Raw genomic sequence first — 72,089 nt, 5'->3', positions numbered from 1 at the left:
GAAGCATTATTTCGACTACTTATCGTGTACACAGACACAAAAATAAAAAAATAAAAAAAAAATAAAAAAAAAAATAAAAAAAAAAACACACATCATTGTAAAATCAATACATTCATCGTTTCACTCAGAATCTAAAAAAATGTCTACAAGAAACTCAAATTCAATTTTTATGAGAGTTTGAAATTCATATTCTTACAATATTGGATATTCATTCGATTTCTCATGTAGCAGTTTTGTTATTTTATTGTTATTCAAAAACGAATAACTGTAGATTTTACTGAATGTTAATATTTTCATTTTCTATACACCATAAAATTTTGAAAATATTTTGACTCTTTTTGGGCTGTTTACGGACATTGTCAGTTGTTACAATATCAGTTGAAAAATATTAAAAATACATGGGCACAAATTTTTTTATAAGCATTTAAAGTTCGAATTTTGACAAAATTTATCTAATTTAAAATTTAATAATTATTTTGTTGTTAAAAATGTATAAAATGTTCAACTTTTATAGCTAAGGATTGAAAATTTAAAACAAGGTTCCACGTAAATAGGTAAATATAAAAATTACTACATTCACAATAATATCATCAAATATACTTAGTAATTTTTTTTATACATTAATGATATTATTATATCATTGAGTTCCAGTGTTGGAATAGATAACTAAAAAATTATCTAGATAAGATAAGATAATTTTAACAAAATATTATCTAGATAAAAATAATTACAACAATACATTTATCTATATAAATATCTAAATAAATATCATTTTTTTACACTTATTTTTATTGTTTTTTTAGTATTTTTGTAATAGTATATTTATATCAGTATAATGACATAATATTTATAATAACAACGAATTGAGCCTTTGAAATACAGTTCTACCAAGTTAATTTTAATTTATTTTTAAAATGAATGGGGAAATAAACCTATACCTAATTAATTTGAATATGCTTATTATAGTAGAGGACGATGTATAGTGCAAGCCCGCATGCAGGTTCTCGTATTATGGTAATATTGTCGTTGGCAATAATAACAAGAATTTTATTTTTCTAATTTTAAAAATTATATTATATTAGAATTTTAGTAACATTGGTTTTATAATTTTTTAGGGGCACTATAATATTTATCTAGATAAGCCCATTTTTTATCTAAGCTAAACATTAGATAGATCGTAACATAATTATCTAGATACTTTATAAGATAATTTATTTAAAAAAATCTTATCTAGATAATTCCCAACACTGTTGAATTCAAATTTAACACCAACCATTACAGTGACCCACTTGTAACCTACTGTACAGCAGAGCGACACACACTTTCCCACCTTTTTTACATTTAAAATTTGTCCGGCGTTATATACTGGAAAAATAACAGATTGTTTATACATTTTTGTGCAAATTTGACTAGATTTAAAAGTTAATTAGATATTAAGTACCTAGTTATATAATACAATTAATACTTAGTGATGTTTTTTTTTATTAACATTCTGAATTTATCATATAATATAATACAAAAATTAGGAAATATTACAATTTTTTAGATTTAAAATTTTTTTTTTTGTTATTGTTAACAACTCCCTCGGTGACTTAGGCCGTTGGCTACAATATATTTAACATTATTGTTACATTAAGGGGTAAATTATTACAATAGGTAATAACTTATAAGTTATAACTTTAATAATATAAAGGACAAAAAAAAAAAAAAAAACAAAGAGAGACATATAAAATTAATAGTATCTTATAAACTATAGGTGTCTGCATTCTACATTTGTGGTAAACATAATATCATTGATTATAAATACTAGTATGAATACATAACAAAATTGTATTAAGGAGTTCAGTATCCTTAAAGAATTTGAGAACATTAATGATACCGGCGTATAGATTTTCAGCTACATGGTGACTTAAACTGTACTTTAGAAGTTGTGGTTTATACTTCCTACATTCAGTTAGAATGTGTTTGATCGTCAGGGGAAGGTTGCAATGTTGGACATGGGTTAATCTGGTGTGACCTATTCTGAGCCTGTTTATGGCCACTTCTTCTTTTCTAGTGAATGAGTTAGTATGCCATGGAAGAATATGATTTTTAATTTCGTTTAATTTGGTGCTAGATATTTTTCATTCGTTCTGCCAAATGTTGAGAATTTTATTTTTAATTATCAGTTTAATGTCAGATATTGAATATATTTGGCATTGGGTTGCATCTGCTGATAAAATGGCCTCTTTTGCGAGTTTATCCGCTCTTTCGTTTCCGGAGATATCAGTGTAGGTCGGTATTTAAATTATTTTTATATTAAAGGTTTAAAATTGTTTCTTGTATCTACTTTAGTTTCTGTTGGCTCATAAAATAGTAAAGCGCCAATGTCGCAATTACAGTAGCCAGACACGCACATCTTTATTTAAACAAAAGAATCTAACAAACTATGTACACGACTCATATGTTAGTATACCTATGTATTTTTGGTGCTTTGCAATGATACGAATAAAATACCTATATTGTTATAATAGCGATTGAAAAATATCCAAATTATTATATTTTTACGCGTTCTCTTATTTAAACACCTGGAGCAGCTTACTTACATGTTTTGACAAAATTAGAACCATTTGCTCATTTATTTTGTTTTTTACAATTTATAAAATGTGTCAACCAGTTTTTAAAACATTATTTACGAAATTACCGAATAGGTACATATCCGTACAATTTCTAAATAATCTACATAAGTGTACCTACAGATTAATAATATATATTCATAGAAATTATTTAAGGACTTATGGTAGTCAAACTAATCAATACCATTAAATCTAAGTATAGGTAATTGATACTATTATAGATAATGGCTATATTATGTTTATATTAAAGTTACACGCATATAGTTAATCCAAATCACAATATTTTGTTCTTAAACATTGCGACAACCTCAAAACACTTTATAATCTGATGTACATTTAACCGGGTTACCAAAACCATTTTAAATTCTGAGAGGACTAGAGGAGCGATTATTGTATTGATTTTACAATGTTCTGTTTTTTATTTTTTTTATGTGTGTCGTGTGTGTGTATGCCTGTATAACCGATAAGTATGTACTTAGACGAAGACGTGCTTTGATTTTCCATTTCAGCATCATCTGTATAATAGGAAAGTAAATCCAGCTGATACTTTCAGAGGTAAAAATTAGATACCCAATACATTTAATAATTTATAATTGAAAATTATTGTAAAAACGTAAATATGTATTATCAAATTACAAAACAATTAAGTCACTCTTCTGTACATTGAGTAGGTAGGTAGGTAGGTGTCTAGATGAGTCGCTGTATTGGGAGTGTTAAATTTGAATTAATTGTTATTCGGCAGGGGTGGGCAAGTGGGCAACTGGCGGCCCGCGAGCCTTTTTTATCTGGCCCGCGCTACATTTTCAAATTGCATTAGGTATAGGTATACAATTTTAAACTTTATCGTCTATACTCTATAATCTATAATGTCTAGTATAGTGTATACTCTATCTTATCGATATAATAATTGTTATCTGGTATTGAACATTGTTAAATGTATAAATGTCACAATATAGTTATAGTAGGTATATATACACACGTATGGATACGTATAGATTTTAACCATAGCTGTTTGTACCGATCTATTTAATTATATCAGTTTCTTCGTATCGTTCGTGTCGTGCTGTCGTTGAATTTATTGTTTTCGTTTTTTGTAATGCCTAATAATGTCCGCAAAAAAGCGTAAAATTTATGATGAAAATAGAACTTTTAATACCTCATGGGAGAATGACTATTTATTTATTATTAACGCAAACAAAAAAAACCTCAATGTCTAGTTTGTTTAAGCGTTATTGCGGTCTTAAAAGAATATAATTTAAAAAGACATTACATGACAAATCATTTGTCCAAATATGAAAAATACATTGGTGATGCAAGAAAGAGTGTTGTAATTGATCTCAAAAGAAAACTTCAATCACAACAAAATGTGATGACAAAAGCAACAACTTTCAAATTATTGGATTTTTAGATGGATTCAGAAAAAAGTTGGTATTTTTTAAAAATTTAGTCGTTGAAAAAAAACTAATACATTTTCCGTGTTGTGAAGTTATAAAAATAGAATTTAACAATGAGTTTAATTTTGAACAATGCATTACCCACTTGGATGAATTAACTGTAGAATTCGAAAGACGATTTGAAGAAGTTGAACTTAGGTGCCCTCAAATAAATTTGTTTAATAATCCAATGGTAGTTGAAATTGAAAAGCAAGATTCTGAACTTCAATTAGAATTGTGCGAGTTGCAAACAGATCCATCATTATTATCTACAAAAGAGATTGACATAAGCTTTTGGAAAACATTACCTACTCTAAAATATCCACTTTTACGAGAGTTCGCATTAAAAATGTTATCCATGATTGGAACTACTTACATTTGTGAATGTACATTTTCAAACATGAAACATATTAAATCAAAACAAAGAAATCGACTTACAGATAAAACATTAAGTCACCTAATTCGTGTTTCTTCGTCCGAAATAGAAGTCGATTTTGCCGCGTTGTCATTAGAAGCCACACATCCTCAAAACTCTCACTAAACTGCAAATAACTATTTATATTTAAATATTTAATTAAATTATTTTCAATAACGCTTTTTGTATTACCTATGTCCTATTTCATTATAAACAAAATAAATGCTATTTAAAATGTATATTTTGAATGACCTTTTTTTTTTTGCTTTCTATGCTCTGGCCCACTATATTTTAAATTTCTAAAAATTGGCCTTATAGTAACTTTGAGTTGCCCATCCCTGGTTTACGGCAAACAATTCAGAGCGAAGACAGTTCGTCACCCTATAATATTACTAAGAGTATTATTTTTATAATAGGTATTGTTGTTTTTATAGACAAATTATTTTACAATGAGGCATTAGCAATATTATAGGTTAAATACATTTTCGCTGAAAAAATTGCATTTAAAAAATAAATGACCTTGTGTGCAAAAATACATATTATATTATAATAATATTATACTCTAAAAGTTTCAAGCACCCGCTAATAATATTTTAAAAATTACAAAAAAATAACTAAAATTGTTATTATTCTTTTAAATAAGTATCTAATTTTGTCCATATTTGAATTTAAAATGTCAATAAAAAACTGTTTCTGATAAAATGTCTAAAAAAACGCTAGTTAGTTCACTTTAGTACATTACACGGACACACATGAGAAAACACGAGTACAAAAGTGTAAAGACGAATCACGGTGATAACTAAATATTATGGGTTATGAACTTATGACTTATGACAAATAATAAGCAATCGATGTTTCAAGTTTTCAACCAACCAATGACCTGGGGCTGGAGCTATGTAATAATGTAATATTGTAAAATATACCTACCGATCACACTATCGCCCGGCTGGGCCAATGTTCTGAGAAAGTGTAAGAACTGGTTGTTATTGAGAATTCTCGATCATCGAGAGAGATAATTCCCATATTATATTTTGTGTAAAAACTAAATATTAATCATTATAATAATATTCTAGTTCCTAGGTATGAGTTTAGATAATAATGTAGCAAGGTGTACTTATATAAATATACCTTGTAATACAGGGATGTCATATAAACACGTATACACATATTCTGACATTCTGTCGAAATTTACAATAGTTGATAATTTGTTTTTAGAAAAAAATGGAACAAAATTTAATGAATTATAGAATATACTTAATTTTAAATTGTTATAAATATTGAAAAAAAATTCATGGGGGGGATCTATCCCCCTGACCCGCCTGTTTGACCGGCACTGCTGGCGCAGCAGGTACTACAGGATTTGTAAGTTAATTTTTCAATTTATTTAGTAATTGAATGCTTTTACAGTTTAATTTATTTAAAATAAAAACATTAAGACTTAAAATATTAATAGTTTTTATTTTACTTTAAAGTTTGACGAGTAACTCATTTACCCCATCAAAAGCTATATGGTTAAAAAAGTAAATTAATGAAATGGATGCATTTACATTTTTTATTTTTGTTTATCAATTTGATTCTTGAATAAAAAAAAATAATTGTCTTGTTTTAGAGAATAGTAACGAAATTGATTTATTTTATATATTTATATTCCATTGAGAATTAGATAATATAATTCGAGAAACTTTATCAAAAATGTGTAGGGAAAAATAATTTTTAAACTTTTGCTAAAATTTGTAGCTATTTACAAGCAGTTTGATAAAACAGTGAAAAATTTTATGAACACGACAAAATAATAAATCGAATTTGTTCGCCTTAAATTTTTTCAAACCACCATTTATCAACATTTTTAAACACAGCGATATAATGTATGGTACTGATATATATGTTATACCATATAGTTTGAAACAAAGGAGTCTCAACTCCTATTCTATAATGAGTAAGCATTATTGTATTGTTATTTATTGTTTGTTACCTATTTCTTAAAATACCGATTTTTATGTATTTTTTTTGCCAAAAACTAGTGCGTGGTTAGTTTGAATTTGTGTGACCCAAATGGGAATTTCTGATCCATTCCTTCGCCTTTAATTTTCTATTCCACTCATTTTGCCATTTCCCCAGCACCCTATCAAGAGTGAAAAACAGATTTTTTGCATTTTTATTTTACTAAAAATATTAGTAGGTACTAAGATGGGCTTATTAGGATATGTTGGGCAGGTGATGGGGGACGGCCGCTGAGAGGTTCCACTGTTATCAATGATAGTAACTTATCATCAGCACTGAGCAATGAACGTTTGCTTTGCTGTACATTATGTGTCTAGAGGAGTCACTGGATATATTATTACATTTTAATTCAATGATATACAATTATATTGTATACGACAAACGATTCTGAGAGAAGACGGCCCATCGATCAATAATAATACTAAGAATATTTTATGATAATATTGTGATTAAAGAAATTTATTTTACTATTAAGGATTAGTTCTACAGTGGGTTCATGTAATTTTCTCTGAAAAAAATGATTTTTAAAATGTAATTTTGTCTACAAATTGTATCTCATAATTTTAGTTCACAGTTCAAAATATTATAAGTATTATAACATATAATGTCATAATAATATAGTATACCTACATATTTTTTGATTATTAGTTATTACAATTAGGTATCTATCATTATTTTTTAACATAATACTGGCCATTGCGATTTGTATGATTTGTTCGAACAGTTATGATTTTTTGTTTAGTAATAATATGTATATTATTTTAGTTGTATATACTGTATACTGTTACTTGGTTTTTTTTCACTGGCGGAGTTTACATGAACACAATTTTATCTGCTTGTTGTTACTGGCGGAGTTTACATGAACCTAATTTGACCTGTTTTATTTTCTTGGCAGAGTTTACACTAAAAAAAAGGTTCTCTTGGTGGAGTTTACATGTGCCCATAAGGACCGCCCTATATGTATGTATCATGTATCATGTATGTATGTATTCTCGTAGTGGAGCGGTGAAGGTTGGGTTAGGTGAAGGCTATAATTTAATGGCAACTATGAGTTGCAAATAATGTTGTTAGTTGCAAATAATATGAATGTATAAGGGGTAATGACGTAATGTATAAGACATAGTTTTATCATACACCAGTTCAATTATAACGCACAATATTTTTTATTATTCACTAGTGGTTTTAAAATTGTGTTTATTTATTTATTTTTATCATGTATACAACATTTTACCAGAAGGAGTTTTTCGATTTCAACATTTAGAATCTTATCTTTACCAAGTTGGATCAAGATGGTACTTTAAAGAGGTCAATTTTTTCAATAGTTATTTAATTCCAAAACTACCGATAAATTACAAAAACCGATAAAAACGGGATTTCAATTTTTAACGCTTTTTTTATCACCATAGAAATGAATAAAAATAATAATATTATAATATTAATCAACTTATAGGCTATAGTTAAATAATATTGGGGAACGGAGTGGCCGAGAAGACTAAGTTGTTGAAGCCTCAACCCCCCCCCCCCCACCAAAAAAATAAAATAAAAATAAAAACGAGTGTGTGAGCCCACCAATACACTCTGGGGAAGTAAAACTTCTTTCATAATTATTAGGGCCCGTGAAATTATAAGTGAATTAGGGAGATAGTGAGAAAAATCAATACAATAAAAATAAACATGCACGGCGGCGACGGCGTGCATGACTTGTAAAATAAGTAAATAAGCAAACATGTCGTTTCATTTTTTGTTACGATTATTTTTCCACCCACATCTCAAGAAAAAAGTTTTACTATAATAATAATAGGTTTGAAACGTAAGCATTTTGTGATTTTTGCACCACTGAGCTAAAATGTAAACAAAAAAATATTATTTACTACAAGGTATTTGCCCAAATGGTTTGTTCAGATACTCTGGATAGTCATATTTTGTTTTCTATTTACAGAATTACCTATTAAATACCGTTGTTGAAAGACGTCTTACTATTATTCTTACTTATCTTCTTCAAAGCTGTTATTATTATTAATTTAAAGTAGACACCAACCTTCAAAAATGTTTAATAATATTAATAAAATTTTAGCTTTTTGTTTTATGTTTTATTTTATTGCAAGTACTTTCGCGAGATCTGGTGATTATATTTTTATTTTTATTTTGTATAGCTTACCTAAGATTTGCACTGGCAGCTAATAGTTACATGGTATATGGACCACATGGTCATATTAGTTATTAGTTTACAATATGTATCCAATTTGTTTAAATAATATGTAATTTATTATATTATTACTATACCAAAGTATTACATATATTTGTAATAACAATGTCTTCAGTAAACTATTTTGTTTCCTCCATCTGCCAATGCGCAACATAGCTAGTTTACGTTTAGCAGTATCGTCCTTATGTTATTACTTTTAATATTAGAGTGAATTCACTTATAATAAAACTTAAATTTAAGAACTTTACCTGTGTTTCTACGTTGGCTATTTTATGATATTTTAATTTTTATGTAAGTTATGAGCATGTAAATAAATACAATTTAAAAATGATAATAAATTAGCTCATTATGTTATTATGCTTATATGAATACCAATATTGATATTTTAATTTTATTGTTAGAAATTGGGCCAATTTTAAACTATCTATTTTAATAATAAAAAAAATTTCCGCTAAACAAACATTTTGTTTCCTCTATTTGTCCCACACGCAACATAGCTAATTTATGTTTAGCTAAACTATCCTTGTGTTATTACTTTTAATATTAGTGTGAATTGACCTATTATTCAACTTAAATTTAACCTGTGTTTCCACGTGTTAGCTATTTTATAATATTTTTTATTTTTACGGAAGTTATGAGCATGTAAATTATTAAAATTTAAAAATTTAATACATTTTACTAAAGCTAGAATTTCGTAAAAAAAACCAACATAGGGACACAGGTAATGTTTTTAGCTTAATGTTTGATAATAATAGTGAGTTCAGTCTAATGTTAAAAGTAAAACACTGTGTTGCTTCTGTTAAAAATACATTTACTATGTTGTGCGTGAGTCAGAGGGAGAAAAAAATGGTGCGCTGACATACTCTTAAGAGTAGTTATGCCATACCCATAATGTGACCCATAATATATGACACCCTTATCTTACAATCGTAGATTTAGAAAAACCAATTTTGTATTCTTACTTTTAATTGGCTCATTATATTATTATGCTTATACGAATACCTCTATATTGATATCTTAATTTTATAGTTAGTTATCAGGCTAATTATAAACTATCTATGTTAAATAATAAAAAAATTTCTGCTGAACACCTAATATTATGTATGTTGTACAGTTGTGCGTTTGTTAGCAAGTCTGACGTTCCATTAAAAGTCGTTTATCTTGCCCTCATCTTGATTGTAAAATAAGACATGTTTTACTAATTTCAACTTATTTTGATTCAGATATGAAACTAGCAAAATGTCGTGGTAAGTTAATTGATTTTCATTGCAATAATATATTCACGTAAATACATTGATCTCTATTCTACTGTACAATTGTGAAAACATTGAACAAAGCAAGGATATTCCTGAACAATGCATTAAATTGTTTTTTAAACATTAATATTTAGTCTCTTTTCCATTTAAATTAACTTTGAATTTCTCGTCTGAAAAAATGTTGTCCATGAGTCGTAAAGAAGTTTTGCATTTTAGTATTTTGGCTAGCTTCAATAGTAGGCACATTTCCATACAGTATCAGAAGTGACAGACAATTCTAGAAAAATGGCACCCATTTTTAGTTTCTTCTGAAAACCATTGACAGTACATTTTATGTTTGCCTGCAATTAAAGTTAAACTTTTAATGCCGATTGTAGCGTTAGAAAATTATATTCGTATGTAAATTTTAGTAACTACTAACTAGTAAGGTAGAAATTCTTCTAACTCACATTCCGACCTTTTCACGCAATATATTATTATATATAAATAATATATATATTCACTGTTATTATTTTATGATCTGACCTTTTACAGAGCAAATGATGAATGCTAACCTGCTGTCAAGTACGTTACGCCACTAAAACTGTGTTAGTTTAGTTGATTAATGAAAGCATACTATTATACTAAATGTTATATGACTAACTTTTTTGTAAAACTAAATTATTAACTGGTGAAGTAAGACTGAAGTTCTTTCTGAATACACATCACAGATAATCAAAAACCAGTACTAATTGTATTTGGGAACTGCTGACTATGTCTGTCTACTGCAACGGTCGAGTACAGCCATCTCTCGACCAACAGATCGCCCTCGATACTAAAAAAATAATATACAAAATATATGATATGAAGAAACAAAAAGATTGCTTTAAATTTCCTGTCTGATAATATATTGTCTATGAGTCATAATGACGTTTTGAATTTTAGTATTTTTGCTAACTTAAAGAGTAGGCTACATTTCCATACACTATTATAGGCGCCAGAAAATTCTAGAAAATGGGAACAGTTATTAGTTTCTTTTGAAAACCATTGAAAGTACCTATTTGGTTCCATGCCTGAAACTCGACTGTACGTACGTTGCGCCAGCCCGGCCCATTTCGAAATTTTGGAAAATTTTTTCACCAATATTTAGCATGCAATTAGCATGAATTTGCACGACTAAAATTAGAATTTGCATGATATTAGTTTAACGGTTAAATCCAAAATTTGATGAGCCGGGCTGGCGCAACGTTGCGCTAGCCCGGCACAAAAGAAAAAATATAGATATCGAATATTTAAATATACCAATATTTAGCACGCCATTCGCATGAATTCGCACGACTGTCCCCGGAATTCGCACGACATTTTTTTACGGTTAAAAAACAATTTTAGCGTTTTTACCGTTGCGCCAGCCCGGCCCATTATATAAATTCTGCGAATTTTGGGACTTTGACTATACCAATATTTAGCATGTCATTCGCATGAATTCGCACGACTGTCCCCGGAATTCGCACGACATTTTTTTACGGTTAAAAAACAATTTTAGTGTTTTTACCGTTGCGCCAGCCCGGCCCGTAATAGAAATTTTGGGATATTTGCGATTATGATACAACCAATATTTAGCACGCCATTCGCATGAATTCGCACGACTGTCCCCGGAATTCGCACGACATTTTTTTACGGTTAAAAAACAATTTTAGTGTTTTTACCGTTGCGCCAGCCCGTCCCATTATATAAATTCTGCGAATTTTGGGACTTTGACTATACCAATATTTAGCACGCCATTCGCATGAATTCGCACGACTGTCCCCGGAATTCGCACGACATTTTTTTACGGTTAAAAAACAATTTTAGCGTTTTTACCGTTGCGCCAGCCCGGCCCATTATATAAATTCTAAGAATTTTGGGACTTTGACTATACCAATATTTAGCATGTCATTCGCATGAATTCGCACGACTGTCCCCGGAATTCGCACGACATTTTTTTACGGTTAAAAAACAATTTTAGTGTTTTTACCGTTGCGCCAGCCCGGCCCGTAATAGAAATTTTGGGATATTTGCGATTATGATACAACCAATATTTAGCACGCCATTCGCATGAATTCGCACGACTGTCCCCGGAATTCGCACGACATTTTTTTACGGTTAAAAAACAATTTTACTGTTTTTACTGTTGCGCCAGCCCGGCCCATTATATAAATTCTGCGAATTTTGGGACTTTGACTATACCAATATTTAGCACGTCATTCGCATGAATTCGCACGACTGTCCCCGGAATTCGCACGACATTTTTTTACGGTTAAAAAACAATTTTAGTGTTTTTACCGTTGCGCCAGCCCGGCCCATTATATAAATTCTGCGAATTTTGGGACTTTGACTATACCAATATTTAGCACGCCATTCGCATGAATTCGCACGACTGTCCCCGGAATTCGCACGACATTTTTTTACGGTAAAAAAACAATTTTAGTGTTTTTACCGTTGCGCCAGCCCGGCCCGTAATAGAAATTTTGCGAATTTTGCGATTATGATACTGTTTTCGTACCACACTATTTATATTAGCATGATAATGACCTTATTTGTCGAAGCCTCAACCCATAATAAAAAAAAAAAATATTTATATTTTTTGAAATATTATATGCAGGTATGAAGAATATAAACAATCATCATTCATCATCGATAAAATATTAAAATGTTTTAACTTGCACTGAACGACCCTTTATAGTATAGATCATCTTAATATGTTATAAAATCGTTCATATGCATAAACTATATTATAGAGTAATATTATCCAAACAAAATTATAAGTTAAATTATTACCAGCAAAAAATAACTTGAAATTCATTAATTTTCGATTTATTATTGTACTAATTTATAATATACATGATTGGTTATTAAAACTATTTATGTTTAAATATTTTACTAGGTGGGTTTTTTTTTGTGCGGACGTGCTGGAAGTACCTATTATTTTTGAGGGAGGACTACGGTTAGGTTAGGTTATGATACGTATGACTATGGTTCTGAATTTGAAATATTTCAATTGAAATTTTTCATTTGAAATATTTCGAAATTGAAAATTTCACTCTTCTTGAAATATTTCAATGTAATTATGAAAATATTTTTTCTTCTTTTAAACGTGTTCGGTTATAGATGATTAGAAATAATATATTAATTAGTAATTACACTCAGTTGGAAGTTGACGACCAAATACTTTTAGACACAATAACCCTACGCATGACCATCATTAGACAAAATATGAACTGTCGTGTAGAAACGCCTCGGAACAGTTAAATATTTCGGTCTCGCCCTAAAAAAAAACAGTTTGGAATCATTGTTAAAACTTAAAACCAATTTGGTCTATTGATCTTCAACAACTGTGGTCTTAAATTAATCTCAATTCTCTTCTCCTTGTCTCTTCTCTCTTCAATATTTCCTTCACTGTTTTTTCCTCATTTACTCTTCAAACAGAGGTTCACTATTGGGTGACTTCTTATTCAAATTTTTCATGCGTTCTGTGTTTTTTCTCAAATACTTATTATGATGAGCAGTTTAGATTAAATATAAAAAAAAAGCCTGATAAATAATAGAAACAAATATTATTTTATTTATCATTTACTGTGAATGTGAATGTTATTACGTCGTATATTAAAACAAACAAAGTATTTTATTTATATTTAAAAATTGTTAAGTAAAAATATTTACTATGTATTACAACTAAAATTGTTTTTTAATTGTAAAAAAATGTCGTGCGAATTCCGGGGACAGTCGTGCGAATTCATGCGAATGACGTGCTAAATATTGGCCGTATCATAATCGCAAATATCCCAAAATTTCTATTACGGGCCGGGCTGGCGCAACGGTAAAAACACTAAAATTGTTTTTTAACCGTAAAAAAATGTCGTGCGAATTCCGGGGACAGTCGTGCGAATTCATGCGAATGGCGTGCTAAATATTGGTATAGTCAAAGTCCCAAAATTCGCAGAATTTATATAATGGGCCGGGCTGGCGCAACGGTAAAAACACTAAAATTGTTTTTTAACCGTAAAAAAATGTCGTGCGAATTCCGGGGACAGTCGTGCGAACTCATGCGAATGGCGTGCTAAATATTGGTTGTATCATAATCGCAAATATCCCAAAATTTCTATTACGGGCCGGGCTGGCGCAACGGTAAAAACACTAAAATTGTTTTTTAACCGTAAAAAAATGTCGTGCAAATTCCGGGGACAGTCGTGCGAATTCATGCGAATGGCGTGCTAAATATTGGTTGTATCATAATCGCAAATATCCCAAAATTTCTATTACGGGCCGGGCTGGCGCAACGGTAAAAACACTAAAATTGTTTTTTAACTGTAAAAAAATGTCGTGCGAATTCCGGGGACAGTCGTGCGAATTCATGCGAATGACATGCTAAATATTGGTATAGTCAAAGTCCCAAAATTCGCAGAATTTATATAATGGGCCGGGCTGGCGCAACGGTAAAAACGCTAAAATTGTTTTTTAACCGTAAAAAAATGTCGTGCGAATTCCGGGGACAGTCGTGCGAATTCATGCGAATGGCGTGCTAAATATTGGTGTATTTAAATATTCGATATCTATATTTTTTCTTTTGTGCCGGGCTAGCGCAACGTTGCGCCAGCCCGGCTCATCAAATTTTGGATTTAACCGTTAAACCAATATCATGCAAATTCTAATTTTAGTCGTGCAAATTCATGCTAATTGCATGCTAAATATTGGTGAAAAAATTTTCCAAAATTTCGAAATGGGCCGGGCTGGCGCAACGTACGTGGTATTGCCTGCTGTGACCCGATGAAAACGAGTCACCGATCAACTAGTTTTCTTAACTTGAACAGAGTATAAATAACGGATAGTAACGATAACGGTCTGTACATTTTTAGGTCGAAATCAGTTAAACCCAGTTTTAATAACACGATTACATTGGCTTCCCGCCATACTTTTAGTACTCATTATAATTTTTAACATATAAAAACATTTTTGTCAAACAAAGTTTACCAAAAAAATGTACAACCTAAAGATGTTTACCTGCAATAAAAGTTAAATTTTTGATGCTGATTGAAGTGTTAGAAAATTATATTTTTATGTAAATGTTAGTAACTACTAAGGTAGAAATTCTGCTATGTATCGGTCGGAAAAGTCCATGTCCAAAACAAATTATTATACACGAAAGTCTCGATACATTTTTTCTAATAATCAAATAATAGATGGTAGATGGGTTACTTCTGTGCTCTTTACTATGAAACATTTTGGTAAATCTATATACCAAGGACGGCAAGAACAGTTTATTTTGAATTGTCATAATATGGATAAAGGCGTTACAATAAATAGTATATGTGGATTGTTTGGGAAAATAATTTAGTTTTGGGTGAATTTCTGTAGATCGTTTGACAATAGTTGCCCGTGACTGAAACAACTCACATCCCGCCATCTCCACACAATATACTATTATATATTATATTTAATATAAATATTCACTGTTATTTTTTATGATCCAACTTTTAACAGGGAAATTGTCGCAAGCTGATCTGGTGGCAGGTACGTTCCGCCACTATAACTGTGTTAATTTTGTTAACTAATGAAAGCATACTAATGTTATAAGACTTACTTTTTTATAAAACTAAATTATTACCTGATGAAATAAGATACAAACATGCTGATCATACATCACAGAAAATCAAAACCAATATTTACTATAGCTGGGAACTGTTAGCTGTGTCTGTCCACCACAACGGTGTCTAGACACATAGGCGCAAATATTGTTTGCCATTTTATTTTTTTTTTTTTGGGGGGGAGGCTAAAGCATAACTTTGATAATATTGAATAAGCTTAAAACAAAATGTAGGAAATGTTTCGCGGGACTGTGAATATTTTTGGGGCATTTTAGCCCCTAAAGCCCCTCTTATTTTGCGTGGACAACTTTTATTTTCCGGGTTTGTATAGTAGTGGCTCCAAAATTGCTGGGCATATAGGGTAGAAAATGTAACGTTCACTCTTTGATAATTTAGTTTTGGGTGAATTTTAGCCCTCGCCTGCAGCTTGTTTGACAATAGTTGCCCGTGACTGAAAAAACTCACATCCCGACTATTATATACATTTAATATAAATATTCACTATTATTATTTTATGATCTAACCTTTTACAGCGCAAAAGTTGAAAGCTGAATTTTGGCAAGGTATGTTGTGCCACTAAAACTGTGCTAATTTTTAATTAATGAATGCATACAAATGTTATATTGCTAACTTTTTTATAAAACTAAATTATTAACTGGTGAAGTACAACACAGAGTTACTGATCACACTTCACAAAAAACCAAGAACCAGTACTAACTGTAGCTGGGAACTGCTGGATGTGCCTGTCCACCGCAACGGACTAGACCAGGGGTCACCAATTAATATTTTTGGAGTGCCACATTGGGAATTTTGAAAATTTTTGGGGGCCATAAAAATGCAAAGCAAATATTCTTAACATATTACTTATTATATTGAAACAGTAACATAGTGATAGTGGCCTAGTGGAAATAAAATTATAATTACCCAATTAAATTAATTAAAATAAAATAAAATACAAATATAATATAATAATTATAATGTAAATAGAAAATTTGGTTCAAATTTTTGAGAAAAATGGCGAGTCTTGCTATCAACTAACTACATGAATTTGTATGATTCGTGTATGATTCGTGCACTTAATATTTTATATGCCGGTTCTGAATTTTTGATTTACGAAGTTCACAACTACTAACAATAAATAGTATGTGTGGATTGTTCGGGAAAATAATTTAGTTTTGGGTGAATTTTAGCCCTCGCCTGCAGGTCGTTCGACAATAGTTTCCCTTGACTAAAACAACTCACATCCTGCCCTTTCCACACAAAATACTATTATATATATTTAATATAAATATTCACTGTTGTTATTTTATGATCTAATCTTTTACAGTGAAAGTTGACGGTCTGCTAAAAGGTACGTTCCGCCACTAAATCGGTGTTAATTTTGTTAACTAATGAAGGCATACTAATGTTATATGACTTACTTTTTTATAATACTAAATTATTACCTAGTGAAGTAAGATACAGAACTGCTGATCATACATCACAGAAAACCAAAAACCAGTTCTTCCTATAGCTGTGAAGTGCTGACTGTGTCTGTCTACCGCAAATCCCTAGTACGGCAATCATTTGGTCAACTGACTGCTCTCGATATAAAAAAAAAATAATAAACAAAATATGTATGGCCCTTTTCTAAAAGAAATAGGATGCACATCTTTTGGATATGTTTCTCTTATTTTTTTGTATTAAACAAGGCGTGGATCATCTACCCGTAGAGGTAGATACGTGCACATCTGTAAATTTTTAAAAACCAATAGCTTGGTCTATAGTTTTTGTATACTCAGCTACTGTTATACCATGCTGGGCAGGCGTGAGGGTAAGGCAACTTAGGCGGTCATCTAGGGCGCCATTTTCAGGGGGGCGCTGAAATTGCTTTTTACGATTTTGCACATTTTTGTAAGTAATATTATTTTTTTAAAAATATAAAATACTTATAACTTTATACTGAAATATTGATAATTATTATGGTTATTTCGCTTAGCCATATATTTAAATAATATAAGTACAATTTAAGTATATTTACTATGGTTTAGCGACTTTAGCGTAGAATGTTAATCGTATATGTTGTTCTATAAATATAAAAATTCTCGAATATTTGTTTTCGTTTAATCGGGATCGCATTGAAATATATATTGTTTCTGTTTTAAGTTATTTGTTAAAACTCCTAAGTCAAATTTGGCAATTACTAATTAGTGGTTTTCTGATTGGTATAACGTATCTGCTGTACCTACTATGCACAAATAAGCGCTTAATCATTTTAAGGCTTATGGCACATGGATAGAAATAGAAAAACGGTTAAAGCTAAATAAAACAATATACCTAGATGTAGAGCGCCAACGAATTACGAACATGGAAACTGATATTGGATAACAAATTTAGACCGTTTGTTATCAGAAACTTTAATTTTATCTAAGGATAATCTAGCGTTTCTAGGAAGTTCAGATATATTTTATACGCAAAGTAATGGAAACGTTTTAAGTTTAGTTAAGCTTTTGGGTAAATATGACGACGTAACTAAAGAATTATTACTTAAAACACTTTCTCGTGAATTTTTCGTACGATTTAAGAAATGCACCTGAAAATGAAAACGAATTATTGAAACATATTGTATGGATCTACACAATCACCTTAAAGATGTATCTGACTCTGGTCTCTGATATTGATGGTGTCATATTATGTATAGCAGCGATTCTGAACATTTTCAGCAATTGATAATTTCTTGTTTGGACATAAGTTCACTAGTTCACTTCCTTCTTAATATTTTTCACTAGCTAGTAGTGAGCGGAGTTTCTCCAAATTAAGACACATAAAAACATGCGATCTACTATGGCTAATGAACGTTTGGTCTCATTATCGATTTTATCTATAGAAATCAAAATTGGTTTTTCTACAGAGTTTTGTCGAGAGAAAATCGAGAAAAGTGTTGATTTACAACCATTTCTGTATTATTTGTTTTTATTATTAGTATATATTATGTATTTTGTATTTATATGTGACTATTTGTTTTCATTGAAATTATTTTCCAACATCTTATATGCTCCCTTATATACCAATTACATTATATTTCGTCATAATATGTAATTTTTTTAAAAATTAGACGATAACAAATTATTTACAAGTTAAGCATAATATATAATTTTTCCGTATTTCTGTCCATGAACAACATTTTTTTCTGAGCATTATGATATTATGATTTGTAAGAAAAAGGGGTGCTGCTCTTGTACCTATGCGGACTACCGGTGCAACACAGTTGCGCAATTTTTCTTTTTTTGACCCGACTAATTATACCACGATTGCGCAAAAATGATGTAACACGATTGCACCCCGAATCTTTTTTACCTGTTAAAATCACATGAAAAAAATCGATGAACCCGAATATGGTATTTAAATTACAGGTTTCCATTTAAAAAAATGTAAGTTTTATTGCGCATGCGCAAGATACATGAGTTAAAAACATTGTAAGTCATAGAAATGTACGATCCATTAGTCTAGTTTAATGTCCCGCAAACAGAATTGAAAAATATTTACATGGTAATGAGTGGTAAAGTGGCCCCTGTTTTTTGGGACACACGGTATACCTACCATAGTAATGCTATGTATAATTAATGAATAAATAATTAATTCAAAATTTTCCTTCCCAATTATTGCAGGCTTAGGACTGTCAACAAATTACCATCGTTGGCTTGGTTAAAAATTGTTTTTTTCTAAATTACGTGACGTATGCTAAATGTATATAGACATAGTCAATAGTCGATATTTTTTTTTCATATAAAAATAATCAGTTATAAATTTAATAATAAGAGTATAATAATAATAATAATAAGATTTTAAAAATTACATTTGATGACTAGCACAAAAACGTGGTGCCATTGATTGCAAATGGTCATTCATTAATATTTTGTTGTTCTTAAATTTTTCCCAAGTATCCATCATAAATTTAATATTGTTTTCTTGCTCTTTTCGTAATTTATTTTTTTCATTACGTTTAATACTATTTATTTTTAAATAGGTTTCAGTTTGAATACCTAATAATATGTTTATTACTTGGAAAGTAGATAGATGCGAGGTATAAAACTGCGAATTATAGTGCATATGAAAAGATTCTGGACCATTAGTTGTTCTAGCTTCTTCGGATGGTTTATCTGCCCATAAAGTTGGTGGAAATTGTGCATCGGTTTCTATATAGTTTTTGAGTAAATAATCGGTAAATCCAAAATTAGACGTAGGAGCATTTTCAATTGAATATAAAAAAGCATTCTCTACTAAATTGGCTGGTAAAAATCCTAAAGCAAAAAATTTTTTTAGCCAAACACCCAATTCCTAATTTGATTTATATTAATTTAGTAGCTGACTATCTTTTTGAATATGTCTAAACCAAACTTGATTTAAATGAAACCTACATGCCAGAATTCTGCAGTTCTGGAAAATTTCCTTAACAGCGTTATGCGTATTTTTTTCAAAATCGAAATGAAAAGTTGATTGAGCTAATGATAGTTGTAAATTTATACCGGTCAATTTCAAACACAATTATTCTATAATTGTAAGCCACATATCTATATATGTTTGAGATGATTTTGAAGTCAAAAAACAATTTACTATATAAAATCCATTTTGCAATATATAAATAGTATAAAGTTGTTCATAATGTTTGGGGGAATGTGAAAACGCCCCATCGGCGAATATGTGAGAACTTTGACTTAATATTTTACGATTAGTAGCACAAGTAAACATTACCGGACTTAAAATTGTTTCCATATGACAAAACAACTCACCAGTATTACTTATTATATTTTCGAGTCTAGCAAATATTTGAATTTTTGATTCTTCAACACTTTTTTGTAATTTTAGGCATACTCTTACGACGGAAATCGTACATACTTTTTCTCCATAACCTCACATCAGAATGCACAAATTCAATATAATTTTCTGCGTTTTGAAATTCAGCTCGAGTTATTTTATTCGGCCTTGTTAATAAATCATTCTCACATTTCCTTTTAATACGGGAATTGATAATTTTCCTACCGACGATATTTTCAGCAATAACATTGTGGTTATGATCGTTAAGCATACTAATAACCATTGTCACATCTTTATTAACAAGCAGACTTGCAGAACAATTTTTATAGGTACAAAGGTATCGGATACTACCACATTTTTTTAGTACATTGAATTCCCTGTATTTATGTCCAACGACTAAAATGCATGGCTTACCTTTTTCGGTTTCGAATTTCTTTTGAATTTTCAGATCCGTTTCAATAATTGACACTTTATGTTTTACACTATAATATACTATAAACGTTCACTTTATACGCGATACAAATTGCAAATGAAACAAAAATACCAATATCCAACGCCGATATGGTAATATTGCTTGTTAAGATAATATTACCTTTAAAGTTACCTATCTACTATAATTTATTGCTTTACACCGAGTCGACGATCAGATAAAATTATAAAAATAAAAACCAATGCAGAAAAAAGTTCCTCGTTTAATTTAATATAATATCGAAAAACAAATAATATTGGGTATTGACTTTAATATAATTTATACTATATAAGGAAAATTGGGAATTAATTATTTATTTTCAATTTAATTGATTAATTATTTTATGTTCTACAAAAATTATTATACATAGCATATACTATGGTATATACTATGGTATATAGTATTATATGGTACTATATTATTTAATATATACGCATATCATTTGGTGCGCAATGGTGTTGTGATTTTAACAGGTAAAAAAGGATCGGGTAACCGTGTTACAAATTTTTTGCGCAATCGTGGTATAATTAGTCGGGTCAAAAAAAGAAAAATTGCGCATTCGTGTTGTAGCCGCGGACTACCGTCATATGCTTGCTCTAGTATGCGGTTTACTGTAGTAGACTAACCGTCGAACAGTACCTATATGGGCTGTATGTAGACCGCGTTATAATCACGTCAAAAAATTAATTATTGTAGTTTTATCCTTAGTTTACTTAAAAATATATTATAATCATGTAAAAAAAAAATCGATAGAATATAGATTTAACGATAAACTGCTTTAATGTCCCTCAAAAATGCAATGAATAAGTCAGGATCTTCTTTTTTAAGCAAATTAAAGAAGATAAAAAACAAAGAATGAAGGTAATCTGAAAAAATAAAAGAAAGTTTCCTCCGTAGTTCATATTAGAGCCGCTAAATAAGGTTTAATACTCAAAATAGTTATTTAAATTGTGCATTATTCTTGAAAGTGGGACGTTCCTAGAGAAGTTAGATTTATTAGTAGACTTATAGAAAGCACTTTGAAGCTTAATGTTACTAGGAACACGAAAACTAAGTTTTCCAATAATCCTCGAGGCATCAACTTGACCTTTGATCAGATTCTGAATTAAAGTGATACCAAAATTATCACGCCTGGACGAAAGGGAATGGAGTCTCAGCGCTTAACTAACTGGCCCGTAATCATGTGGTTCATGAGGTATGTTGAGGCAATAACCGGCGAACCCATTAAATAGTTTTGAACACGTTGAACTTGACAAATGTCAACGGCGGTTTAAGGTGACCAAACAACAGACCCATATTCAATAACTGAACGGACTAACGCTATATAGAGAGCCAAAAGACAATTTTCAAAACTTAAGTTGATTGAGTGGCGTCTGATAAATTCTAAAACACGAAAGGCATTACTAGTCATAAGATCAATATGAGGGCTGAAATTAAGAGATGGTACAAATAAAACGCCTAGATCATCTACCTGGCTGACACGTTGAATAGATATACCTCCTAACCTATAGTCAAAAGAAAACACTGATTTAGAGCGATGAAAATATATTACTTTACATTTAGAGTTGTTGAGAGATAAATTAAAAGTATTGTACTATCTGGTAAATTTATCTAGAGTGTTTTAAAGAGTGAGACAATCGTTGTTAGTGGTTATCCTCTGAACAATTTTAGATTCATCAGCAAAAAGTAGAAGGACGACAAGGGGAAATCACTGAGTACATGGTATTGATGAAAATATTAAATAATAGGGGACCTAAATGGCTACCATGTGAAACTCCGGATGACACTCGGAAAAAATCGGAAGACTTGCCAAAGAGACTAACAAATTGTCGACGCTCACTAAGGTAGGCACCAAACCATGATAGGAGTGGTTCACCAGCACCATGCCTGTCAAGGATATAAAGAAGTGCATTGTGGTCTAAGGACTCAAACACCTTGGAAAAGTCTGTATATATCACATCAACCTGATTACCCAAATCAAAAGCCGTGGAAAGAACCCATGTTTGTCAATAGAAATGGTGGTTAAGAGAGGACGATCGATTCGTTCGATTACTATATGCTCAAATAACTTACCTAGGAGAGGTAGGCCAGAGATTGGTCGGTAGTTGGCAATATCAGCCGGATTCCTAGACTTCAAGATAGGAGTAACTCAACTAATTTTCCATATGGAAGAGAAAACCCCCTCTAATAGTGATTGATTAAAAATTAAAGTGACAGGTAAACTGAGAGAGGCACAACAGTGGTAAAGAAGAATGGTATAGATGCCATTAGGCCCAGAACTACGAACATTATATAGGGAGTTTAGTGCTTCGTCAACTTCGTCAATGGATATGGATAAAGTTGAAGGAAGGAAGGAAAATTGTTGGTTTGTAAACTCATCGGATCAGACATTGGAAGTAAGCCGCGAAGTATAACCATATACAGATAAGAGTGAGAGGCAAACAAAGATGCAACTTGATCACTGAAGGCTTTAGACTCCCCAAGAAAAACCTCATCAGGAGTATTTAAGAAATAATTTAGGATATACACGTAGACGCTCCTGTATATTATGCAAATAACTCCTATAGAGACGCTTCGATTCAAATTTACACTGGTCACGCAGTCTAGAGAATATTAAGTATCGATTAAAATCACATAGCGTTTTATATAGTTTGTGTGATTGTTTTTTTCCTTAACAACAAGATTTTTTAGATTACTCGATACCCATTTGGGAAAGGTTGATTTTCAAAAGTTACTTATTGGTGGGACGTGTTCATGAATACAGTCAAGCAGAGGTTTCTGTAAGAAATCAGCTGTTTGATCAACCGATCCTGAGCCTAAGGCGTTATATCAATCACACCGTCTGTCTTCTTGATTTTATCCATAGAGTTTTTATCTTATGAGATTCGGTCCCGCTGACGTTATTCTAGTACATAGGATTTTTTTGGAGCATGTATTTAGTTCCTCATTGTATTCGACATTCATCTTAATCTTCTCGTGCTTCTTAGGTTTTATATTTGTTGCATTATAAAGTATGGTCAAAACTGAGTTTTGTGATACTTTGCAATCTTTCCGTGGGGTTTTAGAAGCACCCAGTTTCCTCAAAAGTGACAACATTTTCCTACTTTAGTGATTATTTCATCCATAGCCAGTCATCATATTTTTATCTGTACGTCAAGTAGGACGATGAGTTTATTGGTATTGATCTAATTTCCACCCCATTCATATTCATGTAATAATTTTTCACATTTCTTTGTCCAACAAGAGGTATAATTTTGTCTTTGGGTTCTGGGTATCGGTTTTTTTGACAGCTGACTTTACGATATTGATAAATCTGCCATAATATTTAGTATGGGATCTATTCGGTTAATATTATTTTAAAAATATTTTATATATTCTGGGCAAACCACTATACGTAAGTGGCAGAGTTAATAGTTTTATGAGGGAGCTAAGTTTTTTATTTATTTGGAATTATAAATGTTCAGGGGGATATATTTTTTTAAATTTTTACATAGCATAGGATACTCAATCATAACCGACCATTGTTTCAAAATATATCACTGTTTTTGAAAATATTTTATTATACATAAATTGAGCTAATCATATATATATCGTATCACTCTATCAACAAGGCCACTTTATAATTGTTGATCGTAGTTTTTAGAAAATGTATAACACTTATAACAATATTATAACGTGGGAAAAACTTAATTTAAAATAAATGCAGAAATTGGCGGATGCTCTTACCTGAGCAGAAGGCTTGAATATTGGCTACTTGATGTGTTCAAAAATTTGTTAACCTCTGGGTGGCACTTGTAAGGACAGCAAACAAAATAGTAGTCCATATGCTCACTTGAATTTCACATTCAAATAATTCGTGTATTCGAAGATAGTATTGTCTAAAATACACGAGAAACATTTGAAATTCATCACGCACTTTGAAATTTCAAATACGTGAACGCGAAACGTATTCGAAATTTCAAAAAATACGCGAGGATACTACGATAAGATACGAGACACTTGAATTGAGTTTTGAGTAATAAATAACGACTTAAGCGTAGCATAAACACGTGTTTTAACAAAACATAGCTGAAACAACGATTTTAAGTTTTATCCTGCCTGAAGGACCATGTTACGTTAAATGAAAACAATTGGTTTGAATCAATAAACGACTTTGACCTTATTTTGACCTAACTGGCTAACTTTTAAATTGTAATACTTAATTATGAAATACACTAAATACACAACATACAAACTGTCATTGCGTAGAGAGCGCGATATCCTCGCTACGTCGTCCTATTACTACTGACCTGAGTGCTTATCTACATTATCGTACGCACCAAAGATAGTTGCTGAGTATATAGAACACATATTATACAGATTTTTTTTTTTCAAAAACATTTGCTTTTGTAATAATTACATTATACTAGCATCACCTTGTACTACCCATGAGATTCGTCAAATATAACACCAATAATTTTAACAGGTTTCCTATCTGTTAGGTAAATAAAGTGTTATAGTCATTAATTTAGACTAAAATAATGATTTAAACATTATTATTTATGTTTATATTGTATTTACGTATATAAGTAAATTACGAGTTGATTAGACTGACAAATAAAATAAGTAAAAAAATGAGATTTATAAATAATATAATGTATCTTTTTAGATATACCCTATGAATACAGCACTATTCCTACTTGGCAAAATACTGTAGGTAACATTTTAAGTAAGTATATATTTCTAGATTTTTTATGATGAACTTGAACGGGTTTATAATACACAACACTGAAACTCTATTATAATAATAATGGGGACATGAACGCAAAAATAGTACGAGGAAATATAAATAGACCTATTGGTATGTAAAGCTTACAACAGATCAAATATTTACAATTAGACTCCTAATGGAAAAATCCTACGAATAGGTGTATAAAATACCTTCATATTATTTTTGTGGACTTTAAGCAAGTATAGGACAGTATTGATTGTGGGTTGGGATGAACTCTGGACAGTTTTAAAAATAAATTAGGTTTACCAAGAAAACGGTTGAAACTTGTCGAAATAAGTAATCAACAGACTTACTGTAAAGTGTGCTTTATGAAGGAGACGTAAGAAGCAGCATTTAAATGTAAGATCTGCTTGAGGCAAGGCATCTCTAGTGCTATTTAACCTTGCCCCAGAAAAAAACGATAAGCGGTGTGCAAGAAAATAGATAAATAGAAGTAGTCGGAACAAATACTCTTCTAGCAAATGCAGAAAATTTAGTCTTTTGAGGCAATCTAAAATAAAATATTTTTATTACATGACGTGTTATGTATTTATTATTTTTAACAATAAATATCATCACAATGTTAGTACTTTTTCAGTACCTATCGTTGACGTCTTTCAGAAAGATTAGATTATTATACTGAATACAATATAATATTATACATACATATATTATACATAATATATTCCAATATAATATTATTTAAAAATTAATAAAACACTTGAAAAAAAAATAAAGTAATTTTTGGCACGTAATGTCAAAATAATTTTCCTCCCCTAATCTAAAACTATCATATTATTTTGAATATATATTTTAGTTCAATTTCTTCTTTGACTTATAAAGCGTTTATACTCCATGTATATTTTTCACTGTGTTTAGAGAAACTATGTCAATATAAAATTGATTACTAATAAATTAACAATAAATACTTAATAGAACCTAATTAAAATTATTTCAGTACCATTATGTAATTATATACACAGCCATGAAGAAAATAAAAAAGAAGATAATAAAGGTAATTAGGTATCAAACTGTTTATAAAACATAAATTTTACACGTAATATATATTATACTTTAATAATTTTATAGTATATATAGGTAAGCTCTAAAACTGTTAACCAGTTGTTGTATTCGACTAAAATAAAAAGAATAAAGGTCAAAGGAAATATTTTTTAGTGAACAATGATATTTTAGTAGCAGTTGTTTCTATTATGCGTTATAGGACATTACCTAGGACGTATTTTTATAATACTACCACCTTTGGTGAATAGAACGTACAAAAATACATCATTATCTTAGTCCATGAGAGTATTTTAATTAAATTGATAAAGTGTTATGGGATAACCTTTAAATATTAAAAATTCTAATAGTCGCTTAAATATCGAAAATGTATACCTAGGGGATATGGCTCTAGATAGTTATAAGTAATTATAACGAAAGTATACTTAGACATAGTGTACACGGCCAAAGTTCCAATATTGTTCGATATATACTCTATTATAATTTTTGATAATCTTTGAAAATATCATATAAACATAATTTTCATTTGAAATTTGGGAGTACAAGATCAAATAAAGATTATAAATGATAATTTATTAAATACACTCAAATACATAAAAATCTTTGTTAAATACGCCTGTACAACTTTGGTATTATGAGCTGGTGGCAATGCATATTTAACAGTCAAGATCTTCATCAACTGTAGTAATTGTGATTATTATAATTCACCTATGCATTATTATGGAAACTGGCTTCATATCCATATGATCTTTTATAAACAATTTTTATTATTATTTTCCAATCTTTCAATTAAATGAGCATCAAATTCAAAACAACTTTTAAAATCATTTGATTGCAATAGTTGTAGGTACAGGAGTAACCGTGTATGGGTGAAATTAATTTTATTTAAATATACACTGAACACGTATTTGTACATGTTATCCCTATTTGATCTATTATTTAAAATGTAAAATGTATTAATTAAAATAAAACTTATAGACAATTTGCATTATTTTATATAGATATTATATTGTATTTATGCAAAATAAATGCATTTGAATATATATATATTTTTAATATAATTGAATTCAAAATAGTAAATATGAAAAAAGTGGAATGTTATTCCAATTTATCTATTACTGAAAATGTAAACAATAATTTAAATTTTTATCTTATACTTTATGTGAATATCTGATATAACTCATCATTATGATAAGTGGAAAAAAAATACAAACAATTTAATTTATTCTTTGATTATCACTTTTAATATATTCTATATAAAAATATGATTACAATATGCTGGTACAATTTATTATAATTAATATATTGTAAATAAAAAATAAATTTATGATAAAAAAATAGGTGATATACTTTAATAGTGGCCCAAATGATTTATAGGTACTAGTTTTACTGTTATAGCTATTGGAGCACAGTCACAACATTTTATATTTTAACAATTTATTAAATTATTTAGATATATTTTTTTTTAATTTCTTGTAATTCATAATTTTCAAATTATTTGTTATTATGTTTACAAAATCTTAACCCATTTGGCTTTATTCTAAGATAGAAGAAAATTTGTTTTCTATGAGCTAATAGGCTACACGAGTTCAATATAGATAATTATTTTGTACTAAAAGGACTAGTTATACATAATTTTTAAATTAAATATTGTAAGATTATACAATTGATACAGAAGTAATCTAGTAAATATTATTTTTTTTAAAAACAATTTATTTTTGAAATAAATTTGTTAGGTTCATGTTATAACTTAAAAGGTATACACCAGGCATTACCCATGTGATTTGTCAAATACAAGAATTTTAACCAATTTTTGTCATTGACTTATGTTTATAATATAACACTTAAGAGGGCGCACTAGTAGACAAAATATGGCATAAAAACATTGTTTCGTAATTCCAAGAATACGGCTTATTGAAGCGTTTTACAGTATAAATACCTATTACAAAAATTGTAGAGGAGAATTTTTTCTAGAAACGTAAGAAGCCCGATTTTCGATATTCTTATTAATTAGTAAAATAATTAATTGATAAAAAGTTTAAAAAAACGTGTTAATTTACCATGCGATATTGGACGATTGGAACAAGATATCAAAAATCGGGCTTCTTACGTTTCTAGAAAAAATTCTCTTCTACAATTTTTGTAATAGGTATTTATACTGTAAAACGCTTCAATAAGCCGTATTCCTGGAATTACAAAACCATGTTTTTCGGTAAAAAAAAACATTTAATTACGCTCGTCATGTGCTGCGCCCATTTTAGGCAGCGGCAGCGCTCGATACTAGGTGTTCATACCACCACCCCGCGCGCGATAACAGCAGTACCGCACCATAGGTCAAAACAAGTTTTCTATCGCAGCTGTGCGCCCGTACATAGTTTATAAATAACCCAGATAAGAAAATGATTATTATATTATATTTCATGACAAATATTATTTAATTTTGTTCGGTTTTATATTTTGTATTCGTATCCGAATTTCATACCTACTAATAAAAACTATACTTTTGTTCTTCAAGTAATACGGCTTATTGAAGCGGTTTACAATAAAACTACCTATTATAAAAATTGTAGAGGAGAACTTTTTTAACAATCGTAAGAAATCCGATTTTTGATATCGTATTTCTATCGTCCAATATCAAATGGTAAATTAACAAGGTTTTAACTTTTTATCGATTAGGTATTCAACTAATTAATAAAAGTATCGAAAATCGGGCTTCTTACGATTGTTAAAAAAATTCTTCTCTACAATTTTTATTACAGGTAGTTTTGCTGTAAACCACTTAAATAAGCCGTATTACTGGAATTACGAAACCGTGTTTTTATGCCATATTTTGTTCAATAGTGCGGCCACTTCGTATCCGAATTTTATACAAATAAAAACTATACTTTTGTTCTTCAAGTAATACGATTTATTCAATCGGTTTACAGTAAAAATACCTTTTATAAATATTGTAGAGGAGAACTTTTTTAACATTCGTAAGGAATTCGATTTTTTATATCGTATTCCAATAGTCTAATATATCGCATGGTAAATTAACAAGTTATCTTCTTACTTTTGATCATTTAATTATTTAACTAATTAATTAAAATAACATAACGTGCATCTTATGATTGTTAGAAAAAATTCTTCTCTACAATTTTGGAAACTGAAAATGTCCGGAAACAGTTAAAACAAATCAATATTTTTTGAAAATTTATTGTGTATAGAAAACGTCAGTATAAACAACCAGTGAAAATTGCATGAATCTATAAAGGTTATTTGTTTTAGAGTTACACCAAAAACCAAAATCGATTTTGTTAAACCGATTTTGCGTAAAAACTCCGGGTTTTCTTTCATTTTTTTTTTGTTTTTCTCCGTGCTCATGAATTTTTAACTGATAAATAAATTATATTTAAAAAAATTCTCATGGCTATAAATAGCTCAAAATGTGTCAAAATAAATTGAAAATTTTACCTGTGAACACTGAGTTATTCGTTTCTAAATTACAACAAAATATCAAAAATCGATAAATAAAAATTCTTTGAACTTTAAATGCTTATTAAAAAAAATTGTTTCTATGTATTTTTAATATTTATCAACTGCTATTAGAACGATATATCGTGTATAGAAAATGCTAATATAAATATTCAGTGAAATTTTAAAGTATTTTACAGTCATTCGTTTTTTAATTACAACAAAATAAGAAAATCGTTACATGAGAAATAGAGTGAATATCAAATGTTGTACAAATATGAATTTCAAACGATCATAAAAATTTAATTTGACTTTTTTGTAAATATTTTTTTTTGATAAAGGTAGATAAACTTATGGATAATCTTGTATTACATTTTCAAATCTTAGATTTAAAAAGAAAAATTTTTAGAAATTCTCAACTCAAAATAATTTGTTAATTTTCGTGATTTTTCAGTATTTTGTCAATATTTGAACTTTAAATGATTATAAATAAATACAGTGACTAAATATTTTTAATATTTTTCAAATATCATTGTAAAAATATAGTAGGAGCCTTGTATTAAATTTCAAGCATTTCTACCCAACAAATAAAGTTTTATTGACATTCATATAGAAAAAAAGACTAATAAAATTAGAAACAGAAAATATTCCTAAACAGTTCAAAAGAAATCAAAATATTTCGAAAATTTTATCGTGTATAGAAAATGCAAATATAAACTACCATTGAAAATTGTATGTATAATGTATATACGTTCATTTGTTTTAAAGTTACACCAAAAACCAAAATCAATTTTTTCAAAAACAGATTTTGAGTGAAAATTCCCGCTTTTCCATCATTTTTTTTTTGTTTTTCACGGCAATTTTGAAAATTACTGGGAAATTTTTACTTTTGACCCGACAAAGTACCAACTAGATTCACTTTCCTATCAGAAAAGGATACTGTTGAAGAAAATCTAAGCATTTTTACTGTGATAAAAGGTGTTGACAGACACAAAAATAAAAAAACACACATCATTGTAAAATCAATACATTCATCGTTCCACTCAGAATCTAAAATAAAATGCCTACCGGAAAGTTGAATTAAATTGTTATGAGTGTTTGAAGCTTACATTTTTACAACATTAGATATTGACTCGAATTTTCATGGAACGTTATTCTTATTTCGTTGTAGTTAAAAAACGAATAACCGTAAATTCTTGAAATTTCCACCAAATGTTTATTTTCTTTACTTGATAAAATTTTCAAAATATTTTGACGCGTGTTTTGAGGTGTTTGCGGAAATTTTTCATTTTCAAATTTTTTATTTTTTTTCTATAAATATCAATTAAATTTTATTTGTTAGATCAAAAAGCTTGAAAATTTAATACAAGGCTCCTCACAAATTGTTACAATATATCTTTTTAAAAATATTAAAAATTCATAGTCCAAATTTTTTTTTATAAGCATTTAAAGTTTAAATGTTGACAAAATAAAAATTTGTTTCTTCTGTAACCAAAAAACCTAAAAAAAAAATATAAACACAGTGTTTTTTAAAAGCAATTTTATGTTCATTTGTGGACAAAATTAGATATTTTAACCAAAATAAAAGATTTTAGTTAATTTGTTGTAACTTAAAAATATTGTTCTTGAGTACTTGAAACTTTTGAAGTATATTATTATATATTATACAGACAATGACACTTTCAAATGCAATTTTTTTGACAAAAATGAATTTTGCCTACTGTAGTACGAATGTCTAATACTAAAAAAAAACGAATTTGACATCCAGCTTTCAGAAATAATTTATCAGAACTTTTTAATGTTAGTTTACGAATAAAAGATCGATTGTAACAAATTATTGTAATTTATTGTAGTAGGCTTTTTCACAAACCAATTATTTTTTTATTGTGTAGGTTAAGTTATAGAATTTTTTTATATTTATGATATATTTCATTGAAACTATAAACAAAAATGTCAACAATTATTGAACAGTAATTGCTATTTTACCAAATAAAATATTTTGTCACCATCACATTATCTGTTTATAAGTATACAGTAGAAACTCGATTAAACGTCACTGTCGAGACCAGGACTATGAGGGTTAACCAAATAGACGATTAACAGAAAATCAGCCATAAGCCCATAAACTTACATATTTTACAACGTGTGTACATATATTTTCATTCAAAAATAATACAAACAACTACCGTACAAAATAATCTGTCGAAAAATAAATTACAAAACACCGTTTGTTATTTAATTTAAATAGGTATTTGTTATTCAAAAAATATTATTCATCGAAACTTGAAACAATCCACTGTTACTTAAATCATAGTTTTCAATAGGTGCTCAATGAAATTTTCCAAAGATTTATTAATTTGAACTTAGGTTAGGTATATTATGCTGTTTATATTAATATCAACTACCTATTTAAATCATTACTAATAGATACGTATATAGGAGAATAATCAACTATCGTACGCAAAGTGCTTCAGGTTAAAACGTAAAAGACGCAACATGGTTACTAAAAAATGTATTTACTCATTACGAATTATTATTTTATGTGTATTTTAAAAAAGTAATTACTAATTAGGTTACAAATGTATATCAAGCCATCTGGTTAAATTTGTTGTAATTTATGTATTGATACACATATTTAAGTAATCAGGAGCTTTCATTAAAAAGTAAGTCCAGCGAAAATCGAGCGCGCGGCGTAATGGTTCGTGCATTAGAAATACACGGGTGACAATTTACGCAATTGTCAATGTCAATATTGTATGGACCCGCTCAACTAGACTGTTCGTGAAATAATAATGCGCCTCTCGGCTCTCCTGCGAGAACGCAGCGTGAATCTCGCCACGGAGACATGGGCGTGGTTACGTCCAGCCGCGACGGCGGCGATACGGCGCACAACGCCATCTCTGGAGCGTTACATACGTAACACTTTTACTATTGCACACTCTTAAAGTTTATTGAGTAATAATTCATAACTAAATTTGTCTTTTAGATTGACTATTTTGGATAGATTTTCTATCTATTACGAACGATTAAGTGGTACTTAATAGTTATAATACTTCATTGCATTAGGCTAAAATAATAATTTCAATATTTTTATTTATTATCATATTGTATTTACTAACACAATTATGTTACGATTTAACTGAAATCTAAAATCAGTAAAAAACGGAGGTTTATGAATAATGTAATGTATTTAATTATAGGACCCAAATATATTCTTAATGATTTATGTAAGTATACATTATTAGTTATTTATAATGTTTTATTAAAATATTTTATAATGCATGGGATAACCTTATTCGGTAACGGGTGTGACAGTTTGTTTAGAAACTTCAAAGTATACGTCAAACACCATACGTAACGGGATTCCCAACCCAGATATAAAAATAGGAAAATAATCAGAAATTTACGAATTGGTTCTTGTTCGAACACTTTTTAAATAAGTGTCAAATAAAGTAGTTATTAATGAGATAATAAAGTATAATTTAAATATCGTAGCTCAACAGGACATGAGATGGCCAGGGAAGGTACTATTAAACAAAAAGAGAGAATCAACCTCTATAGTGGATGTTATATTAATAGACAAGCATTTGGAGGCAGATTTATACGATTAATAACAGATTGTAAGCAAACGTCAAAAAAGTTGTATTCATAAATTAGCAAATATGTTTCATCTGCCTGAATCAATTGGAAAAATATTATAAATTCAAGTTGCCACGAACTGACGGAAAATAAAAAGACGGAGAATATATATAATATAGACCTATGATTGGAAAGGAAAGCCATCATAGTATATAAAATGATAATGGAGATGGTCTCATAGATTTCAAGATGTCTGTGGTATCATTATAAGCTACACATATTTCCAAAAATAAAAATCTCTTTGATCATTTTATAGATATATACGATATAGGAAATGAATAACTGAAGAACTCCGAAATACAAAGGGACTGATATCAAATGGAAATTCTAGCTACGAATCAAAACGAACAAATATAATGAACGCTATTTAGTCCAAAAGTAATCTTAGAGCAAAACTCATTTATAATAAAAATAAAGTGACAGGTTCAATAATGGGAGTATGGAAGCAGTACAAACGTAACGAAGCTTACATGCAAATGATACAGAACTAATCTCAAAAAAAAATCATGTGAAATATAAAAAAATTAAGGAGCAGATAAGACAGTTAGAAGACAACAAAATATATTATATGAGAAGAAAGCATATTTTGAAGAACTTGAGGAAGCCCAAGGAATTTTTTCAAACACTGAAAACGCCATAAATAAGATTTTAAATCACACACTATTTTTAAAAAATGACCATAATGATATGCTTTCAGAACCAAGAGATAAACTTAATTTCAGAGTTTCAAGTTTCTATTCCAGATACTCTTTCCCTTTCCTAATTCCTTTTAACCACTGTAGCTATCAAACAAATTGTCCTATTGTCCGTATGATGAAACTGGCCAATGAGGACCCCCTACTCTCCTTAGTACTTAGCATTAAATTATTGTCTGTTCGTTCTTTATATCTTTATATTTGTAATTTTTGTTATTTGTGTAACTTTATCTTACTTATTATGTATACTATACAATGTAATTGGGCACGTCCCGTATTCAATAATAAATAAATAAATAAATAAATAAATAAATAAATAAATATATTAGTATTATATTTAAGAAAACATTTTGACATTACCTACGGTCAGACAAATAACAGCACTAGAACCAAAGATAAAGAACTGATCTATCATATAGCTGACGCAGAATGCAAGGAACCCGCCCCAGACTAAATTGAGGAAAACATCACAAACCTGAATAATAAAGCTCCGGGAGAAGATTTTATGAATTCGGAAATATTTAAAATGGCTAGGCTAGAAAAGACAATATCTCAGAAGTACTATCTCTAATTAAAGAAATATGGCACAAATTATTCTAAATTATTTGAAAACTGTAATAATTTGTCCAATTTTTAATAAATGAGACATTGTGATGGTATCGGACTACCATAGAATTTCTCTGTTAGACGCAGATTACAAAATACTATCGATGACATTGCTTAGAAGATTACAAGTTTATGCAGTAGACATATTTGCAGTATATCACATTGATTTTAAAAGAGGAATGTCTTCAACGGATCATATATTTATGACTAGACATCAAATGGAAAAATTTTACGAACATATAAAATACCTTCATATTATTTTTGTGGACTTTAGGCAAGTATAGGACAGTATTGATTGCCGATTGGGAACAACTCTGGACGGTTTTAAAAATAAATTATGTATACCAAAGAAACGATTGAAACTTGTCGAAATATGTAACCAACAGACATCCTACAAAGTGCGCTTTATAGAGGTGACGTCTGAAGCATTTGAAGGTAAAACAGGATATCTATAAACTCTAATACTCTTCTTGCAAAAGCAGATGACTTAATAAATTCAGGAACATCAATTATAAATAAGGTAACAAAGATCGTGGATAGACTATTCAAAGCAAGTCCAAACATGGATTTAATAGTTAACGAAGCTAAAACAAAATAAATAACTGACAATAACTCTATGACCATAACCAAAATATTTTCATGTTCATTCCCGTACGATGAGCACAAATGATCTTTCTATTCCTGAATATCTATGGTTCTGCTAAAGTTTTAATCTCCTCCTCTGTTTCATAATTAACTCTGTATCATCCGCGTGTGTTTTTCAATTTTTCAATTTATGTTAATTTCAAATTCATTTATTTTGTTAGTATCAAGTAGTCCTCTAACCATTCGTTCTAACCTAATGTTGAAAAGCATAAGAAATACTACGTTTCCCTGTCTTCAACCCCATTTTCACATTAAATACTTTCGATTCCTGGTCATTGAACTTAACTTTGAATTTTGATTTTTTTTTCTTCTATGTCTTCTTTGCCGCCTATAGCTTCTATATTATTATAAAACCAGACACTGTTTTTTTAGTTTATATATAACAAACAGAGATCCTGATTACATTCATAACTCTTTCTTCATTAATTTTTAATTTATGTGAATCTGGTCTAATGTATTTTAACTATTTTATAATAAGAAATAGAATTTAGACATTTATTTTATTAGTAGTTTTGCCACATACCCATGTAATAATATTACAAGAACCAAAATATTTTTACATACCATCCTATTGTATTATTTACCCTTTTATAATAATATGTCTTATTATAAGACTATTTCGCAGTTTATTATATCTTATATTATATGGTATAATAGTACCTAAATTTAATACTAAAAGAAAATGGTATAGTATTCTAGTTAGTTATTTATGTCTATAGCTATCACATAATGTATAATATTTTTATTCAATACATTTTTCCTTTAATGTAAACGTCTGTGAATTTGGCCCCCCGACTTCACTCGATCCTCTCCAAACCTATGCAAATATTTTGCAACTTCATTTATAATTCATGTATAATATTTACTGTGTTTAGTGAACTTATAGATATATAGATGTATGAGTAATAAAGTAAAAATAAAAACATATTTTGGGGACGAGGTGGCCGAGTGGTCTAATGCGACGGGTTCGGCACAGCCGGTCCGAGTTCGATCCACGACCACCGGGCGGCATTTTTCTCCGTGCAAGTCACGGTGTCCGGAGAACAAGTGCCGCCATTCCACCACCCGGGGCATGGCAGAAACCTACGGGTGCCCCATTAGAAATTCTGCCAAAACACAACACACACGTGTACCAACCTACCCAATTTAAAAACCTACAGTACCCTCCCCCACACACAATGGCCTATGTTGCCGCGGGTTACCCAATAAAAAAAAAAAAAAAAATCATATTTTAACCTAATTCAAACTATTGCAGTATCAACATGTGAAACTCTAAACAAATATCAAGAAAATAATATGACAGATAATAAAGGTAATTAGGTATTAAACTTTTTACAAAACATATATCTCACACGTTATATCAAGTGTCCCATGAGGATATAGCCATTGCGATATCTCCTGCGATAATAAATATATCATACATTTTTTTTTTTTATTAGATTAACAAAGACAAGGACTACTCATATTTAATTTTAGATTCTGAGTGCAACGATGAATTAATTGGTTTTACAATGATGTGGTTTTTTTTTATTTATTTATTTTTTTTTTTGTGTCTGTCCTTGCGGTTTGGGGCAGTAAAACTGCTTCGATTTTCTTCAACAGTATCTTGTTTGATGGAAAAGTGAATCTAGATGGCGCATTCGGGAGGTCGAAATTTAAGACTTCCCAGTAGTTTTCAAAAACGCCGTTAAAAACGTCCAAATTTGTAAATAAAATAAAAAAAAAAATTGATTATAAATTATAAATAATTTTGGTAAGATTTTCTATTCATTATGAACAATTAATTGTTGTAGGTATTCATACTTCAATGCATTATGCTAAAATAATAACTTAGTTATTTTTTTTTATTTTTTATTGTATTTGCGTACACAATTAATATGCTATGAGCTAAATAGACTGAAATGTAATATAATCATTAAAACATTGAGATTTATGAATAATATAATGTGTCTTTTTATAGATTATCAACATATTATAGACCATTTTTGTAAGTATACATAACTAGTTTATTATAGTGTTATATTTATACACTTTAAAACCAAATATAGGTTAGGTTAGCTTCCGATTCCTGGCCATTGAATTACATTTTGCATGTTGAATCCTTTAAACAACTCTTATGTCTTCAATTTTCACCGATAGTTTCTATATTATTTTGGAACGGTACGCTTGTTTTCAGTTTGAGTATAGCAAGAAAAGATCATGGTTATACTCATAACTCTTTTTTCATTATTTGTTAAATATGTGGATCTGGTCCACTGTCGACCTTCCTAATCTGAAACCTGTTTATTACTCCCCGTCTATTTAGTTATTGTGTCTTTATCAATTTTGTTTCTTAATATCAAATTTCTTGGTTAAAACTGTTCTTACAATTAACTCAATCAACTAACAATCGTATACGCATCCCTCTACAACTCTTCACATCTAAAAGAAATCGTTTTTTCTTGATTCAATAATTTTGTGGTCAACCTGGTTCTTTACATATTCTCTCAGTGAAATCTAGGTGAGCTTAGGGATGTAGTAAAATTTCATACTGCATATATTATTAATGTATTTAGTACATTTTTTTTTCGTTTTGAATTTATTTTTTAAGTATTTTAATGGCTTGAAATGGTTTTCCGTGTTTTATATTTTTTGTCCCAGGTCATCTATACTCCATCCACGTTAAAAAGATACATTGTCATCGATCAGTTTTCATCGAGCAATGGTCAAGTGACACTCAATTTTTACCCACACCGAATCAACCATCTGTCTGGTTAAGCCGTTAAGGTATGCCCCTGCGCGACAATCAGTCACTGATCTTAACGTGCATTGTGTATATTATTCTGATCCACTAATAGAGCCAGTCCGTATCTTTGAAGTTTAAATACTACAATTATCAGAGTTCTAGTTCAATATAGTATCTAAATGATCTTAAATTCGATGTTCTGATCTTAAAATCCCGAAGCTCCACGTTCATCATATGCATTTGTTGTGTTTGTTATAACCTTAATTATTGAGTCAAATGACAAAATTACCCGTTAATCCCCATTAATGGAGGGGTCAACATAGTGATGGTGTAGGACGTTGTTGTTACGGTGGTACGATTTAATGTTTCATTCCACCTAGGTGTTATACACCGGGGGATGTCATCTCAATAACCGAGACATAGTTTTATTAAATTTTTGAATAGTTTTCTATGAATTGTTAAAAATCTGCATCAGGGAAGAAGTAACTAATTATTCACTATGAAATAATACATAATAAATTGTATTCGTGTCGTATTTCTTAGAGTAGTGTATATAATATGATAACTCGTATTAACAATCGTAGAAAGAGAATAGAGCCTTTGGGAAATCTGGTGGTTGTAAAAAAGTTGTGATTACTAGAATTTGGTGAACAGTTTGAAACATACTATATAATTATAAAACTATGTGTACATGCAATACCGTTTCTTGTCACGTATGTTCAAGTCCACCGATTAATGATAACTCCTACCTGTGGAGCGAATGAACACATCTCCTCTCTCCTGTCTTGACCCCGTGGTTTTTGCACACACTCCCATGTGCAGGAATCAGGGACTGGAACTGGAACCGAAAGAACCGGTTCTTGGAGAAAATGTAAGAGCCAGAAACGGAACCAGAATCCATATTTTACAATGTTTAGAACCGAAATTTGAAACGGAACCCCAATTTAATATACAATAAGTTTTTCTGTTCTTTTAGGTTCTTATCGGTTCTAAGAAAAAGTCCTGTATTTCAAATAACTGAACATTTTATTTAAATTGGATTTTGTTGTAATCAAATAATTATTTTTCATAGAAATATTTTTGTTTCGTACATTGTAAGATGTGGTATTTTAAAATTTTAACTCGAAATAATCGTATTATAGGTACGACCGAGACTGATTAATTTACACACATACGGGTTGCATTTTTCATTGGTAATGTACCGAGAATGGTCGACAACAATAATGTGTTTTTCTACAATCTTTACCAAATATCTACGACTATTACGAGAAATAATATTTATATAGTTATTTATAACTTTGTCTCACAGTCTCAAACACAGTCACACACTCACACATTGACACATACGAGTAATTTACGACTTATTAATCTTATGGTCATACTGTAATTTTATGTTTTGCTTATTAGTTATTAGCAACTTCTAAGACCTAAACCCAATACACTTGTTAATCAATTAAAATCATTTTTGAAAATTGAATACACTTCTTAAATTAATAATTTCTTACCTAGTAAAAGTATTAAATTAATTTCTGATTTTATTAATAACCGTTTAATTTTTTAATTACCCACCTCATAATAAATGATTTCAAAATATTATTATATAGCCAGTTTTAGTAATTTTCATTTTCCAGTATAAATTTAAGAAGGAGGTTTAAAAAGTTCTAATAATATCTGGATGAATGTAACAAACTAACATTACACTATTTTACATTAGCAATTATAAAATTAATTTTGCAAACTGAAATAAATTGAGTAAAATTAAAAAAAGTATTTGGAATGTATTTTCCAAAACCGGAACCGGAACCGGAAAAATCGTAAAGGTTCCAGTCCCTGGCAGGAATATCGGCTGATTAATTAAAAAAATCTCCACTACTGATCTCTCTCTTTCTATTACTCTCACTATCTCCGTCACCAGTCGTCGATTTTGTGCGTTTGTGTCCAATTAAGCCGAAGGGTGAAACTCTTCTTTTATATACGCCGTTGGTGTAGCTTGGAGAAGCAGAGCCCCGTTTTTGTCGGTGCACCATCGGGCGCCTTGGCATGAAGCGCATTGCGTTTGATTAGTAATGTAGGTATTTTAATATCAAAATATTTTCAATAAACTGTGGCTGGTATTCTCGTACCGTAATTTAATGTTATTATCACCATTATTATATTTTCCCGGCAATCGTCCAGAGGGTGTGGAATGTACACATTTTTATACATTTATATTTGTATCTATAAGTTTATTTTTTCTCTTTTATTTGAGTTTTATACTTTTATGCCATTTTGGCTTACACGGAACTATATTAAATTAATGCACTTCTTTCTCCACCTATTACTGTGTTACAAGTGTTATTATACTTAATATTTCTTCGTGTTATCATAAACCTATATCCCAGTATATTATATCTTATATTATACGTTATATTAGTACCTAAAAAAAATGGAAACAAAAAATGAAAGAAAATGTAATAATATTCTAGTTAGTCATTATTGTCATTTCCCATCATATTACTTATAAGTTATAATTTTGTCTTTTGAATAAAATCGTTAATAATTCATTAATATTTTTTAAAAATATGTAGAAGTAAAATATGTCACTAATAAAGTAACAATGAATAGTTAATACTTAATTTAACTAAATTCAAATCATTTCAGTACCAACAGGGTCTGTTCTAAACAACTATCATGATAGTCAAGGTAATTCCTAATTTGATATTAAACTGTATACAAAACATAAAATATCTTACATGTAATATAGAATATATTATCATATATTATATTCTCTAAAACTATGAAACGGTACTATAGCTATTTGTATATAACTAAAATTAAAAAAGCGGATAAGTGGATGTCGATCTACTGTAAAGCAGATTACAAGTGGGTCTCTGTATAATTGAATGTATTCAAATTGAATTTAATGATATCAAATAATTGTATACGAAACGATTCTGGGCGGAGACGGTTCAAAGCTGGTAAATTGTACTCAAGCCCTTTTTCCCTGGGACTAAACATTAATAAACTTACTAATAATTCATTCCTTCTGATTTCTGGTGGTGCGATATTTGAAAGAACGGGCAGCCATGGTATAGGCGTTGATTGTACTACTCCGCTTATTAAGCACATTGCACTGTTTAAAAGCGCATGCAGGGAAGGCCACGAGCAGGCTACCACTATCCTCCCCACATTATTGTAAAATCATTACATTCATAGCTCCGCTCAGAATCTAAAATCATATTTTTAATTATTTTTTATAACGTTATAAATTATATATAAATATTATAAATGTTTTTATTTAATGACAATAGAAACTATTTACAAATATTTTTTCCCAAAAAATTTACTTTTTGTAATTATGAGGTTAGTGTATACGCCAAGACAGCTGACGCAGCACATTCCCGAAGGACCACTCGACGAACAGTCGAGACCGAAAAATTGATTAGGATTGCTTATGTCGCCTTTTATAAATTGGGTAGGCAACCTAATATGCACAACGACAACGATGACCTCAAATTAGGAAAGGGACGTGAGGTGTTGAGGAGAACAAGATTCTAGAGTTTAGTTATGGGGGGGGGGGGTCTCCGTAGTCGGTTAGGACAGCTGGTGCAATGACCACGGAGCTCACATGAGTTGGCTAAACCTTAATGACTAAGCTTAAACTATTGAAGTCTTGACGTGGACCCGGACAGCCTGCCCACATTGGAGACACCCGTTGAATGCGGATTCCGAAGACCTGGGCGGCCTCTCACACACTACGGCGAGTGCTGGCGGACCTACGCGGGAGAAGCTGGCACTTGGTGACGGTGAGGCGCACAGTGGGCGTACAAGCCGTCGGATCAGGTGACCCACGGATGGCAATAGTATAGTTAAAATATATAAATTTATAACTCACGGTTTGAATGGTAATAATTGGCCGTGTATTTTAAACAATAATAATGAGCAGGTGCAGTGACGGATTTCAGTAGCGTCGCACGTAACACCGCAGTAATAATAATAATTTGGTTGATCACAATGATCAGACAGTCCGATTGTACAGATCGAAATTAACAATATATATAGTTGATGCTTGGTGTGTACCAATAAATACGTACACCCGACAAGATTGTAACAAACACTACGATAACATTAACAAAAAGAACGCTGCAATAGCGAAACAATAATAAGAATTTGACGAGAGAAAAAAAAGCAATAATACAAAAGTTATGACAACAAGGGCGTTGGCCGCAATAAATGATAATAAGAAAAACACAATAGAGATTAAGATAATACAACTAAAACAAAGACAATAAATATGGTGATTCTAATAATCAATAATAATAATAATGCACAAGGAATATATTATAATAGGGTGAAGAGATGAGTGGAAGGTGGGACTGACTGATAAGACACTCGTGCCGTTGTGCTCATTAGCATATCACTGATGGTCATTGTCAGCGCCAACAGTTAGGTTTACATGGTTACCTACAATAAATATAACACCAAGAATTTTAACTGATTTCTTGTTACTGTCTTATGTTTGTACCACTCCTAGAGGCTATTAAGTTATAATTCATAACTAAATTTGTCTTTTAGATTCATTAGATATTAATTCATTTGAAATCAATGTTGAATGTTATTGACACTTGATTTACTTTGTAATTTTACGCCAAAAAAATCCAATTAATAATTTTGGTTAGATTTTCTATCCATTACAAAAAAATTAAGTATTAGAGTCATACTTCATTGTATTAAGCTAAAATAATAGTTAAAATATTTTTATTTATTGTTATATTGTGTTTATGTATAAAAATATGTTACAAACTGATTAGAACGAAGCATAGAATATGTGAAAAACTGAATAAAATAATGTATCTTTTTATAGGATCTAAATTTACTCTTGCCAGTTTCTGTAAGTATACATTAATAGTTATTTATAATTATAAATTAAAAAATGTATAATGCATGGGGTACCCTTATTGGGTGTGGTGATCTTGGGTACCTCAGTCACCGATGTAAAAGTGTAGCCTGGAGATCTCGAAAAATTTAATTCTGGCAATTTTATGTTTCAATCTTTAATCGTTTTCTGTAACGTTATTTGATATAAATATTTAATTATAATCGTTTATCGTTTCTGTTTCATTATAGGTACGTTGTCCGTTCTCAATCGTTTACCGATATGTTACCCGTTATCCGTGTCAATCGTTTATTGTTTGCTATCGGTTATCGATTTCAATTGTTTTTTGTATCGTTTAACGTTATATTCGTAACATCATAAAAACGTTTTGGAGCCCTGCAGTACAATCCTTTCACATCCCTTCCTCTTGTTTTATTATATTATTATACCCTTTTATTATAATATGTGTTATTATAAACCTATGTCACAGTTTATTATATCTTATGTTATACGATATATTAGTACATAAACCAAATAATGAAAGTAAACGGAAGTTAATTATTATTGTCTATAAGTATCATATTATTTATAATATTGTTTTTTGATCAATTTCTTCTTTAAACTGTAATGTTTTTATTTTTAAATTATTTTTTTTTATTCAAGCTATGTAGATGTAAAATGTATAACTAATAAAGTAACAATGAATACTTATTTAAATCTAATTCAAATAATTTTAGTACCAACATGTACATTTCTACTCCAGTATCAAAATAAAAACCAGAAAAAATATACAGGTAACTTGGTATTCAACTGTTATTAAACTTTAATGCATTGTTTCAAGTCGTTATAAAACAGTATTTTTTTTAAAAAAGATCATACTTTTAACTATTTATATAATATTATAAATATATATATTAAAAATGCTGTTTTTTAATGGTTAAAAATTATTGTTTTCAAATAAAATTACTTTTTGTAATAATTAGATATTTCGGTTCATTATAAAATTAATACATTATATATCACGGCAAGAATTTTGATAAGTATTAATTAATTTGAAATCCTTGTTGAATATCCTTGACACTTGGTGGCCATTGTAGTGTACGCTAAATAAATTGAATGAATAATTATTTTGGTTAGATTTTCTATCCATTATGGAAAATTAAGCATTATAGTCATACTTCATTGCATTAAGGGAAAATAATGATTAAAAATTTTTATTTTTTTTTTATTGTATTTACGTACACAAATATTTTACGAGTTGATTAGAATGAAGTATAAAATCAGTAAAAACTAAGGCTTATGAATAAAATAATGTATCTTTTTATAGGAAATGTATATACTGTTGATGATTTCTGTAAGCATACGTTGATAGTTTTTTATAATATTATATTTAAAAAATCTATAATGTATGGTGTACCCATATCGGGTAACGTGTGTGGCAATCCCGCTTACTTAAGTCGCCGAGATAAAGTTGAAGCTGAATATCTAGAAACACCTCAGGCGTGTAAGATCCAGTCACCGAAGTATCCTCACCAAAAAAGATTTTTGATGGGTCAACTAACTATAATGATATAATACATAATACATTATATTCTTTTCGCATTTCTCAGTAGGTATATGTGTATATATGAAACACGTAATAACAATGGTAGAAAGAGAATAGATCCTTTGGGAAATCAGGTGGTTGTAAAAAAGTTAAAATCCAAAGTTTTCATACTACGTAATGTGATTTAGACAGTTATATTATTAGGAGATTATAGAAAATTGTGATTATATTACAAGCACCACAAGCCTTTCACATCCTTTCATGTTGTTTTATTTTATACCTACCTACTCGTTTATAATAATATGTGTTATAATATAAGCCTATGTCGCAGAATATTATACATTATATTATATACCTATTTTATACCTAAATCAAATAGGTACTGCATGAACATGTAATATAACTATCATATTATTAATTATAGTTTATAATTCATGTAATTATATTTTTTACTGTGTCTAGTGAACTATGTAAATTTAAAATGTATGACTAATAGAGTAACAATGAACACTTAATTGAACTTAATTCAAATTATTTCAGTTCCATTATGCACTTTTGTACTCAATTATCATGAAAAAAATAAGGTAGAATATGAAGGTAATTACTTATTAAACTGCTTACAAACCATAAATCTTATACGTAATGTAGAATACCAATATTTTAATATTTATGCTCTAAAACTATGAACCGGTACTATGGATGTTGTATTCAACTAAAATAAAAAAAATAATTTAATTATATTGATATTTATTATTTTAGATGAACCTCAAGAACCAGATCCATTTTGCTATAAATACAGCGAAGAGAAATGACTCTGAGTAAGCAACATTTGAATACTATTAGATATTCACAGATCACAAAAATGAATTGTGTATTTTATTATAGGTTTATTAAAAACATGGTATGTAAACAATATATTACATTATTACATAATGTTTAACGAAAAGTTGATAAATGTTAAGCTTGTGTTCAATTGTATTGTATTTTAATTTAATTTTACTAAAGTAATTTTCCAAAGGTACAGTTTCTTGAAATAAGCAATTATATACCTACACGTTTTACCTTTTGCACTTTCCAAATCCTGTTTAGTAGAGAAAATAAATAAGAACTACATGATCTACCCAGTCAAAGGCTTTAGAGATGTCCGAATAGATAGTGTCGACTTGAGAATAGTTTTAGAGTGCGCTTAAAATGAAATTATTAAATGAAATGGTATTAAGAATAGAATTTGAATACTATATTATAATATAATATTTTATGTACTGATGGAATATTTATAAAAATACTCTATTTCAAAGAAGTTTGGAAAAAAAACCCGACTTAAACTCGTCACGGTTCGCACACGTGCGGCCGAATATTGCAGCTAATCAGAGCAGTCCTACCGTATTGCGCAGTATTTTCAAAATTATTTGGAATAGAGTATATTCCGTACTGTTATCCGTACTGTTTGACTGTACATTTCCAAATTTTTATGATTGGACCGACGCAGTGTTGGGAATAGATAACTAAAAAATTTATCTAGATAAGACAAGATAATTTTAACAAAATATTATCTAGATAAAAATAAAGATAACATAAATGTAATTTATCTAGATAAAGATAAATACAACAATACATTTATCTATATAAATATCTTGATAAATATAATTTGTTTACACTTATTTTTATTGTTTTTTAGTATTTTTGTATTATTAGATTTATATCAATATAATGACATAATATTTATAATAACAACTAATCGAGCCTTTGAAATACAGTTCTACGAAGTTAATTTTAATTTTTTTAAAAAACGAATGGGGAAATAAACTATACCTAATAAATTTTAATATGCTTATTAGTTATTACATATGGCTAGTAGAGAACGATGTATAGTGCAAGCCCGCATGCAGGTTCTCGTATTATCGTAATATTGTCGTTGGCAATAATAACAAGAAATAATATATTCTTCTAATTTATATTATATTATATTAGAATCTAGATAATTCCCAACACAGGACCGACGTATTTAAATAAAATGTATTTAAATTGTGTATTCTTGTTGGGTTTTACACAGTACTTTGTAAGTTACAATATTTACTATATATATTGCCATATTGGTAATATTAGATAGAAAATATACATATTAAAAGAATAATAAATTAAACATAATATATGAAAAATCAAACATCTTGAAAAATAATTAGGTACATTTAATTATTTAAGAATTTTATATTTTTAATAAAAACATTTAAATATTTAGAAAAATTCGCAGATCCCAAGTATTAAATTAGTTGTGTATTTTAGTTGACCGAAAAAAAACCTGGTTTTAGTACATACATATCATACATAATATAGTACCTCTTATACGTAAACGATAAACTATTAATCAGTATATAATGTATTCAATCAAAATAAAAAAAGTTTAATTAAACCAAACTGTTTTTCTTTTATTTTTAGATCAATTTACTACCTCCATAGGGCATAATGGAATTATTTTGACATGATATTATATTAAATAAGTTATCTTATTATAATATATAACTTTACTATTTACATATCAAAATGCACTTATAATTACTTATATTATATTAAATACTAATTACTTAAGTTGCAATGAAGAAGAATACACTTCAATTATTAAGGAGATTTTATGATTTTCTAAATGTACGTATATCATATTAAAAATATTCATATTGTTTAAAATGATAAAGTATAATAAAACCACACACGTAATAAAATTGCTCTCTTCTTTATTTTTTTTTTTTTACTTTAAATTTCACAATTCATGCTTAATGTCTCATGGGCATACAAAATTAAATATTACACCAGTTTAATTCTGTAACTATAGTATGAGAAATGAGTATATTAATTAATTAAACGAACGAGGTTCAGTAGTTGTTTTAGTGTTATCTAGGGCCTTTTGTTCTAAATAATATTTTATTTCATGATTGCTATGTTAATTTTATGTCCCTAAATGCAGCCATGATATTTTTAATAAGTCCAAACAAAAGTGTTATTACTGTATGCTCATTGCTCAACGATTAATTTAATATTTTGTGATGACATTTGATCAGATTTATGGAAAATACAATGTATCACATCGTTTGAATTTTAGTAATTTTATGTTAAATACTACTATTGATCGAGATAGTTATATATTAGCCAACTGTGGTAAAATAGTAAAATGTATAAACTTTGCGAATAAACGAGTTAATAATAAGAAAGTCCCAATTATTGTACGTAGTGAGATAAAAACAATTGAGAGATGGGTAGGTCAGGGAAGTTCGGAGTTATGCAGAAAATTACAAAGGGTATGAGAAATTACGACGGTACCTATATATCGTCACTTATATTACGTTATTTTTATCCTACTAGGTACTGAGTATTATTAGTTACGGAATTGATAATTTGTCTTAGTGTGTAAAATATTTGTGTGTTCACTCTTATATCTGTGAAAAGTTTTCGTTGGTCCTTGTTAGAATGGATACATCTCTGATTGGTGTGGATCGATGCACGCTACTATTATTTTACGACTTATATATTACAATATGTTATACCAGTTATAAATTCATATTTTGCTTATGCACTGTTGACTCTTTGTATTTGCGATATATTATAAAGACAGAAAGGATTTGACAGCATGAAAAGATTAGGAGTGCTTTAAATTATAATGTTGATTAGTGTTTTTATATATTATGTGTTATTTGGAAACTGCATTTTCGTGACATATGCGTGTCTTTATAATTTTATAATTATTTGTTTGTTAATATCATGGATTTATACATTATAATATTTTATTATGGTATTTATACTCCTACTTCAAGCAGCACTTGAAATGGATTTTGTTATTTATTTTTATTTAATATTTGTACAACACGCATTTCAATTACTTATATATTTGAGGTCTAGTCCCTTAAGAGAAAAGGACTTTTGGCACATCGCATAAGTCTGTCCGGTCCTTTACTCGAGATCCAAACTGCAAATATATTTTGGCAACCCAACGTCTAGGAGAGACACTGAATTGACAAGCAGTACTTGAAGTGGAGTTTATGTAGATTCTTATAGGTTGAGATGCATTTTACGTGGTATTTGTGATTTGGATTAGATCTTTGGGAACGTAGCGTTTGGATATGGATGTAGGATGCCTTCTCTACATAGCTTAATATTATTGAAGGATCGTTGGGTTTATAAAGAATTGAAATAACAGTATTGTCACGGTAGGATAGTAGAGTGAATATATCAAAAGTTAACTCATACTTGGTGTTAGAACAAACGCAATAGTTAAGTTAACTTCTGTCTGAATTCTGTTTAAAGTCTCCATTAAATAAAATATTTTAGGATGGGCACTTGTAAATTCTTTATTCAGCTTTGAATGGAACGATTTGCAACAATTTGTAGTCCTATCAATATTTTTGTCAAATAAATAGACGATATACCATACAACGATAAAAGTACGTAGATTATATCTTCATCATTATCTTAATTTTTAGAAAATAAAAATGTGAATGCTTACGATGAAGATTCTCTAAGCATTAACTCGTTTGATGATAACGAAAATGATCTTGATTTTATTTTTAAATGTAAGTGTGTATAATTGATTTCTAGAAGAATTCTACCTATTTATTTATAGTGCTACAGCGTCCAGGTGGAGCTGGGCCACTGTATTTCGAAGGACCTCTCGATTATGTCCGAGAATAATAATAGGTTTATGACGCCTTAGAAACTGACTTGACAACTTAAACTGCTACGCCTTAAAAGATGTGTGGGTAGGCAACATTATGTGCATCGCGACTTCTATGGTGATGAAAGATGATGAATTACAAGGTAATTAGGATGCGACAATTTAGTTATGGGCGGGGGATGTCTCTGTGGTCCAATCGGTATGGTGCAATTACCACAAAGCTCACATGACTTGGACAAACCTTAAAATTAACTTAAAATACTGAAGTCTGTCAAGCAGCAGGCAGAAGTGGAGAGCAACGCTGACCTGGACGACCTGGGTGGACTCTCACACACTTCAGGTGCTGGCGGACTTACGCTGTGAAAGGCAATTCTTGACGGAAAAGCCCGCGGCCTTTCAGTGAGAGAGCTCTGCACGGTCTATTTTCTTAAAGGCCAGACCGGACTAATCATTTTTAACAGAGACCAGGCCTGACTGGACCAATAAAATAAAAATGAAGCAGGACTGGACCAGACTGATATAATTTAATAAAGACCAGGACCGGACTGACACATTTTAACAAAGACCAGGACCGAACCACCGGACTGATTCATTTTAACAGAGACTCGGACTGGACCGAACTGGACCAGACCGATAAAGTAAAAATGAAGCCAGACCGAATGATTGTTTTATTACGATAATCGTTATTTATTAAAAGTTCATTTACAGTTTAATTTTGTTGTTCTGTTATTGCTTATTCTATTTAAAAATTGTAATGTGCTAAAAATACAATAATTACCTAAGTCAGTAATAATGTAAATCCTCAAGAAACATACTTATATAGCACTAATAATATTCCGAACTAAAACTAAATAACCACTTTATGTCACTGATTCTAAGTTCCATTGTTTTTATCATTTTATAGTATAGGTATTGACATTTAAATTTGTTGGCGTTTAAACATCAAATATTAAACATAATATTCAACATATTATGTACTTACTGTTTTATTTTAGAACTACCTAATATTGATAATATTAAAGGCTACGTTTAGATAATTATAATATATTCTATGTACTCTCGCTCTTACATATTCAAATCCTATTTTGTAAACCGCAAAAAATTATTTATTTATGAATCAAACAACTCAAACAGACGATTTAACTTACAGATTCTGCATGATACTGCAATGATCGCCTGTATTCAATCACCTGGTGTTTTACTTTTAGTAGCTATTGTAAATTGTAATAAATATTATTTAATATATATTATATCGTATCGAAGATATTAAGTATATTATTGTAGACTTGTAATTTTGGTAATATGATGTGTGGTGGAAAAGTTACCGTTATGGCTCAGTGAGGCATTTTCAATCGTAGCAACCCACATTATAGAGGTCCTGTGGCGTCTATGAAGTACTTGTTTGATGATTCATTAAAACAATCCCAACTTGGTTAAGTACGTTTTATAAATGTAAATAAACCACTTTCAGCCAAATCAAAAGATATTTCAACCGTTTATAAATCACCTATAACATTTAATAATAAATAATACATTTTTATTTCATTTAATTTCATATATATATATATAATATATAATATAAAATAAAGAAAACTCATCAGATGGTAACCAAACAACAAATCGAATCGAAACTAAAATCCAAAGACCACTATGACCAGAAAATCACACTTCTGACGTTTAACGTAAGCGATAAAGTTCTCGTTAAAAAAAAAAACCCAGTAAAGGCAAATTAGGACGTAAAAATCTATAGGACCATATCCTGTGATAGAAGTCCATACGGATTCTCCCAACGCCACTATTCTCAAATGTAATAAGCAGACGCGATTACACAGGAACCTGTTAAGATTATTCCACGAGTAACTCCTACTATGTTTCAGGGTGTTAGTCATAATCATAGCTGAAATATCAGAAAACATGGACAAGCATGTACATTGTACACGTAACGCCACTCAGAAATACTACTGGTCTTTATTTTGAATCAACAAAGTGTTCAAATAAAGTATAGTGGTTAACTACCTCACTGCGTGTTTCATTTATTTAGTTGTGTTATAATAGCGGAGCTGAAATATTATTAATAACAACATAGATATTATTGTTCATAAAGGCATTTGGAGAAAATAAACGAATAGACCAAATAAAAACGGAAAATTATTATGATTCATAATAATTTTATTATTTTCTTGTATTCAATTTAATATAATGAAAATGTAAAGGCCTGGTCAGTTATTTTGACTTGGAATTGTTTATCTAAATATTGGAGAAATTACTCAGCCTATAGTGACTTCTTAAATAGATTTGTTGATTCTTTCAATGGGGAAATTAATTATCAGTTCATTAAAATTCAATACATCCACCAATAGTATCCTACCTCTAAGGAGTAAAGAGTACTCATATTGTGAAGTCAGTCACTCAGTTCGTATTTATTATGTATTTACTATTAATTGTATAATGCTCAAGAGAGATGAACGGACTGTACGTATATTATGTTAGCACCTGGATCTTTGTCACTATAGTTACAGCACTAGCTCTATTGTAAGTATATTAGGTATCTAAATGAGATACTGTAGGTAATGTATGTGTTAAATTTGAATTCAATGATATAAAATCATTGTTTACGACTAACGGTTTTGAGCGAATACCGTCACCGTATAATATTACTAAGATTATTTTATGATATTATTGTGATGAAAGTCATTTATTTTACTATTAGGCATTAGCAATACTCTGTAGGTTATATAAATGTTCGATGAAAAAATGCATTTGAAAATGTCAATAAAAAACCTGTTTTTTTATTTTTTAGATATTTTGGTTCCAAAAAAAACTATTTATGAGAACCCTTGTTTTATATTGTCAATTCGTAACTAATTGGAAACATTTTATACATTTTTTACTACAAAATACTTTGCACATTTTCGGAATTTCGATAAAATTTGTCAATATTAACTTATACTTTACTTACTGTAAATACTTATAAGAAAAACCACGACTACGCATCTTTAATATTTTTTAACCAATATTATAACAACTTATGAGGAACCCTGTATTACATTTTCAAGCATTCTGACCTAGTTAAAACATTTTTTTTCACTCATAGGTAATAACATTAAAAAAGCGGGTAAGTGGATACCGCTTTGCTGTACAGTAGGTTACAAGTGGGTCAATGTATAATGTAATGGGATGTAATGTAATGGGATTGTGTTAAACTTGAAGTCAATCATATAATATCATTGTATAAGAAAAACGATTCTGAACGGAGACGGTTTGTCTGGATATTTCATATTATTATCATTTTATTATAGCCTGTAAGTTGAATTAAAAATTAAAATATTATAGTTTTTATGGTGATAAACAAAGCGTTAGAAATTAAAATCCCTTTTTTAGCGGTTATTTGTAATTTGTCGGTGGTTTTTCCTGCGTCATTGAATAATTATTGAGAAAATCGAAACATGATTGTACTAAACTTGAAGTAAATCATATAATATCATTGTAATAAAACGATTCTGAGCGGAGACGGTTTGTTAATCTGAATTTAAGATTCTGAGCGGAGCAAGGAAGCTAGTGGTTTTACAATGATGTTTTTTTATCCTGTATACAATAGTATGTATTCTCAATAGTTTTCAAAAGCGCCGAAAAAACAAACAAAAAAATAATTAAAATCGGGAATTTTTAAGCAAAATCGGTTTTTCACTAAATCGAGTTTGGTTTTTGGTGTAACTCTAAAACAAATTATTATTAACTGTAGATACATGAAATTGTAACTGGTTGTTAATATAATATAATATGACCATTTTCTATACACGATTCAAAATGTAATATACAAGGCTATTAGTAAAAACCTACAGTCAACATTTTTTTCTTATAAGCATTTAAAGTTAGAATTTTTGCAAAAGTCGTAAAACCCACGAAAATGTGCTAATTATTTTGAGTTGGAAAATACCGTTATGGTAATAAAAATAATATTACAATTTAAAATAATGTTTAGCAATTCATTTTTGGTATTTAATTATAATATTTAATGGGATATCGAGTCAAATGCTTTTTAATATGAATAAATATAACCAAACATTTATCACATTGATGAAGTGTGGCATAAATACAATTAGACAGCAAAGTAAAAATAAATGCATTCTTTAGTACCTAGCCATTTTTTCTCTAAAATCATATTGGTTGAAATCAGGGCTTGGATTTTGAAAAAAATCCGATTTATGTTATTTACAATTAAAAAATTACACAATGTTTGCATTTATCGATATTTAGAATTAAAACGATATCCAAGTTTTGAGTTTATCATTATTTAGAACTGAAACGTTTTACAAGTTTTAAGTTTATCGTTATTTAGAATTAAAACGTTTTACAATGTTTTAGTTTATCGTTATAAAATATTGTTAATAGCTTAATACCTATTAAATTAAAAAATAATAACTAATGCGGGTAGCCGGGTAGGAGGTATTAGGTAATAGCATGGAAACGGAATAGAATATAATCAATATTTCGCTTCGCGTTATTTTTCGTTCAATGATATTCAATAAATTACGTTTTGCGTTATGTTTTGTTTAATGATATATAATATATTTTGTTAATTGTATTGTTATGTTTTGTTTTGTGGTATTTAATTATTTTTTACTATCGCTTTCCGTCATAATTACCCTTTGTTACCTTTGTTTACAAATTTCAATCGTTTTTTTTTGTCAAATATAACCTTATTATAGCGTTCGCAAGCCCTGGTGCAAAGTATTTGAAAATTCTACTAGTAGTTTATCCAGGACTTGGGGTTGGGACCCAACACGTATGTACAGGGCAATATACGTCGTGATCGCCGATCGGTAACATGTACCAGCGATAACGAACGCATTATTATAGCCTATAGGTACTCCCCGCGGTTGTCACCTGTTTCACACAAATTATCTTCCCCATTTTTGCCATAATATGTTATGATATGATTACCGATTCACTAAGACTAGTTTAGATCAATTTAAAATTAAGTTGGCAAAGATTGTTTTAGTACAATCATTCATTTTCATGTTTTTTGAGCAGTCATTATATTATGTATACAATATTATAATTTAAAGTAGGCAAATTAATTAAATAATATTAAGCCTGGGCATAAACGCGTTAAAAAGTTAAAAGTTAAGTTAATTTTAACTTTTAACTTAACTTTTTAAAATTTAATTTTCATTAACTTAATTTTTAACTTAATTTGTTTTAATTGATATAAACTTAATAAATAACGAGTTACTTTTAATCAGATTCAAGTTAAGTTAATTTATAAATAATTAAATTATAAATACAATTATTATTGATATCTGATTCATATTGTATATACATTTACTAGAATAGTAGAATAGGAAATACAATTTAATTTTATTTAATTCTCGTTCCATTAATCAGAATTGTTCAATAAAAATAACTTAATTAATTATATATAGGTATACCACTATACCTCGGCATACGGGCATAGGTAGTGTCCAAAGGTCCATAGGTAAAAATTTTAAATAACAATATTAAATAGTAAATACTAAATACTAATAACTAATAAGTAATAACAACGAATAAATATATATATATTAATATATTATATATATATATATATATATATATTTAATTCGTGCTAATAATTAATACATAATATGATGTGATATGGGTAAAACTGTAAAAGCCAAAAGGTACAACGCATAAATCACAAATGTACAATTTACAAGTTACAAGAATATAATATTATAAAATATTTTCGTCATAAAGACATAAATAACCAAATAAGTTATTAATTCTGTTATGGGTTATGCTCATATTATGTATTTATAATGTTTGTATTTATAAACATAAATTGCCATTTGTCATTAGAATCATTAGATAAAAATATAAAATATAAAAATAGTTCTTGGTCGTTCATTTTGTGTTCGCCGTTCTTACAGCACGCACGACTTCACTACAAGTACACCAGCATCAATATCGCATGAAACTCAACGCATTCGCTAAAGACCACACAGAAATACATCAGATCAATCTGCGCTAACAAACGAAGTTTTGCTTAGTGTAAAAGACCATTTCAAGCAGTCCCGAATAAAAGACGATCGTTTTGATGTATTTGGCAAAAACGTTGCTATGAAGTTGCGTGATTTATCTAATTCACAGAGAGTTTTGGCCGAAAAACTCATCAATGACATTCTATTTGAAGCTGAAATGAACAATTTAACTATTTCACACAAGTTGGTGCAACAAAACCAACAAAACTATGGACCATATAGTTATGATTCAGCTTCTCCTTCAACAAGTCATTCCACTGGCAGCGATAAAAGTTATGAAGTATATAATTACCCACAAACACGGATTCAGACGGAGTTCAACAATCAATCGTTTATTCCATTCAATTCAGTGCAACATTCGCCTCAAATTGAAAGTTCATCAGAGAACTCACGACACACACTTGTATCTTATATTTCCAATTTTAGTAACGATAATAATAATAACCATTGAGTTTTAGTTGTAGTTTTCATGATTTAAATTATCTACTATATTATAGTGATAAAAAAGTAATAATTTTCTTTTTTCATTATCTATTTTTTAGTACCAAAAAAGGGATCCAGTTTTTTTTATTTTTCATGCTTTTTCTATAACTCATTTTTATATTTAAAAATAAAGGATTTAATATATTATGTTATGTTTGTAAACTATTAATATTATTTTCATAACGAAAAATTTACTTACCTTTAAGTAATCTTTATGTAATACTTTATACATTGCTTCACACGTTTCAGGTATAATATACCCAAGAGCTTGTGGTGATATAATAGTTGAAAATTTAAGGTCTTCGTAACGTCTTCCCGTAGCTAAAAATCTGAGCGTTGCTGTCAACCTTTCGTGTGGGGAGATTGATTTCCTCATAACTGTATCTTTTTTTTTAATGAATGGTGTCACTAATGAAAGAAGTTGGAAGTACGTTTCTTCGTCCATTCGCAAGTAATTATGCCAGTCTTTCGGAAGCAACTTGAATTCGGTCAACAGATTAATGTGAGAATATTCGTTTCTTTTTTGTAACCAATTTTTACACCACAGTCTACGTTTACGTTTTTTAATTTTATTATTTTTCATGGCTATCAACAACCCTAAAACAGCAAGCGCGTCTTCGTTGGTAGCCATGTCTCTACAGTATAAAATAAATACAATATAAAACTTGCCACGGCCGGACAGATTCGCCGGAACGTACTATGTGAGCGCTGCGTCAGTCCGGCCGACCGGTCTCCGGCGGCCTGTGCAGGCATAACTGACAGGCCGACCGGACCGTGTGTGGCTACCTTAAGTATTAAATAATAAATATTAAATATTGTGTATCAGTTTTCGTATAACCATGTCATTATCTGTGAAGTACGTTTATTAATTTTTTTGATTCAATGTTTTAATTACTTAATTTTTGCAATTCCATCAATACCTACTGACTACTTAGTACCTTCAGTCTACACTATAATAGAAGATTTCTTAAACTCGTTGGTAAGTATTTCAATCTTTATGTTTTATTATTATTTTGTATTTTATTAAGTTGATTTTAAATTTCTAATAATATAAATAGTATAAAGTAATAACGATCTAATATCATCTCATTAGATATTCAGAATAATTATAGTTACAATTGCTTAATTTATATTTTAATTTTCAGTTGAAATAATAAATTGTCATTTGTAAAATATCTAATGATGTGTGAACAACAATCCACCAGTGAAGTAGTGAATATAAGAACAGCCGATAATAAACCAAGATGGTCATATTATATTAGTCATTTTCAACAAATTTGTGATACATCTACCAAAAACTTGATTTTTAATTGTCTTCTTTGTGGCCATAAAGAGAAACCAATTTCCACATCAAATACTTCAAACTCAAATTTGAGAACTCATATTAAAGTATATAAATTGTTATTTAAAACACATAATAGTGTAATAATATACTATGTAGTAACATCATGATAAAGCTTATAATATTTTTGATATGAAAAGTACCTAATTCATAGTTAGTACATAGAGCAGTGTTTGAATTAAGGGAAAACGAGTGAAGGAGTACCTCTAGTTTAAAAAAAATAGTTTAGAGTACCTACCGGTACTTATTATAATCTAGGTATTCAATAGTTAGATATCTTCGGGTTGATAAGCAGTTTTTTTTTACACTGCATCCCCCCATTGAACTTTTTTCCAATTCAAGTAGTGAACATAAGTAAGTAACAAATTAGTTGAGTATAAATAAATGATTGAAGCCTGAGATGATATTATATTACCATATTTTAGGCTTAAACATATTTTAACTGTTGTTATACCTAGTCAATAAAAATAAAATTAGAACAATTTTTTGTGAGAAATTAATTTAAAAAATAATGTTAATGAAAATATGTAATAACTGTTTCTGTACCTTTGGTTTATTGAAATATTAAATTATAATCACAGAACTCATAAGAATACTGAATGAATATTCCTGTAAAACTAAAACATACATACTACATAGATAATATTTCATAATTATGTTTTTTTTAATGAATTTATCTGGTTTTCAGATTATGCATTCTTAAAAAAATTAAACAATTTTAATGATTGTGCAAAAAAAAGATCATCAACAACAAACATTGTTGAATCTAATAAACAATTAAAGCTGTGTGAAGTGGGTAAAATACCAGTTAGAAAACTAAGTGATGGTGAATTTAACGATGCCAATTTAAAACTGATTATTGATACAGTATCTCCATTTTCCTTAATCGAGCACCCTGCTTTTATAACATACTGCAAATTAACTTCAAACAAGATTCCTGTTTCAAGACGAGTATTAGTTCGTAGGATCGAAACTTTGTATGGTAAAATGATTGAAGAAATGATAACTGATTTTGAAAAGATCAAGTATGTATGCTTAACGTGTGATTGTTGGAGTATATTTCATAGGTAAATATTGAGAATATTGTAATATATTATTACTTATTTTAGTTTTTAAAAGTAGTCATAATTATTAAAGTTTATATTATTACTAAATTAAATTTTACTTGTATTTTTCACTTCTAATAATTGGTTTATAACATAATTTTTAATTTTTCATATTTATAATTTTAAGCACAGATAGATGAAATTATTTTAATTTCATTAGTATTAGTAATAACTAATAAATAAGAATAATATAATAGTATAGTGTGTAGGTAATATATATACCCATATTAGTTGTGAATTTTTTTATTTTAACATAATATAATATTTAATCTAATTTATTAAGACTTAGTATTACAAATTACAATACTTAATAGCATATTAATTGTTATTTTTATTTAGGTATATTATTTATAACTTCAGTTTTTATTTTGTTATTATAGATCATATATTGGTTTCACTGTCCATTGGCTTAATCCCGAAACACTTAAAAGTTATTCTAAAGGTCTTGCTTGTAGGCGTATTTTTGGACGACATACATTTGATAACTTAGCAGAATGTGTAGATAAAGTAATTAATGAGTTTAAGCTTAAAAACAAAGTCACTTTAATAGTTACAGATAATGCTGCTAATTTTGTTAAAGCTTTTAGGTAAGTAAAATGTTTTTTTTTTTTACTCAGACTTATTAAAGACAATTTTCACTGCTTTGGTTTATTGTTTTTTTATTAATTAATTTTTCAATTTTATTACTTTTAGAGTCTTTAATAGTGACTGTGAACAAGGTACAGAGGATACAGTAGATGATGGAATTGATGTTCCTGACGTGAATGAGATTCCTATGAATGTCGAAGTAACAGATTTATTAGAAACCCAGGTCATTGAAAGTTCATTTTGTTTTTCATTGCCTCCACATCAAAGATGTGCAGCCCATACACTTAACTTAATTGCTACTGTTGATGCTAATGATGCTGAAAAAGATGCAGCATATAAAGCAATAAGTAAATAAGTATTTTCAAAGTGTCAGGCTATATTCAATAAATAAAACCAGTCAGTATTAAGTTCTGAAAAAATTAAAGATCACCTTGGACGTTATATTATTACTCCTAATACCACTAGGTGAATTAAATAATTATTTAATTTAATAAGTAGTAAATATCTTAATTAATGCATACATTTTTATTATTATATATTTACTAGCTGATCCCGTGCACTTCGTTGCCCGTTAAATGTATCAACTCTATATGACTTAAACTTTGTTCAATTCGTTATTTAATATTCGGTGTATAGTATTCAAAATGTATCTTGACTTTTCCGTTTCCCAGAATAAAAATTCTGATACGCAGCAGTACATCAACAGGTAGACAATCTACCTGAGGTAGATCACGGACCCCGTGCTGTTTGTACGTATGATTTAACTCTAAAGTATCAAATTTTTACCAAGTTTGTCGTTTGTACTTAATATAATCAATTTATACAAAATCCTATTCTAAAGAATATCATTTGACTATTCTAACCGATTATCGATTGTGACCATGCGATTACCGGATTTCCTAAGCTGAAAAGTTTGCCCCCCATCATCCGGTGATCGACGACGATATTTTGGATAACCATCCTGTCCGGATTGTGTCGCAATGGTAAACAGTTTCGGAAAACCTTTTGAACATTTTCCGTTTTGCATACACGGTGAATTCATGTTAAATGTACCACATGGGCCATGAATCATGTTTCTACTGACGACATTAAATAGGGAAGGATCTTCTTGTTGATTTGGCAACTCAGCACTAAGAACTAAATCGATGTCATTTGGCCTTAATTTATCGTTGAGCCACACTAAGAGATGAACATGAGGCAATCCTCTTTTTTGCCATTCAATAGTATACATATAACACCTAACTCCACCATATATTTTTTCTTTTGTAATTAAATCTATAAGTTTTTTCACTTTCAAATTGAAAACGCATGCGATAATATCATTCCGGTCAGCTGGTATTTGATTAGTAAATAAACATGATTGAATATCTGGCCATTGAGGATTGCACGTCATCGTAATAAAAAGATCTGGGCGTCCGTAATTTCGTACGTACACCATGGCATCTTGTTTACGTTGCTGCATGTAGCGTGGACCACCAACAAATGAAGATGGTAAAATCACTCTCTGGCCAATTTGATCTGGGTTTCCGTCAGCTTGCATTGCATCTTGAAGGTCAGTGTAAATTTCAGTTCGTAATTTAGTTTGATTTGCTCTTAGATATTGAAGCCGTTCAGTTTCAATTTTCGCGTACATATCGACAATGTATTGATTCAAAAGTTTACCGTATTTAAGTGTATTATTAGAATTTTCTCTGACTTGAAGTCTATAAGAGTAAAAGTCCATGGCGGAAACCGTTTTATTAAGAGGAATTTTTGTAATTGGATTAACTTGCGAAACATCAATAGAATAACCATTCTGTCCATAACAAAACATTAGAGGATACTGTAAGGCATCGTACGAACGATGAATTTCACTTACGCGTGTTAATGTATCATCTCGAGCTCTTAATACAATATCTCTCTTTGAAAATTCTTGGCCGACAATTAATATGGCTACTTCATCAGTTTGAGGAGTATTATATCGACCATGATGCTCTGCTTGTGGTTTTCTGTCGGCCCTAATAACAATCTTAAATTCATCTAGATTGGACGGCATCAAATCGAGTGCACTCTTAAAACTACGAATGTACGAATTATTTCTATGCAACATTTATTGCAAATCATATAATATTTGTTTATCTGTATTGGGAGCAATAGACAAACGCCTTTTCACTTCATTCTCTGAGTCACCTGTAAAATATATCTGTAAAAACTTTGGTTCTTCAGTACCGGTGGGTAATAAAGAACCAGCCAAATGATAGACTTGACCTTGAACTTTAAATGTTGGCATGAAATTTCCATGTCTAATTTCTGTTGCACCAAACGATGTCATTTGAAAAGCCGAATTATAAACACGTATCATGTCAAAAAAATATTTTGAATTATTGTGAGAAAAATTTAAGAGACTTTTTAATGGTTCAGGTGGATCCGCAATGTCTTCCAAAACAACTTTTCCTCCTGAACAACAAAAACCTGCAGGCTCTTTGGATCATTTCAATGCACGACAATAATTACATTTTAAATTCATATTTCCAATGATAACGTGAGAATTATTTTTATAATCTATTAATTTATCATAAGTAAATGCCGACATTTCACGGCAACGCCATGGAACTTGTTGTTCATCTAAATGTTCGTTGTTATTAATATTGTTTTCATTAATACTACCAACACTATTGGTAACAGATATATTATTTATATTATTGTGGCGGCGCAGCCGTCACATGATTTCTCCCCAGACGACGTAGACACTGTAAGGCGTTGGTCACTCCCCACCAAACCGACGGTTGGTTGCGCACGGCGGCTACGGTCTAGCCGCCGTCCGAACCGACCTCCTGTTTTTCCGCTACTTCGCGACAATATACACGTACGCCATGCACCTCTCGCTCACTAGTTTACACACATGCCAAAACCTCGTGACCAACGCTTCTGACTCGTCGGGTGGACACTTACGTTCCATCATACTTTGACTGTACTATTTACGTTCCCACATGTTTTTGTAATAAATAAACCTTATCAACCAAACGGCCTTGTTATTCTCGTTGAATAAATTCATCACGATTACGTGATCTGTTGGAGTCAACTGGCACCAAACGCGCCGATATCTCCACATTGGTGACCTCGATATTCGTACACGCGTACCGCTTACCCCGTTAGTCCGATCAGTCCATCGCGAGTGAATTATGTCAAACGCGTCCGAAAATGTGCAAGGCGGAAACAGCAACGCGAGCACCCCACCTCCGCCCAACGTTAACGCGACACCGCCTGACGTAGCCGCCGTCGCCCGCCTTCCTGCCTTTTGGAGGCACGCGCCGGAGCACTGGTTCACCCACGCAGAAGCAACCTTCGCGTGCCAGCGCATTTCAACAAACAACTCACGCGTGAACCACGTGTTGACCACGCTCGATGAAGAGGGCATTCGCGCGGTCGCCGACCTGCTCGGGTCCTCAGCCACGTACGAAGGAATCCGTCGTCGCCTCATCGACGTTTTCGGTGTCCCTCGATCTACGCGTTTCCGCGAGATTGTTCTCCCCGGAGGCATCGGTGACCGCCGACCCTCGCAGCTGCTCAGAGACATGCGCAACGCCGCCCCGCAAGATCTCGGGGAAGTTGCGCTCAAGGAATTTTGGCTACAGAAACTGCCCACCAACGTCCTAGCAATATTATCTAGCATTGATGAACCCTCGCCGCCCGTGCAGATCGGGTCACGGAGGTCTGCAGCTCACAGCGAGTGGACGCTGTTTCCGTTCCCGACGACCGTCTCTCGGAGCTCGCGAAGGCGGTGCAATCACTGACGCAACAAATGCAAACCGTCGTTGCTCGCACGCAGCACCTCCCGAGTGGAAGCAACACTCGCGCGGTCAACAACACTCCGCGGCAGTACACGTCTTCGCGTCACGGCTCGTCCCGAAACACGGACACGTGCTTCTATCACGCCAAATTCGGAAAAAAGGCAAAAAGGTGTCAGTCACCCTGCAGTTTCGAGGACGCAGACGACAAGCCACGCGGCTCACCGTCGCAAGCGGAAAACTAGCTGCCGCAGCCAAGGCACCCGCCCTTCGTGCTGTGGTCTCCTCAATGCGGGCCCACATCAACGACCAGCGCTCAGGTAGGTTGTTTCTCGTCGATACCGGCGCCGAGATTTCGGTCATACCTTACGACCACAACCGCCGACAACAATCCAACATCACACTCACCGCCGCCAACGGCACACGCATACAAACATACGGACCGAAAACCCTCGTCCTCGATTTCGGTCTCGCCTGGCCGTTCACTTGGACATTCGAGATGGCCGAAGTCACTAGCGCCATCATCGGAGCAGATTTTCTTCATTACTTTGGCCTCCTCGTCGACATTAGGCGCAATCGCCTGGTCAATCCGGTCAACCAGAAATCTACGAAAACCACGCGCACTTCGAACGCGAACGCCCTGTTTCTCGCTGCCGCACGCACACCTGACTGGACTGATATACTGCGAGACTTCCCGAACGTCACCTATGAATCCCCGGTGCCCAAGAAATTTCTCCACGACGTGGAACACGTGCTGCCGACCACGGGCCCACCTTTATCGCCCGCCCGCGACGACTACCGCCAGACAGACTCGTCGCTGCCCGCCGCGAGTTTGATCACATGCAGGAGCAGGGCATTTGTCACCCGTCGTCAAGCTCCTGGGCAAGCCCGTTGCTGCTGGTATCAAAAAAGGACGGTACATGTCGACCTTGCGGAGATTACCGTCGCCTCAATAACGTCACCACCCAGGATCGCTACCCACTGCCGTATTTGCAAGACTTTACGGCCAACCTCGCGGGGCGAACGGTTTTCACCAAGCTGGACCTCATCCGCGCTTATCACCAAGTGCCGATCGCGGTTACTGACGTCCACAAAACGGCGGTCACGACACCGTTCGGGCTATTTGAATTTCCCGTAATGTGCTTCGACCTCCGGAACGCCACGCAGACGTTTCAACGACTTGTGAACTCGATCCTCAATGGTCTCGATTTCGTCTTCGCCTATGTCGACGACGTCCTTATCGCATCAACAAACAGAACCGAACACAATGACCATGTTCGCGCGGTCCTCGAACGTTTCGAAAAATATGGAATCGCCATCAACCCGGACAAGTGCGTTTTTGCAGTACCGTCGCTCATCTTCCTGGGGCACGTCGTTGACTCTCAGGGCTCACTCCCAAACCCGGAAAATGTCACAACCATTCGTCAGTGGCCGCAACCCAAAAGCAAAAAGGAACTGCAGCGCTTCCTGGGATCACTCAATTTCTACCACCGTTTTATCCCAAAGGCCGCCGCACTGCAAACCCCGCTGTACGCGCTTTCGGCGCAAGTTAAAAAACGCGACAGTCCCCTCGCCTGGACTGAGGCAGCACGCACAGCGTTCCACTCGTGTCGCGAAGCTCTAGCCAGCACGCTACGCTTAGCTCATCCGTCGCCCAGCGCACGTCTACGGTTATGCACCGACGCGTCAAACGTCGCCGTCGGAGCGGCGCTGGAGCAGGAACACGCGGGAACGTGGCAACCACTCGGGTTTTTCTCGCGCAAGCTCTCCGCTACACAATCGAGGTACAGCACATACGACCGGGAGCTCTTGGCTGCCTACCTCGCCACACAGCACTTCATGCACGCCATCGAGGGAAGACACACTACGCTCCGCACCGACCACCGTCCGCTAGTGTTCATGTTCACGCAAAAAACCGAGAAGCTGCTCGACCGCCAAGCACGCCACATCGCTTTCCTGTCTCAATTCCTACACGACGTTGAGCACGTCAGCGGCGAAAGTAACGTGGTCCCGGACGCACTGTCGCGGCTTGAACTGGCAGCACTACACCAAGACTCGCCAGACCTTAACCAGTGGGCGGCGGATCAGGCGAACGACGCCGAGTTACAGAAAATATTGTCGGGCAGCACACCTACATCGCTGGTATTGAGCGCACGAACGACTCCAAGCGGTCCTGTGTTTTTTGACACGATCAACGACCAGTCGAGGCTTTTCGTACCAAAGATACACAGGAAGAACACGTTTTCGACACTACATGGACAAGCCCACGGCGGCACTGCGGCGACGGCTCGACTTATTAAAAACCGTTTTTGCTGGCCAGGCATGGATCGCGATATACGGCTGTGGACCAGATCATGTGAAAAATGTCAGAGATCAAAGGTACATCAGCACACCGTCTCGCCACTCACGCCATTTGCCGTTCCGGATCGTCGTTTTGGGCACATTCACATCGACCTGGTAGGACCGCTACCCGTATCAAACAACGCGAAATACATGCTGACATGCGTCGACCGTTTCACGCGTTGGCCGGAGGCGTGGCCCCTTTCTGACATGTCCACACACACGGTCGCAACCACGCTCGTCACACAGTGGATCGCGCGCTTTGGAGTCCCCGACACTGTCACCACCGACCAAGGTCGTCAGTTTGAGTCAGATCTTCTTAAGTCACTCGTCAGTACCTTCGGCATCAACCACATCCACACATCACCGTACCACCCCCAGGCGAACGGGATGGTCGAACGCTTCCACCGAACCTTGAAGGCAGCACTAACGGCGCAGGAGTCGCCCCGTTGGTCTGAGCGTTTGCCCATAGTGCTACTGGCGCTGCGCAACACTGTCAAACAGGGAATCAACACTTCTCCCGCTGAGCTGGTTTATGGTACCACACTCCGTCTTCCGGGAGAGTTTTTCCACGCCGCAGCGCCGGAATCGACTCCGCACGACCTGGTTACCACACTCCGCAGTTCGATGGCTCAGCTCCGGCCGGTAGCGGGAACGAGTAATGATTCCACGAGGCGCATCTTCATGCCGGCGCAGCTCGACACGGTCAGTCATGTGTTCCTACGGATAGTAGCGCACCGCCCCCCCGCTACAGCCGCTATACGAAGGCCCTTATGCCGTCCTCGAACGCCGGGACAAGTTGTTCAAGCTGTAACTCAGCAACAGGACATCCTGGATAGCAGTGGATCGGCTCAAGCCAGCCTTCGTCCTGCGAGACGACCCATTGGCCGATCACTCATATGCCGCCCATGTCATCAATCGCCAGTTTTCAAAGTCAAAAACCCAACAAGTTTGTTTTTCTCCTCCGGGGGGGGGGGGGGGGGAGTAATGTGGCGGCACAGCCGTCACATGATTTCTCCCCAGACGACGTAGACACTGTAAGGCGTTGGTCACTCCCCACCAAACCGACGGTTGGTTGCGCACGGCGGCTACGGTCTAGCCGCCGTCCGAACCGACCTCCTGTTTTTCCGCTACTTCGCGACAATATACACGTACGCCACGCACCTCTCGCTCCCTAGTTTACACACATGCCAAAACCTCGTGACCAACGCTTCCGACTCGTCGGGTGGACACTTACGTTCCATCATACTTTGACTGTACTATTTACGTTCCTACATGTTTTTGTAATAAATAAACCTTATCAACCAAACGGCCTTGTTATTCTCGTTGAATAAATTCTTCACGATTACGTGATCTGTTGGAGTCAACCGGCACCAACCGCGCCGATATCTACACATTATCATCATTATTATCGCTGTTAATATTGCAGTTATCTGGCGAGCCATTGTTATTTTGACTTAATCTAAGTAAACGTTGACGTTTTATTATATTCGATGAACGACCTAAATTAATTTTCCTTTTCATTGTGATAAATTTTAATAATTAAAAGAAACGAATACAAATTTAAAAATTATAGAAATTAAATTAAATTAAAAGTAAGTTATTATTAGTTGATCGCGCCGGGAACGATACAATTATAGCTCGTGCGCCCGGTACAGCAATACTTGTACGCAACGTTCACACACCGATCGACTTGTGTTTGTGTGTATATATGTTATAGCGACTCAAAGGAAGTGGACGGGTTCGCCGTGCAAGACCAGAGAGTGCTAGTGTGTGGTGGGTGTGTGAGTGTGTAGATGTGATAGTGTGTAAGCTTATAAAATAATGACAGAAAGGTAACTCTATTTAATAATGGATAACACGGTTGCTGGTAAAAATGGTTGTTGTATTGTACACAAAATAAACAATTATTTGTGGACACAAGGAATATAAAAAATCACAGCAACATAAAGGTATAAAATATGACTAATAATATTGTGGCCCTTCTGGCCCAACAGGATATAATAATAAATAATAAATAATAAATAATAAATAATAAACTCACAATTTGGACGGTGCACGGCTGGCCAGCTGCTACCCTTGCCTGTATAATAGTTTTATAATAGACACACAACAATAATAATATAAATTCACTGGCTATTCAAGCCAGACAATAATTTAAATAGCAATAACTAAGTACAGTTATAATATGATACTGTTTAAAATAACCCGACGATTAGCGTTGCGGTATATGCCAACAAAATAATAAAATATGCAAACGGCTATTAGAGCCGATGCTAACAATATAATATTTGTGGCGATTCGCGCCTATATACACAATGAATTATTACAATAATAATAACAGACACTGACGGCGATTCGCGCCTATAAAGAGTATAATAATATTTGTGGCGATTCGCGCCTATAATACACAATGAATTATTACAATAATAATAAAAAGACACTGGCGGCGATTCGCGCCTACAAAGAGTATAATAATATTGTTGGCTATTCGAGCCAAAAATGTATCTAATAAAATGCCGGCGATTAGCGTAATTTCGGCGTTGGCGTAACGGGATAGACTGACTATTCCGGCGGCCGTGTTAAAGCTTCCACACAGCGAGCCGTCGGCGGCTGCATTACATAATTCATTATCTACATTTATCTATTACATAATAATTCACGGACGACACAATTGACATAAAAATAATAAATACAAAACTTGCGGTGTGTGTGTGTGTGTGTGTGATCGGTCGGTGTGGACGGACTATTACGACGCTACCGCCGGCGCGAACATTAGTAATTTACTTATTATTAGTACTGTTTACTATTTAAATGCAGGCATCTTGAATATTCGACAATTCATCGATAGTCGATGCACAAACATTGAGCAGCGTTCCGACTTTTACGAAGCTTCTCTTAAAATGTCGGTCGGTCCGTCCTTCGTTCACTATAATGCGGTGAATTTCTATAGAATATGCGAGAAATTGTGTTTTTTTTGTATTAACATAGATTATATTATTTTATGCACTTGAGTTATTATTGATTAGATAATACTATAGTATGCGAGAAATTGTGTTTTTTTTGTATTTACATAGATTATAATATTATTTTATATATTTAATCTATGGTATTGATTTAAGTTATAATATAATAATTAAATAATAATTATAATTATAGTTTTCCATTAGCAACGAATAACGATATGAACTATCACGTCGCGCAACGGTGATATGGAAGGGGAAGTTTGGGCGGCCACGTCTAGCCGCCGTCCGTTGCCGTACCGCGAACCTCACCCACCCAGTCTACATAACTGGTCATTATTTATGATAATTGATAACTCCTTTGTTTTTAAAGTTAGAGAATCGATCAAAAGCCTTAAACCTTCTCCGCAATGAGCTTTTCAATTTAAAAAAAAAACCATAGCGATCGGTTCAGTAGTTTCCGAGAACATATCACTCAAAAGTTTTCATTTTCACATTTATATATTAGATATATAAATTTAAATTGGTCATAATTGATAGTTTATTTAGTATCATGGTTAATAATATATCCTATGGGCTATGGCTAATAATAGTAATTTGTACATTAATTACTTATTATTCATTGTTTTAGGTATTATTTTTTCTACTCATACAAATTTAAATTAAAACTGATTTTAACATTTTACTATTTTCATTAATAACTATTGTAATTAATTTCAGGTGGAATTCCTTTTATGATGCTATGAAATGTATAATGACCAATATTGATAAGATAAATATACTTTGCATTGACTTACAGTTGCCGTCTATATCATCACCTCGTGAAGTTTCATTTTTAAAGGAATATTGTGATGTATATTAATTTTTTTTTGAAAGTTATTATGAATCCAAATTTTCTAAGTTTTAAAATGGTTATACATTTCTTATCAAATAGGTGATGAAACCGATAGCTAAGGCTTTGAATTTATTACAAGGTGTGAAGTTTGTTTCACTTGGGTATTTGCTGCCAACAATTATTAGTGCTATTCACAAAGCATTAAATGATATAAACGGAGTAAATTTGTGTAAACCTTTGGTTATTGCGCTAAAAAAAGGACTAAATAAAAGGTATTAAATATATTATATATTATTTAAGTACTTGTAGGCTGTTACTAATTTAAACTTATAAATTATTCAGACTAATCGTTGATATTCTAAACAAAGTCTTTTTAAATCATTATAGGTAATATTTGTAACTAGTCATTTATCTCTGTTATGTTTAATTTAAGTAAGAATATTATCTAGTTGATGACATTGGTTTTTTTTATGTTTCAATTTTAAAATTTTCATTACTGGCTTTAAAATTAAAATAATTCTAAATTTAGTTATGCCATTTTGATCTAAGATTAAACATAATTTATTTTATTTATTATATTGAATATTGATTTCTCAAAATAAATAATTTTCACAAGAAAATGTATGATTCTTATAAATCAAATTATTTATATTGTTAATTAATTTGCAGATTCAATAGATATATGGACTCTACATCATGCCAAGTAGCTGCATGTTTAATACCAAAATTTAAGCTAAACTGGACAAATTCTGAAAATTGTAACGAAATTAAACAAACGTTTTTGGAGTTTATAACTGATAATGCTCAGTTAACAGAAACAAATCTTGCTGTAACTACCAGAGCTTCTACAGACAATAATAGTAGTGATTCTGAAGAAGACTTTTTTAGATTAAATAATTATGAAACCAATGAAAATAACGATATCCAAATTATAATAAACAATTATTGTTCAAACACAAACATTAAAAGTCCATTAGATTTGCCATTAGTTTTAAGAAACGCATATATACAATGTAACACAGCTATTCCTTCATCTGCACATGTAGAACGTTTGTTTAGTGCAGCAGGTCAATTATTAAATAAACGTAGAAGATCAATGGCTGACGAAAATTTTGAGATGACTCTTGTTAAAATTCAATAAATATTTTACTGATTCATAAGTTTTGCTTAGGTTTCTGAAAAAGTATTCAGTTGAAAATTAATGCCATGTTATTTTTATTTATTAATTAAAACATGTATATTATATATTTATATTATTATCTATTAAAATAAATCAAAAGATTATTTTTATAATATCTTATTTTGTATACATTATTTTGTATAACCTAACCTAACAAATTTAGTTTAATGTCTATTTTCTGAGTAATAATATTAATGAATTTTATTATTTCAAACCATATGACTAGCTATTTATATATTGAAAAAAAAAATATTGACTTAACTTAAGTTAATAAGTTAATTGAAAGTTTCCATATAACTTTTAACTTAACTGAGTTAAGAAAAAAATTAGATTAACTATTAATTTTAAACTTTTCAAAATGGATTCTATAAACTTAACTTAACTCATTTAAAAATTATCATTCACTTGCCCAGGCTTGAATAATATAGTAACAAGTAATATTTAATGTTTGAAAAACATTTAGCATAGAACGCCACAATACTGTATTCTAAATGTCTACATTTAAAAAAAAATTCATCCAAAGATTTATTTATTTTGTTGTTATTCCCAGTAGATACTTGAAATGTACACCATGTTATGTTTATTTTATTATTTCCCATACATGATAAACATTTCAAAATATTTCAACTTGTTTTGAACTGTTTCAGGAAATTCTGTAACCGGCAATAAGACTTTATTTGTTGGGTCGAAAAGCTTGAGAATGTAATACAAGGCTCCCGTTATGTTGTGTCAACAGCTGTTGAAAAATATTAAAAATACCTTTTTTGTTTTATAATCATTTTAAGTTCAAATGTTGACGAAATTTATCAAATTGAAAATGTACAAATTATTTAGTAGTGAAAAATGTATAAAATATTCAGCTTGAGGAATAAAAATTTAAAACAAGGTTCCACACGAGTAGATAATACTGTATCCAACAAATTTACAAATATACAAACACAATTTTGTTATAGTTATTTTAAGTTCAAATTTGGACAAAATAACATTATAAATAACCGAGAATAACGATTTTATTTATTTTGTTGAAATTTAAAAATATTGTTGGTGAGTAATTGGAAATTCTCAAGTATTTTATTATGTACACACTACACATTTTTCAATATAATAATAATATGCAAATAATATTATTTCATCTTACTGGATACCGTATTAATAATAACAATATAAATATGGTATAAAATAATATCCTAGGCTAACCAACTGTCTCCCCTCAGATTCGTTTTTCGTATACAATGGTGATATATCGTTGAATTCAAATATAACACAATCAACTATAGTGACCCACTTGTAACATACTGTACGGCAGAGCGACACCTACTTACCCACTTTTTTATTTTTATTTTAATTTCCCAGTAAAAAGACTACAATTATACTACCTCTTCGAATAAAAAAGTTTTATGAATTTCTAACAAAAAACTACATAATATTATTATATGTACTCTATAAACGCTATCGTAAAAAAAAATGTGAAAATGTCTATATTTTTTAACTGAGGCATGTGCAACTCCCGAAGAGCATGGTAATATTATATAGATAGAGGTACCACAATGTCACTTCATTCCACCTATGTAAACTTTAAATTCTTTTAACTATACTCGCTCGAATTTCAACTTTTTTGTATGAAATAAACAACAAAAAATATTCTGTTGTGAAAAATAAAATAAACATTAAGCTATGTTCATAATAAGTGTTGATTCAGTAACAACTCATACATGCATCGATAATTCACTATACATTATAAACTCCGTAGGTAAATCATTAATTATTTTGATTATCACCTGAGTAATTAATTAGTATGCAAAAGTAAACATGGCAAAAATACAACGTGTACATTTGAGCAGATATTTTTGAATTTTACCTCTTTGTTCGATCGATTTATATATAGTATATATACTGCTAGATATTTTCAAATTAATTGCTAGTAATATTACATTAGATAGTTATATAAAAAAAACTGGTCAGAAACATAGTTATAATAATAATAATTATGTAAGTTGCAACAACCACATAAATAATACAAAAAAGATTGATATAAAATACCATAGGATACATTATATTGCAGCATCTCCTAAAAGCAAA

General features: G+C 31.1%; 2 protein-coding genes, 1 long non-coding RNA gene and 1 pseudogene across 3 annotated transcripts; all 4 read left to right on the top strand.

Moving 5' to 3' along the window:
- The first annotated feature begins 4,238 nt into the window (after positions 1-4,238).
- Positions 4,239-4,589, top strand: LOC132938885 (protein FAM200A-like). Its single transcript, XM_061005876.1, has one exon. The coding sequence runs from the start codon at positions 4,239-4,241 to the stop codon at positions 4,587-4,589; it is 351 nt and encodes a 116-aa protein (XP_060861859.1).
- A 3,868-nt stretch (positions 4,590-8,457) lies between these two features.
- Positions 8,458-10,491, top strand: LOC132939447 (uncharacterized). The gene is made up of 3 exons (XR_009663979.1): positions 8,458-8,586; positions 9,894-9,917; positions 10,461-10,491. It is a non-coding gene; the product is annotated as an uncharacterized LOC132939447 (long non-coding RNA).
- Positions 10,492-22,647: 12,156 nt separating this feature from the next.
- On the top strand, positions 22,648-45,703 carry LOC132938884 (uncharacterized). The gene is made up of 8 exons (XM_061005875.1): positions 22,648-22,810; positions 25,438-25,497; positions 26,498-26,554; positions 33,213-33,239; positions 36,853-36,909; positions 37,558-37,584; positions 45,483-45,541; positions 45,609-45,703. Exons 1-7 carry the CDS (start codon positions 22,648-22,650, stop codon positions 45,533-45,535), a joined length of 444 nt encoding a protein of 147 aa, XP_060861858.1. The 3' UTR covers positions 45,536-45,541; positions 45,609-45,703.
- A 3,777-nt stretch (positions 45,704-49,480) lies between these two features.
- LOC132938883 (uncharacterized) lies at positions 49,481-69,971 on the top strand (annotated as a pseudogene).
- Positions 69,972-72,089: the final 2,118 nt, after the last annotated feature.

Source organism: Metopolophium dirhodum, chromosome 2, assembly GCF_019925205.1.
Source record: "Metopolophium dirhodum isolate CAU chromosome 2, ASM1992520v1, whole genome shotgun sequence".
Taxonomy (NCBI): Eukaryota; Metazoa; Arthropoda; class Insecta; order Hemiptera; family Aphididae; genus Metopolophium; species Metopolophium dirhodum.
Note: the sequence above shows the minus strand (reverse complement) of the source record. Positions and strands in the feature narration are given on the sequence as shown.

Coding starts and splice junctions, on each gene's coding strand:
- LOC132938885 (XM_061005876.1), top strand. CDS start 4,239: ATGGTAGTTGAAATTGAAAAGCAAGATTCTGAACTTCAATTAGAATTG.
- LOC132938884 (XM_061005875.1), top strand. CDS start 22,648: ATGATAGGAGTGGTTCACCAGCACCATGCCTGTCAAGGATATAAAGAA. Junction 22,811..25,437: donor GTTTGTCAATAGAAATGGTG/GTTAAGAGAGGA, acceptor GTATCTTTTTAG/ATATACCCTATGAATACAGC. Junction 37,585..45,482: donor ACATATTATAGACCATTTTT/GTAAGTATACAT, acceptor TTATTATTTTAG/ATGAACCTCAAGAACCAGAT.